General features: G+C 41.0%; 2 protein-coding genes across 4 annotated transcripts; both read left to right on the forward strand.

Annotated features, from left to right (window-relative positions):
- The first annotated feature begins 1725 nt into the window (after positions 1-1725).
- Positions 1726-6440, forward strand: LOC115590951 (piggyBac transposable element-derived protein 4-like). The gene is made up of 2 exons (XM_030432448.1): positions 1726-2327; positions 4443-6440. Exons 1-2 carry the CDS (start codon positions 2128-2130, stop codon positions 6241-6243), a joined length of 2001 nt encoding a protein of 666 aa, XP_030288308.1. The 5' UTR covers positions 1726-2127; the 3' UTR covers positions 6244-6440.
- A 2575-nt stretch (positions 6441-9015) lies between these two features.
- On the forward strand, positions 9016-58706 carry lepr (leptin receptor). 3 transcript variants are annotated; one of them, XM_030433806.1, is made up of 22 exons: positions 9016-9100; positions 27467-27639; positions 32171-32228; positions 34655-34707; positions 35710-35937; positions 39387-39516; positions 40377-40540; positions 43652-43800; positions 45668-45809; positions 48835-48995; positions 49097-49196; positions 50115-50214; positions 50911-51125; positions 51500-51654; positions 52715-52868; positions 53083-53165; positions 53248-53461; positions 54495-54677; positions 55711-55794; positions 55908-56001; positions 56477-56552; positions 56680-58706. In XM_030433806.1, the coding sequence occupies exons 3-22, from the start codon at positions 32215-32217 to the stop codon at positions 57595-57597; spliced, it is 3417 nt and encodes a 1138-aa protein (XP_030289666.1). In that variant the 5' UTR covers positions 9016-9100; positions 27467-27639; positions 32171-32214; the 3' UTR covers positions 57598-58706. The 3 variants fall into 3 exon arrangements, with proteins under 3 accessions (XP_030289666.1, XP_030289665.1, XP_030289667.1); XM_030433805.1 differs by lacking the exon at positions 9016-9100 and having other exon boundaries at positions 27407-27639; XM_030433807.1 differs by lacking the exons at positions 9016-9100; positions 27467-27639; positions 32171-32228; ... (2 more) ...; positions 39387-39516; positions 40377-40540 and adding an exon at positions 40547-40801.
- The last annotated feature ends 4914 nt before the right edge of the window (positions 58707-63620 follow it).

Consider the following 63620-nt stretch of genomic DNA (forward strand, 5'->3'; position numbering starts at 1 on the left):
AAAATGCACATTGAAATGTAAGTGCAGGTGCACTCAGGCCATTCTCAAGGACCTTTGTTGGTTCTTTGTTGACTGAAAGGACATGTATGTTTTGGTAGAGATATTGGGGTTAATGAGGAGATTGACCAACATATTGAATCATGTTTTAGTGATGCAATATGAAAGGTTAAAGCCATATATTATTATATTATATTATATTATTAAAACTCCTAAAGATGAACAATGAACAGTTTTATTACTGCGACTGAATTATTCCACACAATGAAAAATACTACCTCTGCCATAATTCTAGTGCAGTTAAACATCTCTCTGACACAGTAAAGTGCTTTGAAAGTCAGTCATAAACTACAATCTAAAGTCTCCTCACTGCATGTAGTGACTTGACAGGAGAAAAGGAATTGCTAGCTGCTGTATGTGATGCATCAATCGTAAGACGTGTGTGTCCGTGTTTACTGAAAGAAATGCTATGCTGAATAATGCAGCAGATTTCAAACAGGAGGCAAAAACCAAACAGAGCATTTGATGTAGTTTTAATGTTGTTTAATGTTTCCTGCTCTATTGTTTCTTTTACAGAGAATGAGTTGGTTTACTCCGCAGCGAAGTCATCATCAAATCATCCTCGAAAAACAAACATTTTGATGGAGATAATCAAAACGTTTTGATCATGTTGATAAATCCCTACAAGAGACTCAATTTCATACTGCTTGGTTTCTGTTGGCAGGAGCTCACAGGCTGGACACACTTGATGCGTTCATCTCCGCGTCCCTGTTAAAGTGAAACTCTTACCAAAAAGCAACCGAGGCCTTATTTGTGATTGAATGAGTCAAACCTTCGTGTAAATGCATAATTACGAAGTAAACACTAAGAAGGCTCGACATAACATGACACTTGGCTCGTAGTATCACCAGGGTCTCTACACATGAACTCATGGCAGACCTAACAGGCAGGAGAGTAATGTTGGACCTCCTACCTTTTAGGTCACACTCGGGGATCGACACTGTCTGCCATGACGGCGCATGCCGAAGGTGCTACTGCTAATGTGAGTTGTCAAAAAAACCCTCTATTTAGTAAACTCTGTGTACACAAACAATGTTCCCAATGCTCGTGTTCATGTGTAGAGACCCTGGTGATACTACGAGCAAAGTTTCATGTTGTGTCGAGCCTTCTTAGTGTTTTAAAAATAGCGATTTTGATGCTAGCGTCAGAGTGCCCTTGCACCCCATTGAAAATTAGCTTGCCCGAAAAAGAAACTACGGTAAATCTTAAAAGTGCCTCTTTCTTCGGAAATATGCATTTACACAAAGGTTTGACTCATATTCAATCACAAATAAAGCCTCTGTTGCTTTTTGGTGGGAGTTTCACTTTAACAGGTTGGACTGTTCACACTGGATGCTTGAGACACACTTCTCACAGAATCATCTAGAGATTCAGGGTCTCACCTATTTTTACCACAACATGCGTTGTTCTCAGCAGAAACCTGAAAACAGTGACAGTCATATGGACATCATACCAGCATGTCATTACAATTTTAATGTCTCTATTATATGTATTTATACATTCTGATATTAATACTTTTACTTTTCACTGTTATTAAAAAAGTAGAAAAGCCATTAACTTCTGTCACCTCTGTCTCAACCCTATTAGTATGCAAAATGTTGCGATGTTATTGGTTCTAAGACGCTAGTGTCTCATTTCCGTTTCCTGTCATAATCGCGGGTTATTTATAATGGCGGAAAAGCGAAAAACGTTTGTGTCAAAACAACTTTGCTTCTTACGGGAAACTCGTCGAGGTTTCCTGTATGACAACACCTTGTCTGAATCTCACATCCTCCCCGACCTCCTCTGTGTGTGTGTGTACTCTGTCGGTCCATTTAATACGACACCGAAACCCGATCTTTCCCTAAAATTTACAAGACATGCAGCTGTCCGCTTCTGTCCCGTCATGCATTGGGGACTGGGTCTGCCGACCAATCGGAGACTGTGTCTCTAAACTGCGGACCAATCAGAGGCTGTGTTTGTGACCGGGCTGCCCTCGTCGGCAGCGATCTCGCTCTCACAGAAACACGCCGGGAGTACCACTACTACTGAATACAGATGTTTTGAGGAGTTTATTGTTCACACAGATGGATGTTTCTGCTTCATTCCCCTAAAATGGCATCACGGCGGAGGTTCAATGAGATAACAAGGGAAGACGAAACAACAGAAAAAGAAGGGACAGCCACTGAAGTGCCTCTCGAAAGCGACGATGATGACGGGGAGTCCGGGGCAGAAAGTTTTCTGACGGACGACGAGCTGGCTTACCAAGAGGGCCTCGACCCGGCTGAAGAGTAAGTAGTCCAACGTTACTCTTGTTTTCAGCACATGTGAAATGAAAGTTTAAATATGCACATGGGTATTTTCTTTTACTTGCTAGTACATGTGCTGTATTTGTTGTTCGGTGCCGTGGCCGCCCCTTCACTAGGGGTGGGCGGATTGATCCAAATATCGATAGTATCGATACCAAGGTGAGTATTGGTATCGGATCGATACTAGCGTGATGAGATCGATATTTTTGTTGTAGTTTCTCTTCTATAAATTCAGCAAATCACTCGTATTTCTTCACAGAGTTTGTGTGAGCGCAGCGCTCCTCTTCACTTCTCTCACTCCACTCACTCAGGTTCACTGTAACTGGAAATCAAAAATATATACTTACATTGATATAGAGCCTACCTAAAACCTGAAGTTTGAATATGGCAGAATATAATAACCTCTTTGTGTATCTGTTGAAGGAACATCAGTATTTCTATTTAGGCTACATGCAGATAGGTTATAGATTTAATTAAGTTAAATATAATTTTCTTATTTGGCTAAAATATTTGTCCTGTGTTTTATCATTATCATAATCATGGTCAACTAGTTAAAGGAAAAAGTACTAAATCACTCAATGATCAGGAATTTTCAGTATCGGTATTGGTATTGATATCGGCAATACTGGCCCTGTAATTACTTGGTATCAGATCGATACCAAAATTTGCCGTATCGCCCACCCCTACCCTTCACGCTGTTAGGGGGCAGGGCTTTAGCCATGAGGCCAAGTAAAAGTGGTTTGACACTCTGTACTGACTTGTTTAAAATATAATAGAACTTTGAATCCCAATAATTTGTTCTGAGGTGTGAGTTCTTGCATTTATTTGTGTTTCTAATCTGAGATTAACCCAGATTATTAACGTTACACTCAATCATCAGGGAGGTGTGATTGCTGCATGCATGACAGCTGCAGGACACATGTATGTCACACCTATGTTGTTGACATCCTTCAGCCCTATAACAATGCACTTGTGTTTCGAGCCAATAGGAACAATCTTCTTAATCTCTTATCACCTACACACAGGAAACATTGTTTGGTGTTGTGTTGTTGTTGCCGTGAATTCCCTCTAGTTTGTGTAGGCTGTCTGTGAACTTCGATGCTGTTTGTTTTCTGTGATGTATAAGTAGCTTTTGACTTAAAAGAAAAAAACGCACAGTGTAGAACTTGTCTTGTTCAAATCAAGTAACCCCGAGTGACGTAAGAACATGGTATAGTTTCTAATTTCTTAGAATTTCTTGCGGGTCTTCACATGTAGCAGCTGTAGATGACATGCTGTGTATTCCATGAATGGGAGCTGCTACGGTGCCAAAATAAGTCTTGGTCGGGACAGTCTGTCTGCACAGTTTACACATAAGTCATCTCATATTTGTCCGACTTTAATCAAACAAAAAACTCCCATACCGGAGAGATGACTTGCCCCTTTTTATTCATAATGTCCTCTCACTCGACAGCGCTGTGTTTCTCAATCCACACTCCTCAGTTGTGGTCAGTAACATGACGATGGTGCAACCAAACTACACACCTGCTAAACGATTGGCTGTTGGTGTGTCACTTGTGCTACGCTCCATTATCCAGGGAGATGACAGGCTGTTTATGAGTAGGGGCGTATTCGTCATGTGCTTTTGTGCTGTTTGCATTTAATACATACAGTAAACATGAAACTGTTGAACATGTTTTCAAAATCATTTCACTGCCATCGCTGACTGTATTCATCATGTGCTTCTCCATACAAAAATGTTATGTGTTCTGTCTCATCAACTCGTTGGCAACAAAGATTGCAATGTTTTTTTTCTTGCAAATTGAGTCAAGTCAACTCGGAGCTGTTTGACTTCAGGCAGCTTTTTGATACCTGCCTCGACTACTCTTCTCAAACAAGCCTATTATCTCCAGGTAGGCTTTACCTCACAAATTCAGCGTGCCGGTTTGGCTTGGTTGTCTCAACAAAGTGTGAAGGGTAGGCCCACTCAACAGGTATCATTTTGGGGGTGCAGTCTAAAGCAATATCAGCCATTCTTCTCATATATTGTGTGAGGTGTGAAACAAGTCCCTAGTCTAATGTGCTTAATTTTTTTTATCTGTTTTATTTGTTTTACAGTAGTGATTCTGAAAAGGATGAAGAGCCTGGTACATCTACTGCAGAACAAATAGGGGAACCCACTGCTTCTCCCGAAAAGGCCAGTTCTTCAGGAGAGCATAAGCCGTCAAGATCACAATCTCACTCAAGGACAAGATCCAGATCCCCACTGAGGGAACGCGGTGTATCAACAAGCCGGAGTAGAACGAGATCCAGATCTCCAGGTCAGGGCTGTAGTGTATCAAGAGGCTGGGGCAGAAAAAGATGTCCAATTCGGAAATGGCCAAAGCGATGTGGACCTGTCACATCCTGGAAAACAGAGAGTGATCCAGACTCATGTCCAAGCTCAATAAAGTTCATCCCAGCAAGACCCCCTGGACATCAACTGAACTCAAATGGCACATACACACCACTTGACCTGTTCAAACTATTTTTCAGTAATGATACAGCTAAAACCCTTTGTCAAAACACAAATAGACAAGCTTCTAAAAACAATGAAAGCAAAAAATATACATGGACTGACATCAATGTCCAGGAGTTTTTCAAGTATGTGGGACTAACTTTCTTCTTCGCATTGGTGAAACTGAATACCATCCATGATTACTGGAAAAGGAACACCATTTTCAGTGTGCCATTTCCAGCTAACATCATGCCACGGGACCGGTACAGGGTGATTTCTTGGAACATCCACATGAGTGATCCTGAGAAAGATGCTGAGAATGACAAAAAGAAGGGGGCGCCAGATTATGACCGCTTGTTTCGACTCAGGCCACTCATGGACACCATCAAAAATGCCTGCAAAGCTTTTTACCACCCCAGGCAGAACCTATCAGTTGATGAGAAGGTGGCAGCAACAAGGACCCAAGTTGGATTGAAACGGTACATGAAAGGGAAGCAAACCAAGTGCGGTTTCAAACTCTTTGTGCTGGCTGACAGCAGCAATGGCTACACCTTTGACTTTTCTGTGTACACTGGGAAGACACTGTTTTCCACAGGTGCTGGACTTGCTTATGACTCTGTCATGGCCCTAGTAAAGCCAGCACACCTTGGCAGTGGCTTTAATCTGTATGTAGATAACTTCTACACCAGTCCAAAACTATTCAAGGATCTGTTAAGCCTTAATATTGGAGCATGTGGCTCGTACAGAGACAATAGAAATGATTGCCAAGGATCAATTTCAAATGATCCCAGAGGCTCCATCAGGTGGATTCGTGATGGCCCGTTGCTCTTTGTAAAGTGGATGGACACACGAGAGGTCACCATCTGCTCTACTATCCACTCAGCATACTCTGGATGCACAGTGAACAGGAGGGTAAAGACTCCCGAAGGCCAGTGGGCCGTGAAATCCATTCCATGCCCGACACCTGTCGTCGATTATAACAAGTACATGGAAGGTTTTGATTTGTCAGACCAAGTGATCCATTACTACTCTGTTCACCACAAGAGCATGCGCTGGTATGGGACATTGTTCTACCACTTCTTGGACATTGCAGCCACGAACAGCTACCTCCTTCACAAGGAAATATGCAGAGAGAAGCAGGAGGAACCAATGACCCACAGGGCCTTCCTGGAGGAGCTGACAGCCCAGCTGTGTGGAGTCTCGGTTGTGATCCCTCCTGCCAAGGCCCAGAGCAGCCACCTACCTGTGGCAATCTGTACTCAGCAAGATATTAGCAGGAGGGCCTCTTATGGACGAAAGACTTGTATACACTGTAGGCAGACCAGGAAGGTCGGTCAGTCTACACCGTGGAAGTGTAAACAATGTGATGTGGCCCTCTGTCTCATTGCAGACAGGAACTGCTTCGAGGCATGGCACAGTTAGACTTCTGGTTAAAAAAGCACTGTTTGCAAGTTGAACCAATTCTAATTTATATATGTAAATAATTGTTTGGTATTTTTTTGTTGATGTTCTCAACGTTTATTTTTTCACTGCTTGCCAAGACACATGAGAACATTTTTCATGTGTCAAAAATGTTTATTATTCTGTTTGGTTCAAGTAAAGTTAAGCTAAATTCATTATGTTTTGTTATGTCTTTTATCTTTATGGTCACATAAAAGACAAAACCAAGTTGTCATAGGAAAAAAAAGTGTATTTTGCACTACAGCGTTGCTGTTATACAAGCATTATTCCACAAGTAGATGATGTAAAACCGAAAATGGTATAAACACTGAGGCCTCACAATTGCACTACAGTATTCAAGATTCAAACCTTAAATGCAGTCTGATAACCATTACCACCTGCCCTCACGTTCCTTTTTAAAAATTAATGTGTTTTTAACAATTCTCTGGAATTAAATGGCATTGCAGACCTGAAACGCAACAGAAGTCAGAGAGACAGCTCTTGTCCAGAAAGAGGCCAGGTGTCACTTCGTGGGTGCAGCGCACAGGATTATATGTGGTGTTTACAAACCCCTTCAGGTGTCATGCAGGTCAACTTTGCATTGGTCAGCAGAGTTTTAGTATCTGACTGGCAGTTTAAAAATAGAGGCCTCCTCCTATTGGCTCTGCCACTTCACAACCCGCATTAATGTAACTGCAGCTGTGATGAAAACCGACAATGGCATGGCAATAATAACTTGTATAAGCTGTTTAAATAGAATCGCTGTTGTTGGGGTTGTTGCCATTTGCTGTCTCCACTCAATCCTGAGGGAAACACCTCTCTGTGTCTGCTGAAAGCTCTACTATGTCCACCAGCTAGGCGTTAGCTGCTTCTCTTTGTAGCGTACAGTGTTTATTTTTTATGTCTCTAGGGGATGCCTTTCTGTTCTGCTGAATGCATATTTCAGGAAGACCTTAAGGGGATTTCCTAAATCTTGGCACAAAGTGTCCACTTGGACTCAAGGATGAAATTAATAGATTTTAGTGGTCATTGTGGCCTTGCAAACATGTTCTTGGATTTAACTCAAGAATTCAGATGCTGCTTCTGAATAAAATTCACAGGATAACATTTTTATATCCCAACGGTCAAAGGTCAGCTCCGACTCAGGAACAGAAGGAAAGATTGTGACCATATTTCACATTGGGTCAGATACTGAATTAGGGATGCTAGTCTTTGGTGTCCAACTTTAAACTGGGGTGGTTGTATTGAGCTGCAGGGTTGTGTGTGTGTGTGTGTGTGTGTGTGTGTGTGTGTGTGTGTGTGTGTGTGTGTGTGTGCCTGCGCCTGCGCGAAGCATCTGCAATTTAGAATTTACAGTTTCTTGGCAGCAACATCCATATTTAAGGCATTTTTAGTGCCATTAGCTTATTGATTTTGTTGCACCCTTTGACACACTTTCTATCAGTCCTTGTATTCCCCTATCTGTTGTAGTCTATTCATCCCAGAGTATTGTCTATTGTAGACCCCTGTTAAAATTGTCTTCAAGTGAAGACAGCATTTCTCTAACTGAAAATAATTCACTGATTCGTACATGCCTCCAATAACTACACTACCTGGCTTTTATAAATGCCTTCCAAGTCATTACTACACACACATACATACATACATACTGTATTATGTGTATCTGGACAGACATGTTTGTCAACTGCAACTGGAGTGGTTGGAAGAGGCATACAACTGCAAGTGGTCATTTTAGTTAGAGCTTTTGTTGCTCCAAACTGCTGCATGACAGAACTGAAAACAAATTTATGGAGGCAGTGAAAGATACCCCGAACAGTAAAATTGCAACTCAGGAAACTAAAAAAGTGAAGTTAATTGAGTATAGCAGCTTTAAAGGTCAAGGATAAGTTCACCCAAAAAAGGAAAATTCAGCCATTATCTACTCACCTCCATGCCAGTGGAAAGTCGTGTGAAGTTTCCTAGTCCACAAAACTGGAGCTTCACAGCAAAATCGTATCGGCTTTTAAAGGGGTGTAAATAACCTCCTTCTAAATTAATTTGGGATCTGTAGACTTGGATTATAGCATACAAACTAAAAATGGAGCCAGCTGAATTTCAAGTGAAGACATTTCCATTTTTGTCCTTTAAGTTTTATGTTTATTGCACCAAATGGACAATTGTCACCTAAACAAACACCATTTATGTGTGAACTGGCGACGGTGGGATATGTCATTCAGGTTTTTTTTTGTCCTGATAAATAAAGCAGGTTTCACCACAAAGAGTTGGTTCTGCCAGCTCAGGATCATTGTGGGCTGTTGTGAACGGAGTGACATTGCCACCCGAAGGCAGCTCTTGGCTGGAGTGCGTCAGAGGAATTACGGGATCAAGTATCATTCGCCACATACACAAATGCACACTGGCACACAGAAAAACCCCTCTGTACCTCAACAAGGGGGAAAATGTGAGGGTGATGACTGACTGAGGCATGTCACTGAACTCTCTATAAGGTGTGTAATCCTCATGTGCCCACAGATATGAAAACACACATCAGGCCATGTACGTGCGCACAAAAATAGAGATGGCTCTTATCCAGTAAAATCTAATCCTTGGAGCGCACACACACCTGCAGATGCAGATTAGTGTAAACACATTCATCCTGGTTGGTGCGATTGGTGTGTATTCTGACACCCTGTTTCAGAAATAGCCCGTCATGCCCGGAGACATACTGGTCCACATAAAGCTCTCTGTCTGCGGGACTGCAACATGTCAGTTCCCAATCGAGTGTTCAGGATATCAGGAAGAAGGAAAACTTTTATTTTCCAGGTTGTACTTTTGGAGATCTGCTGGTTTCGCTCAGCTGGTGAGTAATTCACGAGAACTAAAACAAAAAAAAACTGAGATGAATGACACCCCACACACGGTGACAGCAGTGACTCACTCTATTTGACAATGAAAACACTCTCAGTTCACCTATTGTTTTAACACTGAGTCACCAGGGGCAGTAACAATACTAACCAGCAGACGCTGTAGCCTCAAGCTCTTTTTCTTCTGCCCTGTTCAAACCGCAGTTTCTCCTCCCTCAGGCTCCCTGTATGTCACCTTTCTCTAACCGATTACCCTGAACTGTCTTCTTTGTGATGACGTGTCTGCCACTTTCTCTCTCGACATTGTTCCTCCATCTCCCTTTTCTTTTGTTTTTTTGCTTTTTGAATTTGAATGAGGCAGTGCAACAGGAACCACAGACAGTTTTGTGTCTTTTGTGGGTTTTTTTTGTGTCAGAAAACAAAAGTGAATGCGGCATGAGCTCAGGATTCATCTGTGCAGGTTTTCTACCAAGTTGTCCTTAAAAAATTCACATGTTGATTCATCTGGTTCCTAAAACAAGAGGATTTTGTCCATCACTGACACTTGCCGCACCACTGTCCGTTCAAAATGAATTAAATTATCCTTATGCAGTGTTTTTTTTCCTTGCGATTGTACCAAATTGAAACCTAACTGAAAACTCCCAAAACAAGCTATGAATTGAACTGTGACTTGTACTGTTACACCACTTTTGTTGAGAGATAAAACATGTTTGTTAGTAAAATGTGCCTTTCGTAAGTTATAAATAAATAAATAAATAAATAAATATAAATAAATAAATAAATAAATAAATGTACCTTTATGGACAGACCCAGGATAAGCTTCTGCCCTATACCTTGTGAGGCAGATGGAATCATGTGATCATCAAATTCTAGGTGCCTGGCTTCAAGTGATGCTCTTGTCGCTGAACACACAGGCGTTGAACCATTCAGTGTCCTGTGAGGATCTACTGGCAGCTACCTCGTGGTTTAAATGTGACAACCAGCGAGATGAGTGATTGTATGTTAGCAGATTGGTTGAAGTCAGCCTGTGATAGACATGATTGATAAATAGTTTGTCCAGTGACCTGCCAAGTCTTTTGGCAAACACGTTTCTAGCTGCTCATTTCCAAATGGTTTTCTGAAACAAACCATCTGGCCCTGTCAGGTTATTGTGCCGTACCTCAGTGTCACAAATATCCTGTCTTAGAATACAAAAGCATTACTTATCCCCAATATACGATGGCATCTTATCTGGGATTTAAAGAAAGTGAAATAGTTACAATTTGGCTTTGATATTTTTCAGTTCTTTGCATTTGTTCAAAGGAGACCATTTTCGTATAACACTGAAAACATGCCTAGTGTCCAGACTGCACTGTCTGAGGTTTCCCTGAAAGACAGTGAGCTGACATTAGGTGTTCTGGCCACAGACACATTTCAGACGAGCCTCGGGCTCTTGGCTTCGATCGACAGTCCAGTGCTCAGAGGTCAGACTCTGGTTTTTCAATCTGTGTCAGAGCTAACAGCCACGGTCGATGTGCAGGGGGCAGTTTGCTGCCCATTTGTCCATTTGGTTTATTCAAGCAGCACAGGCGTCCAGGTGTGATTATGATCTCTGAGATCACCATGGTGATGAGGGGCTTCTGCTCAGTCGGACCTTTTGGGCTTGATTTACACAGGAGCTAAAAGAGTAAATGATTCTTTAACCCTGTGCTAATCCACTTGATCTTCATGTGCACACTTAAGGCAGACCTGTAGCTTCCAGTAAGGACACAAAGGCCTCATCCCCAGTATTTGTTTGTGGGGTTTATCAGCCTGTGGAGCTTACATTATGTGTGTTTTTAGGAAGAATTGCATATTTAGTGATCTATACTTAAAGGAAAGTATGTATTTTTGGAAATTTAATTATTTACTTTCTTGCTGTTAAATGTTAGCGGAAATGCCAGCTAACCCCAGCAGCTGGACAGGTTAGCTTTGGTAAGTAAACAGGTATCTAAATGTACGTAACTACCACCAGCATTAAAAGCCAAGGCAGTCGCCAAGATAAATATTTGCCATTTAACTTTCTGGTAAGTCAAGGATATGTTGAAACCTAACATTTCTTTATGTTTATTTTTCTATGTTGTGGCAATGCTGTACTTATGGTGTGGTCAGGCTCAGGCACAAGATCCACTTGGTTAACGTCATGTTTTCCCATAAAATCCCTGTTTCTGCTGCCAGAAACAAGGCTTGACATGTCAACAAGAGATATTTCCCAAAAACAGTTGTATTTATATCACAGTATACAACAGAAATATGTTTTTAATTCTTTTAAGTCTGCATTTCATGGAGACAATTATGTAATCTCATCATGTTCCCAGGAAACATAGACACAAAGTTGTTATCGGAATTTTGTTACATGATAATGAGTAGTAGAATTTCCTGTAAGTAACTGCCCCATCTAAATGATAAATAAACAATTAGAAAAGGGTCAGCTAATGCAAGTCTGCAGATACAAACCCAGATCCTGACAAAACTAAATGGTAGAAAAACATATATTTATTTATTTATTTTTATCAGTAACTAGGTCAATCCTACATTTTCTCTACCTGCTTATTGCTCTTCAAGGACACAGGAGCTAAAGGAGGAGCAAATGTACAGATGAACACATGACATACATTCAAACATTTAAAGGTTTTCCTTTTGACTAGTTGTCCTTGGATTTACCTTAGTTTTTACATAATTACTTTCTTGAACATATACTCCATGGGCCTGTGCAGACCAAACGTATATCTGGTAATGTTTTGTGTTTATGTGCAGTTGGTTGATCATTTCAACCCACTCTCTGTTCGTCTCTGACCTCCTGTGAATCATCAGCTTGGATCCATCCCATACACAGGCTAAATTAGCGCAACATGACCAAATGTTCTGGTGCTGTGAGTCTGTCAACAAATTATTTGTCTTCACTTGTTGTTTTGCGGTTTATGATAATAATAATCCTTTGAGAGGCAGCAGTAAAAATATATTCTTGTAGATTTGTTCCATTGGAAAGTAGCTACATCGCATACGTCAAGTAAAATGAAGTTCTCCACTTCGGTTCATTTATTGTGTTGTTTCCTCTGCTTTTTCCATTTTCATTCATTACTGCCCTCATTCCTGTTTCTCTCACACTAAATCACCACCAATTATTCGATATGGTCTTGTTATGTGTTTTGGTTTCACACACACACACACACACACACACACACACACGGCAGAGTGCTCCTTAGTCATTGCCGGATCTGTGCAAATTGTTAGAAATGTCAAGCTGCATTAATGTGGTGTGCCAGTAATATGGATGCACGGTACACTTGTTAAGCAGTAAGTTTGGGCTCCCTTTTACTTCTACATTTTTAACTATCAAAGCCCCAAATGGCAAGCTTTTATGAAGAAGGCGCTTGATTGGAAAGAATATTGTTAACCTCTCCAACAGGCTAACATCGATGTTAGCTTCTCCACTAAGCTTATATCGATGTTAGCCTCTCTAACGGGTGTAAGATGTTAGCCATTTGGAGTTTAACATCAATACTAGCCTGTTAGAGAAGCTAACATTGACGTAAGCTTCTCCAACAGGCTAATCACTAATTATAGCCTCTCAGACAGAATCGTGTTAAAAGCTATAGTGTAGGTTTTTCCATGACTTTAGCTAGCCTGTCTTGCAGCATGATAAAGAAGAACCGATCAGTTCTGTAATTAAAAAAAAATCGTATTTCAAAATAAGGGATTATTTTCCTAAAGGCATCCAGAAACTTTTTGTAATACCAAAAACCCTAAATGCCATCCAAAAAAGAGATAAGATATGTTACTTGTGATGTTTGTTTTTGTCCTGGAAATCATTTGAATGGAAAATAAACAAAGCAATAAAGCTGTTTCTAGGGTCTCATTGAGGATCTTATTCTGCGCTCTCATTCAGAAAAACTCTGTGGGAATCCTTTCTCCACTAACATTCAAATTACACTTCCCTGCCAGGTTTTATAGCCTCAGACCCTCATTCACAAAAAAAAGAGGGTTTGAATGGATGTTGTGAGACATCAGGGGAGCAGGGGTAGGATTCAAAGAGAGAGCTGCCTGAATGTTATCGACTGTTGTTTGACTGATTCAGAACGAGAGCTCTGTATGAAACATCGGTTCATATACAGACACAAGTGGGTGGTCAGGGACATGTGTGAACTGCTCCCCTCACTTGCCCCGACTCTGTCGATTATAATTCATAAAATACATTTCAGTAGACAAACCTGACAGTATTTGCTCAAATACTTACAATAGGTCCTTTAATGGTACGTACAGGTTCTGGTCCTTAGTGCACACTGGGATCAGACCATTTTTCCTTGTTTGTTATTGTTGTCCATTTCAGTTTTATATCCCGTTTAGATCTGGTGTTTTTTGTAGGTGCTACTGGGTATAATCTATAATAATTGATACATTTTTGCTCTTAATTTTAATTTGATTTGACATGAATGACGCCCTGCATTGTACAGGCTAGTGTTTTTCGTTGTTGTTTTTTTTAAAGCATTTTTCAGCCAGACATCGTCAAGTTCATAACAACAAGGTCAGTTGGCTGCTCTTCCAAGAGTGTAAAAACGAGGCACAGTAACCTAATGAACTAATAAACTCTGACAATACAGCTATGGTTGGTGCTGTACTAAGTGACTAGCTAAGATCACCAATGGTCATCTAAGACACATGAGATTCTCAAAACGATCACAAACACTAAGGGACCTGTTTGGACGTTCTAAAGCGCAGAGCGTTAGTGTGTTCAGGGTGTGTACAAGTCAATTTTGCTGGTTAGAACGCGGATAATCTGGGCACAGCGTGCGGCACACGGCATTGAAATGGTGGTGTTTAGACTCTGAATAAGTCACCGGTATGTTTTAGGTGGAACATAAATCAAACAATCCGAGTGTTGTCTCCCTTTCCCTTTGAGAGCCAGGTGTGCCAGGGCCTGACACATATTTTTTTTTTTTTTAAATACTTTATTTTGAAGTTTTCAGTTATGCAAAACAATACAAGTCATTCCCACAGACAAAATAGTATAAACAATAGGACAAAATTATTTAGGAAAATAGATAAAAGACATCTAGGCCTGACACATATTAAACAGTGGTCTTCACTGAGGGATCCTCTACTGCTGGACTGTCTGCCCCGCCATTTCACAATCAGCTGTCCCATCAACAACTCTCTTTGACTGCATAAGAAAAACTGATATTAAACTGAGGAGGAGGAGGAGGAGTGCTGCTGTTTCCCTCTGTGTGTGCAGATGTCAGTCTGTGAATCTGGTGGGACCGGTCGTAAAAAGTCATCCTGATCAGTATGTTTGGGATGAAAGGGGGTACGTCCTTAATGAGGAAAATATTAGTGACGTTACCTGCAGTGATCCTCCAGCAGCAGAGAGGATAAGTCTATCTTTCTTTCTCATGGTAATGTTTAAAATAACTGAAAGCGTACTCAAATCAAATCATAAAGTCAGAGTGTATTTACAGTGTATTTACATCTAATGCGTCCTTTAAATAGAAGGAAACAGACTTCACTTTTGACTTCAGACTTTTTGCCGGTCTATGGCGCAGTCACTTTCTGCTGCCGCAATCTGCCATCAGTGCGCCTGATCACGCCTCACTTTAAGACCAACACGCCCCCATAGGAGCACAATTGAGCGCAAGCTCATATGCTATTAAGAAAATGTGTCCGCTATGCTTGAAAACTGCAACTGCCTTGTTTGAAACTAGCTGTGATACTTGCGCTGTGCCGATTTGGGCTAAGCGTAAGCTATATATGTAAATATTGTTAATGTGCACAGAGTTAACTGTGAGCAGTGAAGTACGTAGCCTGATTTTCAGAGCTTAGGTAACGTTAGGTGGCCCTGGCTCCAGCAAGTCTTTGGTATTGTTGACTTATAAGAGTGTGCTCTAAATGGTCATTATTGTTTCTTTGTTATTTTCCACCAAACCCAACTTTTAAGCGGGTATTATAAGTGACAAACACCTTGATTAGGCCTGTATATCTGTCATGAATACTGTGAATTTTAAGTTTGATAGCTCATTATCCCTCATATATTCAGTTTCTTTCCCACTCAGCAAAGCAACATTTTTTTCTTTTTGCTAAGCTTGTCCAGTGATTAACGTGTTAGTCACAGACGTTTTGCAACTTTTCTGTTGCTCCTCAGGAAACTTGATCACCTTAGGCTATATCGAAGACCCCGAATGTGCATATTTTCAGTCAGTGTGCTGCGTTTTGTGGTATTGCTCACTGGGCTGACTGGTGAGCCATGAAACAACAAAGAAGGACATTTTTTGCAGTTTGATTCACTTTGACTTTTGTGGCTAAATGACCAAAAATGGACATTTGATGGAGCCAAGATCCGTCCATCCATCCATTATCTATAGCTGCCACCCTTCAGAGGGTCGCAGGGAGCTGGAGCCAATCCCAGTGATACAGACGACAGGTTCTTGATGTCCTGTTAGCAGTTTGACTATTGTAGTTTTACTCTTTTTATAATGGTGGTCTATGGGGAAAATTGTTTATGCACCGCAGCGCAATTTTATGCTGCAATACTGCGAGTGGCCGCCGAGCCAGATTGGAAGCAAAGTTGAGCAGCACCCTCCGGGACCTGGTTTGAACATGAAACCTTCTTGCTCCGAGGCTACAGGGCTAATCACTGCAGCACGGTGCCGCCCTCATGATAGAACAACTTGTTGAAATTGCCCATCATTTCTTCTCAAACCCTGATGTGTTTTCAGGCAGTCACAAAATGATACCAAGGTGACAGCAGTACTAACGGCCTCCATCTGCCACCAGATGATGACGCCCTCACTGTTGCTTTATTGTGCTGGCTGGGAGAGGATGGCTCACTAGGTTTTAGATAATAAAATCTGATGACGCACATGCTTGGCATTGGGACGCCTCAGCGCTTTCTCTCTTTCAGCTCTTTTGTCTCAAATTTTTTCCAAGTTTGTTTTTTTTCCCCCCAAAGACTATGGAAAGACGAGGGGTACTCCCTTCTAATCCTTCTTGTCTCTCAGAGGTGAAAGTGAGAGGGGAGCTGTGTGAGTGTATGAACCCATAAGCCACTTGGTGTGGAAGAAGTGACAGAGCAGCTGAATGTATGAGTGTATGTGTGCAGAAAACAAGTTGGAGATTATATCCCAGGGAGAGACTGTGACTGTGGTTTTATGAGTGACTCCATCAGGCTCTGATGATGTGATTGTAGCAGTGCAGAGAGCGAGCTGAGAGACAGTGCAGTGCTGTCATTTCATCACACCACCGCTGACACGCCGCTGTGCGCTGACACTTGTTTATGCGCAAGACAGAGAGCAGTAGTCAGGCCGGGGTAGAAAGGAAAAGCAAAGAAGGACCACAAGATGAATAAGCAATGCTCATCTCACCCCTCGGGCTCTTTGCTTTGGTCTCTGATGCCGAACAGTACCCCACAAGCTTTCATCTCTAAGCCTCGCTGGTGTCACTATCAGATGTTAACCACTCACATCTGGTGCTTAATTGTGTTGTTCACATGTTGTGCAGCCACAAACCCAAACAGCTCAGCTTCTTGTGTTTTCCAGGCCGGATTTCGTGCAAGCAGATGAGTCGTGTCACTTAGACGCCATCGAATCTATTAGCTGGGGCTGTCTCATGTACTGCTGTGAATGCTGTTTATGCACACGCACGCACACACATACACACACGTGCATGCGTGCGTGCGTGTGTGCGTGTGTGCGTGCGCGCAGTGGTGGGGTTGGGTTGGTTTATTGTGTCATAAGTGCGAACACGACCTCAGATCAGCTCCAGTTATGTTGCGACACACAGGCAAACCTCCAAAGGGAGAAAAAGGGAAAGAGAATAGTGAAGGAGGATTGTGACTACCAGTTATTTTCAATACTAATCTTTTTTTGATTGTTTTACCACTAAATGTAAAATTCCCTGAGGCTTCCAAACTTAAAGTTTACAATGTTACATAACAGAGAAAAGTTTTTTGGGGGTTGATAAATGACTTATGGATCAATTATAGCAGTTGATTTCGTGTCAGTTCAACTAATTAATCAGCTAATTTTTTGAACAAAGAGAACTGATTTAAGGAAAGATAGGAGGTGAAAGGGCATGGCAGCATGTAAGAAAGGGGTTGTCCTTTCCTGCAAATAGTAAAAAAACAAAAAAAAATGTAAATGTCAGTGGTTGACTCACTCCCTTTCCCCCTTCTGTTTCACTGACACTTTCTCCGCATGTGTAATCACTCACAGGTCTTGATGTTTGGCCGGTGCTGTGTCTCATGTGCAGCTCTGCAACCGGACTCAATTTCTCTTAATTCAATAAACAGCCACCAATCTGTGGGAAAGTACCGTCTGATCTACCATTTTCATTTTCTTTTGATGAAACGATCCCGACAGTTGCAAAATGATCAGAGCAGAAGAAACGTCACTATCAACTCAAACAGAAAACATAAACAGAAAAAAGCACTGTACAAGAACACCTGCTTAGCACAAAACTATAGATGGACACAGTTGGAGACTGGCTAATATTGAACTGGCATCCGTCAGGTGGCACGAAACATGATTGTAAATGAATACCAATGATGCTTTTTACCTGCAGGGTGTGTAAATAAGCAACAATACCGCCGACATATTCGAGAGATTTATTGCAAAGGCGCATGTCAGTTTATTGTTTCCAGCTCGTTTCTATGGTTTAAATATCCATTACTGTGGCAAAAACTGTGAACCTGTGAAGTTTTTAGGGCTTGCTAGCTTTGAGAAAAGGCACCGGTCTCTGAGTTTAATTGCAAATGTTTATCACAACAAAATTAAAACATTTCTCTTTGACATACATAGATAATACTGAAAACAAAGGGACAGTTCACCCCAACCTGAAAAAAATGTATATTTCCCTCTTACTGTCAACCAGGAAAGTCCCATAAATCACTTCATAACTGTAACTGACCTCTGTTGTCACGTATGGCCTCAGTCCAGAGCTGTACGTTGGAAGGTGACAGTACAGTACATCAGAACATTTTTTAGTGGTTATTTTAGCAATAGGTAAAAGATGTACAGAGCTTCAGAGAGAAAACCAGAAGCTATTTTCAAGGTCCAGTTTGGGCCAAATCACTTGATGAGTTTTATACAGTACTTCTCAATGTCCGTTCACAAGCAACACGCTCCTCTGGTGATGTGGCAGCGTCATGAAATAAAGAAAGCCATTATTGGACAAACATTTGCATAATGCTGCTTAGTGTAGGATGAGTCATCACCATTTTTTTTATGATTTTCCAGGAAGTTACAAACTCTAAAATATCATTCAAAAAAGGCCTAAAAACATCTTTTTGGCCAATGAGGCTGGTGTAAATGTGAGATGTGGAGCAACACACACGTGATAAAAACACTAAAACAGCCATTCTGACTTCCTGGGAGTTTTAAGGGTGTGTATGTTTTGTTTGTTTTTCTTTTTTGTAGTGAACTGATGCAACAAATGTAAGTTTAGCATCTAAGCAGAAGAGATAAACTAAGCAAAGTACAGAGTACTGAACACAAGTATGATAATATAAATAATGAATAATAATAAACACTAAGGATATGAATATGCTCAGTAAGAAAGCTCAAATTCTCTTCATAATCCTGTAAACTGTCTCAGTGTAATCTAGTGTCAAAGCCCTCTGTCAGCTGATGACATCACCAGTAGGTGGCGCTGTGTCCAATTTGTACTTTTCTCATGTCGCTTAGTTATCGCTCATTCCAAAAAATCATATGTGTTTTCAGCTCATTGCTTTCTGTCGCAGGATGGCTGACGACAGCAGGTTTTTATTATTCTTCCTGATGGGTTCAAATTATTCGGCAGTTTTATTAGATTTCACCTGCAATGACCAGAACGCTTGAAAAAAAAAAAAAAGCTGGGTCAGCTTGTATATCAGCATGTGTACAGCTTTCAGGGAGATGACAGACAGCTGTGCTCTGGAAAAGACATCATGCTCAAACTTTGTCAGCACACACTACTGCTCACATGTTGATGAAGTCAGTGCATGACCTTAACATGCAGACTCAGTGATTTTGTCTTTCTAATATGAAAGTAGGCGCTCTTGAGAGGAGGCAGAAGTGTTTTTTCCTGATCCTTGTTTTCACACAGTGTGGCCACTGCTGCTGCTGCTGCATTTCTCAGGAACAAGTGTTCATCGTGTGACCCGTGGCTGAATGCCAGGGAAAATAAGGATGGCCAGTAACTTTCCACAAACGTCAGACACAGAGCTTGATAGTGAAAAATATTCTAGCTGTTTTAATTGGAAAAGCAGATATGAAAATGTACTCCAGATGTGGAAATGTATTCCAGTAAGTGGAACAATAGCAGAGCTTGAAGGGTGTTCGAAGTCATTGTCTCACCTCTCACAACAAATCCAGTTGACCTTTAGATGAAAAGATGCAGAAAGGTGGAGTCAAAAGTTACATTTTTTATATCACTATTAGGTTTTGGCCTTGTATCCACTTGACATAGAAACTGACAAACTTTACTTCCCGAACTGCATGTGCTGTGCTGGACTTTAGTCATCAGAAAAAGATCAGACTGAATGTTCAAAAAGTCTAAGTCTCTCCTGAGAACAAAACATTTGCATTTACGTGCAGCATATATCCTGCAGAGGATGAAACTAGCCATTGTGTGACACACTCGCCCTGGCCTTTTCCATGCAGTCCTCCTAGAGGAAAATGAGCATCAAGACGCTGACCTACTTTTTTTTTTTTGAGTTTTCAGACATCAGCAGACCAGCGACCAGCAGTGTATAGTGACACTGACACTGATGAATGAGAACACCTTTTATTTCACTGAATGTACTGAAAGTATCTGTTAGAGGTGAGGAGAGAGAGAGAGGAACTCTTAAGATTTGGTCATGAACAAACAATCACACCTGACTTTATTCAGAAAGCATACTGTAAATATGGAAATCTTCCTAAAGGAAAAGTTCAACATCATGCCATTAAGAATATACAACATTGTTGATATCAAAGTACAGCTGTTGGACAGAAAACTACTGTAAATTTGGACTAAATTAGATTTGGATAAATATTTTGTTAAATCTAAGTAGGGAGAGATTTTATAGGAAAGGTTCAACATTTTATGAAATATGCTTATTCACGTTCTTGCTGAGAGCTAGATAAGAAGCCAGGAAACTGTTTGCTTAGCTTAGCATTAAGACTGAAAACAGGGCTAACGGCTAGGCTGGATTTGTGTTGTCATCACCTTGGCATTGCCAGGCAGCCAGCGGAGACTCGAGGCCACAAACATGTCAGCACAAATCCCCCCTGTTAAACCACATCTCGTTATTTTACACTGTGGTTTTAACTGGTGCAAATTGGTGAGGTTTAGAAGTGCTCTTTCACTTTCTTGACAAATTCGTGTCATCTGTTCCCTCCTGCTTTCAGTGCTAGGCTAAGCTAAGCCGACTAACACCACATCTATCACACAGACAGCACAGTCAATCTTCTCATCTAATGCTCATGTAAAATGTGAATAAGGGAATTTCCCAAAAATGTCAAACCATTCCTTGAAGAGAACTCTAACACACACATAAAACCACGACCTTATTTCAAACCCTCACTCTCATAGAAAGGACATTATGGCAATAGAAATATATCAGATTCAAAATCAAGTTACATTTTATGATTGAGTGACCAAAGTGATTTTGCCTGCATGTGAGACACTCGGGGGAATCACGCTGCAGCAGGATCACACATGCGTCGGATATAAAGAGATCACATCATCCCCTTCAGTGACATCATCCCAACCAGTCTGTAATAATGACATCATCCTCTTGGTATGTAATCCTTCCACCCCACCCCCTCGAAGATTTCTTTCTCCTGTGCAGAATCTGATTAATTATTCATGAGCGGCTTCCCTGTTTGAGTTGCTGGGGCATTTTTACACCACAGCCTCTGTTTGATAGACTCATAATGTTGATGCAGTGTTTAAAGCTTTACTCATCTACTGCAGTGATGAGACTGTTGCTCTGCTTTCAAATCATCTGCCCTAAAGCAACGATGAGGTGGGAATAATGATAATGAGCTGATGTCCTGTTGGCACAACAATAAGATGTTCTAACTCCTACTATTTAAATAAGGATAAAATTGTGTTTTTAAATACATTTTGTGGTGATGACATTCAAAGGACCAAAACGGATGATATTTGTTATATGTTTAATTATTAAGTTCAAAGGTCAAATATGCTGACTCTACAAGGACTTGGATTCTGGTTGTCAGTTTATTGGCTTTAAAGTAAGCACGTGCAAGCGACTAAGATGCTGGGATATCCGTCTTGCATATAATTGTCATTGATTATATCCATTAATTATGTCCATACTGGGTCTGTAACCCTCAATTCATCATATCGTAAATGCAATAAGTAGTGTAAGAACTAAAAACATGAATAAAGACAACAACAAGACACATACATTGAAAATAAAAGATCCTGACACCCTCCTGGTGTCACCGATCAAACATGTCAGTCTTGGATAATTATCATATTTTATATATTCATTTACTTATTTTTTGTTTGTTTGTTTTTGCACCACACAAACACCTACACATGAGGATTACATACCAAGAGGGTGATGACATTCCTCCACAGGGTGGGATGATGTCATCGGAGAGAATGATGTCACCTCCTCATTTTGAATGCGCACTGTAGGCGGGGCTGCTCACGCTCTCCTCCCCATCACTGTCTGCTCAGGGAACCTTAGATTTGTAACCTAGTTTTACGAACTGTAAGTGAATGTCACATTTTTGCTTAAAGGGATAGTTCGGGTTTTTTGAAGTGGGGTCATATAAAGTACATAGCTATAGTCGATCTGTTTCCTACCGTAATCACCGATCAGCGCAGCCTCAGTTTGGAGAAGTAGAGAGCCGCTCCAGCCCAGACGCTCAGCTTTGTACTGCAGTGAACGGGGTTCAGCAAAAAAGCGAAATAAACCACCTAAAACAAGGCTCACGCAAAAATGTTTACATCAGTTGAAGTGTACGTTGTATAGGTAAAATTCACACCGCTTTACATCACTGTCAGACCGTGCTTTCTTTTGGCACTACATTTTCTCAACCACAGAACCTTCGTATCCCTACGCATTAGCGTAACTGGGCAACAGCTGATTTGCGAGCGGCGGCTGGACGAGAGGTTTACTTTCGATAAAAACGAAACTTAACTCTCCGTATCCTTCCACATTAGCGCTCGTGCGTAGGGATACGGGGGTTCTGCGGTTGAGAAAATGTAGTGCCAAAAGAAAGCGCGGTCTGACGGCGATGTAAAGCGGTGTGAATTTTACCTATACAACGTACACTTGACCTGATATAGATTTTTTTAGGTGAGCCTTGTTTTAGGTGGTTAATTTCGCTTTTTTGCTGAACCCCGTTCACTGCAGTACAAAGCTGAGCGTCTGGGCTGGAGCGGCTCTCTACTTCTCCAAACTGAGGCTGCGCTGATCGGTGATTACGGTTATATGACCCCACTTCAAAAAACCCGAACTATCCCTTTAATTTTAATGCTGTGTTAGGAAGGAATGGGAAATATTCTCAACAACAGGAACACAGATGCTTCTGAGATCATGGTTTTTATGTAATAACCTCATAAACAATCGTGTTTGGCAGCATGCTTGTTTTGTCTTCAGTCTTTTTCAAGAATCCAAAGCATGTTGTTTTTATGAGTCCACAGAAAGTGTGAATAAAACTGTCTGTGTTTTTCCAGTATCAAAAATAGCTTCCGCCAAAAGCATTTTTCAAATATTTTAATCAGGTTCCAGCATTGAGAAGCTGCGTTGTTTTTAAAAAAATTAGAAATCAGACTTCGATCTGTCATCAGTGCTAGTCTACTGCTTTTTTGCACAATACAGTAAAAAATAAAAGTTAAAATGCAAAAAATACAAACTGAATTTGCTGAGTATGATAGAAAAACTGAAGTTCTGAGGATGATTTCACTTGACAAGAAATCTTGAAATTTGTCAGTTCAATCTGGAAAAAATAAAGACCAAGAAACACAAAGAAAATCCACTTTTTAAGTGGAAAATGACTCATTGCTCAGGGAGTGGTTTAAGCTTGTTTGTTTTTATTTTTTATAGAGAAAGACTATTGTATGTGGCTTTATTCTGTCTAGTGCAGCTCATTTTACCACTAAATCAGTTTTGAGATTTCTGGATTAATTAAGGAATACAAGACAAATCTGATTTGAAACCAGATGCTTCCAATCCCCAGCAGTCGTACCAGCACTTAGTGACAGAGTCGTTCCTGGTGGCTGACAATAACGAGCAAAATTCATCTCTATAAAGATCAGTGGGCTGTAAAATTAAAGTGATTTGCCTCGATAATGACGCAGATCAAGGAACCCACATGCAAATGAACAGCCTCATAAGGGAATGTGCGCAAGGACACAGTGACGAATCCTTTCTACGTCATAAAGTTTGATCGTGACTCTCTCTCTCTCACGCACACGCACGCACACACACACACACACACACACACACACACACACACACACACACACACACACACACACACACACACACAGAGACCTGTACCTAAAGCTCTCACAAAAGAGTCGCGAGTTGACTCTGTTGTATGTGTTTGCAAATTTTCATGTGAATTGGACACATTAAGATGTGATTGACTTTTTTCACATGTGGATTAGAAAGTTGTGGAAGCATTGCAGGGTGGCTGTAGCTCAGCAGGTTGGTCAGTACTTGGGACGACGCTGGTTCGTATCCCTGGATCTGCTGTCTGCATTGTTAAAGCATCCTTCAGAGGGATACTGAACCCAAAATTGCTCCTGATGAGCAGATCAGCACCTGGCAGCCCTTGTCGGTGTATTAATGGGTGAATGTGAAGAGTGTTTTCACGTGCGATCCAATATTTTAACATGTGAAAAACAAGATGATATCACCCATGTGCTGGACATTTTCCCAAGTGATTGTCTTTATTCGCATATGAATAGAAATTTACACATTAGAAAGTAACATTTCTAAAATTGTTCATTTAGGATTTGCTTTTTCTCCATTAATTTCCATAAACATGATCTGAGCCTGGTTGTAGGTTATCACAGCTGCCTCATAAGAAGGTCTCTCTCACGGTTCTGAATCTGCCCGCCAGGCCAGCTGTTTCCCCTTTGGACTTTGCATATTTTCCCCATGTGTGTCTGGGTTCATCTCAGAGCCCCAAAGCATGCAAGTGGAGACTCCCATACGTCTGTATCTCTATATATCTCATGTTAAGCCTGCCGCGGACTGTCAGCTTTTCCACAGTGTTCCCTGCTCCTCAGTCATTGTGCAGTGTTCACTTGAGATGGATGGAAACGTCTAACCTTCACCCTAAAATCATTTCTAGCCCTAAATAAATAATTTGCCATGTGTGGATGGTAGTTTTGTCACCAGCATGTACAATAATGCACTTGTGTGAAAAATGTACAGTGTGCAGTCAGTGCCAGAAGGCTTTCCTTAGTGTAGTCATAACTTGGAAATGTCTGAGTCAGAACCCCAAAAAAGTTTTCTTTCTGAGGACCAGAGGTGTGTTTGGGTTTGTTGAGCTTTCATTTTTTTTGAGTTATTTACTTTATTCTTGACATTGCACATCTAATTTGCCCATTGTTTGTTTTTTTGTTGTCTTATTTTGACATTTCATTCTTGGTGGTTTTATGGCGTTTATCACCCATTTTTATCCTTTCTATTCCCATTTTATTTCTCACGCCGTCCTGTTTATCCAAACTACTCTACTTACTGTGTTTTTAATTGGTTGAGTTCTGTGTTTGTTGTCAGGCTTTGTAGCGCTGGTTATGATGTGCTATATGACTAAACCAATAACAATAACACTAATAAGTCCTTATATGTGCTCAGATTGTGTTACTAAGCAGCCATACACATTCACACACCGTGCCCTTTGACAACCATCAAGCAAAACTCCTGCAGTGTGGATCGGCCGATGACCGTGTACCAATAAACAAGAAAGTATAATAGGAGGTGTGGGAAAAGAAATGTACACCTCAGCTGAATTAGTTTTCACACCTGAAGACAGATCAGCCACTCTCTTGTCATCAAGACAGCCACTTACTCTAATGATCACAGTCACTTTACATAATGATACTAATGTATAATGCTCTGATCTGTCCGGCCCAAAGTGATTACCTGTTTTAATAATATTACATTTCATCTCATCTATGCAGACAGCTATTGCAACTTAAATAGAACATTTCTTCCTCCTTTTTTATAGTTTCTTTCACAAAACTGTATACAGAAATCAAAACCTGCATAGAGAAAAAAATAATAATAATACAAACAAATAAACACACTGGATTAAGTCCACCCACAAAAGAAAGATATCATAGACAACTAGGCGTTCAAGGCATATTTAAGACATGTGAGACAATAGATGGATAAATATTCTTTTAAATAAATGAAATTACAAACAAAATCAATCTGAATTAAATGCCATATAATTGCAAAAGAGTAAGTAAAACAAAATATGAAAAAATAAATAAATAAGATTGTATTTCAGTGTTCCCTCTCCTCCGTTTCAGTCAATTATATGCAAATTAAAGCCATAATCTGTCAGACAAAATTGAAGTAACGTATGGAGACTAGGTAGCATCACAGTAACACAGTCTGCTCTGTTTTTTCAACGAGTGTGTAATGGAAGTTAGACATTTTGGGGAAACGTGGACTGAGGTATAAATATGATACAGAAATATGAGGCCACTTGACCAGAACAACAAAATCGCTATTCACTCGTCTGTGTGGAACTCCCTGTATCGTCAGTAGCGACCCAGACTTTCCATTCGAATACCAGATTATTAACTGGACCGTCTGTTTGCATTTGGCAAAGTAGGATGACTTGTGACTAGTGGTGTGGTCAAGAATCCACATCTGTACGACTGAGACTTTTTTCCAGGACTGAAACACACGGGGCTTTTTAGGAGCGTTTGAAAAGACAGTAGTTGAGTCTCTACAGAAGCATGCTGGGTAACCAGACTGTCTGCAGCCTCCTCTCCTCTCCTCTCCTGTTTCATACAAATTAAAGATGTATTTGCGTGATAGACAGGGCGGCGTGGTTTTTAACAGATGATGGCTGTTCCCTGGAAGTGTGCTCATTCAAAGATACAGAAAGCAGAGGGGAGCGATACTGAGAGGAAGACAGAACTGTTGGCATGATAAAAAGCATTTAGTACCATGTTGCCAGCAGTCTGCTAATCATCAGATACAGCTGATGATACGTAGAAATGGGAGGATCAGCAGCACACTGTTGTTCTGCAAAAATGTGACTTGCCCTTTGGGAACGTGCATTATTTGACAAAACACTGTTGAATCTCTGGGTATCGTTGGGAATACTGGATATTCAGTTATCATCTACGCTCCCTCCTGCCAATTTAAAGTCAGGTAAAGTTTCGTAGTCCACAAAACATTTCTGGCGCTTCACGGCAAGATAGTGTTGCAGCATCCCCTGAACGACTGAAGATGGGGACTTGTTTAAAATCATGAACAAAACAACTGAGGAAAAAAAAAATGGTCGCCCTGTCAATCTAAGTCTCTGGAAGACCCAAACTGATTTGAAAAGACAATATTTACACACTTTCTGAGGACAAAATCCTCCCTGTTAACTAGTTAAGATAAAAGTGTTAGCACGCATCCTGTCTGAATGGTTTATGGAGACTTGGATTACCCTTTAGATTACTTTACACAACACTGCTTTTACATTAGAGCATCAACACCACAGTATAGAAATAGTACACATAGAGGTTCTACATTCAAAATCTTACTTAAGTCAAAGCACATAAGTATAAGAATTAAAATGTACTTAAAAGACTCAAATTAAAAGTACTAATAATGCCGAATAGCCCATTTAAGACTAATGCCACTACTCAAAATGAGTTAGGGATACTGGGATATGGGTGCATATACAGTTGCGAGTGGATTTGCCTTAAAAATCAAATGAAAAATGTCGCATTACATGTGGGGACCAAAAATATATGTGAAGATGTTAAGACAGAAAAACAATCAAGTGAAATCATTTGTATTTATAATCTGAATCTGTAAACAAAAAAAAGAAGCTGTTGTCACCTAAATGCTGTTGACTATAATGTAGAATTAAATGGAAATACGGAAGTAAAAGTACCTCAAAATTGTACCGAAGCATAGAGCTTGTTACATTCCGTTTTGTTCTCTATTCACGAACAAATGTTTGTATCAAGTAGGCTGCTGGTCGCTTACGTCGTGAGTGTCAGTGAACGCCTCACGGTGGGCTGGGCGCTGGTGTGTCAGTCACAGAGCCTCTCCCTCCTCTGTTCCTCCTCTCTCCCTCCTCTGTTCCTCCTCTCTCTCTCCTCTCTCCCTCCTCTCGCTCCTCTGTCTCTGCCCCAAGCTTCAGTCTCGTTTGTGTGCTCAGGGAGGCTCGGCTGTACGTCAGTGAACCAGCGTGAGAGAGAGAAGACGATCCTGTCGGAGAAATCAGACTGAAGCTCAGAGTCACGATGGACACCGGAGAGCTCAGATATCTTCGCTGAGGATTTAAACTCAACAAAGGGGAAACCTGGACACTGAACCAGCTCCCGGAGCGACGTAAGGAAATTATCTCTCTTTATAACAAATTCTCACTTTCTGATTGGGTGTTTGTCTGTGACCCGTCAGACCCTGTCTGTCACACTTAGGTGAGAAATTACTCACTCTGTTCTGTCTGACTGACAGCTCTGATGTTTGCCACTTCGAGGCTCCATCTGTAGCACTTTACACTTGTGTTTTAACAGTAGATAGATAGATAGATAGATAGATAGATAGATAGATAGATGTCTCATAGAAAAGTGCAGTGTTGTGTCTGTCGATTAGTTTACAAAACCGCACATAAAACTTCACATCGCTTTGTGTTGCAGCTTTACGTTTTTTTGTTTGTTTTTTTTTTCAAAAAGTTCAAGTTTAAATGTTTCTCTTCTCACACGGCTGTGCTTTGGTTTTGGCACAAAGCCCACTTGGTTAGAGTTCGGAAAACATCCTGATTTGGTTTAAATACTTGCTTACATGTTTTGGTTTCACTGCTCCAACATAGCTGGAGATGTTTCCAGGTCTCATTAAAAACACAAGGGGTGCAGATGCTCCAACTTCTTGTTAAAAATTGAATTTTTCTGCTCACCAAAAATGTGGCTACGCCAAAATATCAGTTTTCTGTCGCCACAAATACAGCTGCAGATGCCCTGAATTCCATTCAAAATGAATGAATGCCTGACTTCTTGCCCAAATGATCCGTTTTTGGTCCCACAAACACACCTGCAGATGATGCAAATTTGTGTGAAAAACACCCACCTACACGGCTGCAGATTGCCTGACTTCCCTCTAAAAATATCTGCTTTTTGCCACCACAAACACGACTGGAAATTGTCCTGAAGTCTCCTGAAAAGCATCGAATGGTATCACGTAAAAATGAAACCAAACGAAGACTCGAACTGCCGTCACTGGCTTGCCAACCTCGTCTCCCGTAACTCCCTCACCATCACCTCTCGACATGAAAGTCAGGTTATGGACATGTAAAGTGAAGGTGATACAACACATTTCGTCACTGTAAACATTTATTTCCTTGTAACTGGAGAACAAAACCTCTGTGAATGTCTGTTCAATGGCACTTGTGACAACTGCAATTCATGATTTCTTGCTTCATCATCTAACAAACACGTGGCAGTGTGAGATTGTGAAAACTTGTGCTCACCAGTTTTTTAGGACAGAGATGAACTTGTCAGAAATATGCTGCTTCTTATGATAAGGGGAGGGAACAAGCCCCGGCGCGCCTCCGTGCGGAGCAGCTTGAGACCGGCGGGCAGTGAGTCAGACCAGGATGAATAGTTGGCGAGGTGGAGTCCTTGGAGGAGACGGAGCTCGAGGGGCAGAGCTTCCCTTACACGTGGAAAATAGTTTCAGATGGGTGTCTTAATGTAGCCTAATTGTTTCCAAAGAGGATAAGGAAGCTGGAGCCAGTCATGGCAGCTGCAGCAGCAGTGTTAAAGTAGGCGAGGAGAGGAATGAATACCCACCATTGTGTGGTTCTCATGTGAGCTCTAGTTCTACCTGCATGTCGTGCAGTTTGAAGATAATGAGCATCAGCGGTTTAACACGTCTGCTGTCAGAACTGACATCTGTTTCTTTATGGTACCACATGGGCTGCAAGATTCATTCAAGACTAAATATAAACAATCTATACTGAACATGTGTCATTGATTGTTTGGCTGCTGCAAATATGTGTTGATTATCCTCCCGACTGATCAGCTGGATTCCGTACACGTGATGGTTGTCGACAGGTGTGTTTTTATGTTTTCCCAGGTGAGACCAAAGACAAGTTTATTCTATTAGTGCGACCGCTGCAACCAACCATTCTTTTCCTCGTCGGTTAGTCCGTCGAATATTTCCTCAATGAATCGATTAGTTATTTGGTTTATGAAACATCAGAAAAGGGTGAAAAAGGTTGATCGGTGTCTCCAGAAAGTCTCCAAGAAGACGTCCACAAGTATCTGGTTTTGTCCACAACCCAAAGATACTCAGGTAACTGTCATAGAGGAGGATAGAAGCCAGACGGTATTCACATTTAAGCGGCTGGAATCAGAGTTGTTTTTCGTAAAAAAATAGCTTACCCAAACCAGTCATGGTTGGGTCAAAATCTTGCCAATTATATTTGTCTAATTGTACTTAACATGCTTTTAATGCAAATCACCTGTAGAAAGTAGCATTTCAGTGAGACACCCTTGGACTTGTTTTTACACAGTTTTCACTTGTTCCATCTGCTTTTCTGTTCTTTTGTCCGTCTCTCTCTTTTTGTCTTCGGAGCATCCATTAGCTCACTCATGGTCGTTTTGTTAGCAGTAGAGCTAAGATGACCTTCATTTATCGTTCGAATGTTTGGCTCTGTGTGTCGCACCAGCAACATGACAAAATACCTGGTGAATGAACAGTTCATTCTGTTTAAGCGCCCAGAAAACAGAGGTAAAGCTTGTACTTTGCTTTGTGATCGATAAGTCATAACCAAAGAATTCCAAAGTCCTTTTTGGTTATTGACCTACCTGCATCTGTGAAGCAGCGCTCCTGAGCCACTCTGGCATTTGCTCTTTGAATCGAGTCTGTTTAAGCCTTTAAATCCAAACACCACAGCGTCGTCAGTGCAGATTCAACAGTGCGTGTTGGCGGAGTCTTACTGGCTGTTTGAGATTAACTTAATTAAATGTGGGCGATATGATGATATGTTCACAGGGATTGAAATTGATTTGTCAGAGATTTCCTGATTCTGTTTATGCTGTGACAGTTATCCTATTAATGTCTCTGACTGAATCACATCATAGCGTGCAGTGATGTAAATCAATGAGTGGCATATTTACTTGGCAGTGTTGGATTTCTATGATCCCTGTGAATATGTACTGCATTGAACTTATGAAAAACATTCCCGTCTGGGCCATGAACAATTTCCCAATAGATTTTTTTTAGTTTTTTGGACAACATATAATACTTTGTAGCCTATAGAGCAGTGGTTTGAATAGAAAGAGGCCAAATGTTTTTGTGTGAATGGTGATCTCTCCGTTCAACATGAAAAATGAAAAGACAGCCTGAGGAGAGTACTGGCATTTCTGCCTGCGAGGAATTAAAACAGAATTACACTTTGAAATATGGAGTTTTACTTCCACAATTGCTTTCACGGTTTTAAGATCTGGCAAAAAATTAAACAACAAAAACTGTTTGATCAGATGAAATGAGATCTCTGACATTGAAGAGTTTCATCCACTGTGAAATGTTCTGTTTTTGATAATAACACGACACACTTCCAGCACAATCAAAGATTAACATTGCCTGTGCAGACCTTTGAAGCCTTGAGTGTACACTTAATCAGTAACAGAGGTGTCCTCCATGGAAAACATTTTTACCTGTCGGTTTAATTGGATACGTGATACAAGAAAGCGCGACATGACATGTCATCACTTGTCTCAGGTGCGACTGAAGCTGAAGCTTTGTTTTGAACACCTGGAGGCGATGACAGGTGTGTAGGAAGAGCTGTGTTTAAATACATGAGATCTTACTTTGTTCTACGGTCCAGCCTGATGCCGGTGACGCAGCTTTTGCATTCGCGATTAATTAATCACGTTGGTTTTATGTTTGTTCATTTGAATCGTAGAACATCTGTACCAGTCTGTTACTGTTTCCAGTGGATCATGTGTGCTGCCGATCCAGATTCTCCCAAACACTGACAACACTGAATAAACATTTACAGATTAATTTCCAAATGATCACCTTAGTACACAGCGAATACGGTAAGTTCACGGCAGGGACACACACAAAAACACACACTCACATACACACACACATGCTTCAGCTCGTCCATGGCGCTGCGTGCCGTGTTGGTCTTGTTCTAATGTTTCAGTGTATTAATAGATGTACTCATTTACAACATTGCTGCTCGGGTTTGACGCTGAAACAAGCAGCACAGAGTTTTTTTAATGAGGGCCAGTGTCAATCAAAATAGAGCACGACATAAATGAGCAAGAGAATGAATGTTTGAAAGGGAATGATCACACTGAGTTTGGTGAAACATGTCTAGAAGAGAGCAAGAGGTTTTGGTTTTAAGAAGACAAAAACAAAACTAATACAGCAACATCCTGTTCTCGTCCGAGGAAATGGTTCTTGCTCACGTGTTCACTGAATTCTAGGGAAAATACAGAAGTGATTTAAAGGGACCAAAGTGACTTCCTCGTGCCCGGTGGCAGCCGGAATTAGCTTTTCTCATGAATGAACAGCATTTCTGGAGTATTTTGTATCTGAGAAGGTTGGAGAGGGCGAGTGGGAGGTTCTGCTATCAGAGAGAGATCTGCCTCTATAAATTGGATTTGTCTGGGAAATTCTTTTAACGGCCCCACTAGAGAAATTGCCTTGGCATTCTGCCTTTGCCAAGACTATTAAGTATCTTTTTTTTCAATGTAAGACCTGCTTGCTTTCGTCCTAGCCTCATTTATTTTAATCATGTCCCAGATCGTCTTCCAGCTGTAGTCAATATTGACTTGCAGCACTGTTTCAGACCCTTGTGTTTTATCTCCTCGAGAAGTCTCTGAAAACCTTCTCCTTCTTTCCTCAGTGAGATTCACCTCCACCAGCGCCCAGCAAGGCCATGCTGAAGCTATGACAACTACAATGTAAGTATTGCATTATGTATATAGACTAATCAGCTATGCCAGAGCATGCAGTGTCCCACTCTGACAGATGAGGGATGTCATTCAAATGTGACCAGAGAGCTGAGCCGAAAGCCAAAATGTTTGAGTTTCCAGTCCGTCTATGTTCCAACCCTCACCTTGTGAACACGAGCTGCGGGCAGTGACCGAAAGAACGAGATTGCGGATGCAAGCGGTCAAAATGCGTTGGTTTTCTGGGCATGTCTAACTAGAAGGAGACTCCGGGGACAAACCAGAACCCACTGGAGTGATTACACATCTCATCTGGCATGAATACAACCAAGGTATCCCCCAGGAGGAGCTGGAAAACATTGCTCGGGAGAAGGATGTCCGAAGCACCCTTCTGAGCGGATAAGGATGAAGATGAAGAGGACATTTGCAGATCATGATTTCTTGCCTCATAATCAGTTAAAATACGTCTTGAAATAAACACGTGTCACGCATGAAGTTATGAAAACTAGTGCAGTGCCCATTCTTTGTCTCTGTTATAGCTGCGTGCAAATCCTAACAAGTTCTATGCAAAGTCAGTCGGATGAACATTGAGAAACTGGAAGGACGTACATGACAGACAGAAAGAGGAACTGCCAGTGTAGGTGGATGAAATTCTTTTCTTTGCAGCTGGGGAGCATAACTTTGCAGAGATTAAGGTTTTTGAGGATTTCAGGGGCACAACTTAATGAGAAAATGACTGACAGACACAGAGTTGAAGTTTAACGTTGGAGCAGCTGATAACAGCTCAGCAGAGTAAATGTGATTCTGGTGAGTTGCAGGTACAACTATATTTAAGTGTCTGTTATAACTGGGCTTACATATTAAAGCATTTTCAGACATTTGTATTATATATAATCTAAGCGGGATGCAGGATGTCCTGGAATAATTTACCCAAGCCTACAGTCTGTTACTCTAGGACAGTGATTTCCAGCTAGAGGTTTGTGTACCCGTGGTATGTACTTCTGAAGTTGGGTATATGTAGAAATGTTATGGAGAAGCTCCGCTCATCTAAACGCAAAAGAGATTATGACTAAATATATTATGTGTTCGGAGGAAGATAAACACTCAAACTGGATTACAAATTGCTTGACGCTGATCATAATATAATTACTGTGACAATAAACAATAAGCTAGCAGCTGTGATTGCCCAAGACATTCCTGAGTCAGTTGTAGCGCCAAAATGTCACTTACTGCGATTAAGAGTAGGGCTGCGACTGACGATCATTTTCACTGTCAGTTATTTTCTGGATTAATCAGTCAGTTTTTTGCTCGATAGAATGTCAGAAAAGTAAAAATGTCAAGGACAGTTTTTCCCAAAAACCGAGATGACCAGCAGATCAATTTACTGTCACAGAGGAGGAAAGAAACCAGAAAAGTTTCACATTTACAAAGTTGGCCTTTTTAAAAATTTTTTTTTTTTTTACTTGAATTACTCAAACCAATCAATTCATTATATAGTTGTGGGAGTGGAGGGATGCCAGACACAAAGACTTGGGACAGTATCAGCCTGACCATCAGTATCAACAACACAAACGTGGGAGTTGTGCTGCCGATAATCCAGACTGCCGACCGGCGTCTTGTGTTGCAGTGCTTCACAGCAGAGATTGAACAGACATGAGTCACGACCTGCTCTTCCACTGTTCTGTGTAACTCTGACAAACTCAAGTTTCCAACAGTTCACACTGGCATACATGCCAAACCTCCCACTGATCTCACATGTCATCAGCTCTTGAGAAATCCTTTTCATATTTGGGGAAAGTGGTTTACTCTGTTATTTTATTATCCGTAGACTGTTGTATGTCATGCGTTTCCTGCAGAGCTCACGCCCTCTTCCAGCTATCTCTCAGTACGTTTCTTTTTAAATCCATTTGCTGACGTAGGTCACATCTCTACGTGTAATATTCCAGCGTCAGTTGAAATCTAGATTTAAAGATATTTCTCAAAATGTATGAAAACTGTTTCTCTCTTCTTTTTACGGAATAAAAATAAACATAAATGACGATTAAGTGTCAGAGTCAGAGATGTGAGAGAAGTGTTCACTCGTAGAGGAAGAGCTGAGCTGACGAACCGGTAACGATGGCAGAGATCCTTACGAGTTCAGGAAGAGGGTTTACTCGAGAGAGATTTGAGAAACTGAACTTTGTCACAAACTGAATGTCTGTATTGTGTGGCCTGTTTTTTTTTTGTTGTTGAACTGGAATCTTTATTTTTGGTGAATGTTATTTGTCCAATGACAATGTCATCAGTGCTGAAACTAAAGTTAAAATCAAACCTGTGCTCAATTTCTGTCCTCATCTGTGTGTCGTTTCTCTCTCACAATCTATATTGCCATGATTTTTACTTTGTACAATCTCAACATATTTCCTTCTCTCGGTCCACCCCTCTGCGTCTCTCTCCAGGGCTCGGTCTGTGATGTTGACAGTCCTGCTGCATATCTTCCTGGTGTCCCAGGGTGAGTTCCAACTCCGAAACAACAGTTGTGGCCTCTCAGCTTGTACGATCTCTTCTTGCATTTGAACACGTTGTCTGCCTTAGAAACCATTCATGCCACTTTTGGAGTAAACAGAGACGCTTTTAATCAGGTACTGACATTACAACTGACATTTCTGTCTGAGTAGTACTCCGGATTTGTAGGGGCAACACTGTTCACGACGTGTAAGTCTACAGAATCTCCAGATACACAGCACGCAGCCGCTTCATACCAGTGTTGACACATGACTCCTTGAGATATATTGAGTTACAGTTGACAGATTTCCCATGCGAGGTTCATGTGGTCAGATCTGCCAAAATGAAAACCCACGTACTCTTAAAGGCACTGTTCACCTGGACCTAACCTCACAGTCTTTCCCGCTAACGTCCTTTTAAAGAAATTTGATGATTTTCATTGATTCGGAGAAGCTGGGCATAAAAAATGTAAAACATTTTATAGAACTTACAAGACATTAACCAGTAGATTGAATCAAAATAATTTTTTTATCATTTGTATTTTTTAAAATTTGAATCACTACATGCATGTGATTTCTTTTGAAAATTCATTTTTTTTTTATTTATAATTAGTTATTATTAGTATTAATATTATTACTTTGCATCATTTTTAAATCAGGTGCTCCTTCTTGCATAGTAAAGATACATAAACATACATTTCATAATACAAATATATGCATTACATTTGTATACATGGGATACACTGTTTTTTAGATTGAGTTTACATGACACCCGTTATATTATGTACGGTATATTTCCAAAAAGAAGAAACTTGGACTAAACCTTTATGCCTCTAGTCTGCACATAAATACAAAGCAGCTACCAGTATGAGAGATTTTATAAACAGAATTTTTAGTTTAGTTAAAAAAAAAGACTCCAAGATATTGAACAGGCTCCAGTGTGATGCAGAAAAATAAAACCATGAACGTCAATTATACAGATCCATTTCTTTTTCCCTGTGTTCGAGCAGGTGCTCGGAGCCTGGAGCCTGACGATGGAGCCTCCCTGTACTCAGGTGCCGTGGACCTCCCCTGGCAGGATGAGCTGTGCTGTGACTCACCTTCAGCCCACCTCACTGCAGAGGGAAGCAACGCGCACGCAACGGAGACAAATCGCTCCGATTCAAGCCTCCCACACTATCCCTGCTGCAGCTTCAGGAGCTCGACAGTTGAATCACAACGTCATGAGCTCTCCGCTGGTAAGAGTTCTTTCACCACCTTTGTCAAAAACTAACAAAGAAATGATGCATTTGAGGCTCGTTGAGTTGCTCCTGCTCTGGTCGATAAGGCCCTGTTGAAAGAGTCAGCGCACAACTAGTGTGTGTTGTCACGTATTAGAATCAAACATGAACACATTAATATCGAGCTCAGCTGACCCAGCTGAAATTTCTATTAAACATTATGCTGTGAGGATTCAGTTTAGTGAGAGCAGCTTGAGGCAAACACTCAAAACATTTTGGTCATAATTATGAAGATTCTTGTCTTTTCATAGGGAGAATCTGTAATCATGACTGATCACATTAACTTTTCCCACAACAAATACAATGGCAGTAGTGGCATGAGCTTCAATGTGCTCCACTGGGTTGTCATTTATAGAAAAACAACTGACTTACACTGCTGTCGTGTTATTGATAGCCTGTAATGTTTGCATTATGGGTCTGAACTGATGCTCTGAGTGCGCCCACCATTTCAGATTCACCATCTCTGCTACTAAGTGCTTTTAATCATTAACCGAATGTTTGTATAATTTAGTTAACGCCATGAGGTCTCCAGGCTGCTAGTACACATGACATACCTGTGGTGGATGTGGCAACAAGAATTGCAAATTAAGAGCTATGTAGTCAAAATGTGTTAGTCAGTATTTGTGTACTTTCACTTGATGTTTGCAAGGACTTGCTCGTGTTTTCACCCTTACCTGCGAAAAACTTGTTGCAGCAAGCATTGCCTGCATCAACTCGAGTGAGGTGTAGCCAGACTTTTTAGTGTCTGTTTCTCTCTTACGATTGTGTTTCTGCATGTCACCGCATTTTATGAGGGACAAGTCAGTGACTGGATTACAGTCAATGACTGTTTTTGTTTCGGTTAGAGCAACTAAAACACTTGATAAAAGTTTGAGATAAACGTCCAACTTGCTGGATATCCATCCACCTTCCTGACCCCCATAACCTTTATTTAAAATCCTGCCATGCTACATCAGTGAACGTGATGTGAGGAAATATACAATATTCATGTAATTGCTAGAATACAGGGCTGGCTTTACACACTCTGACAGAAGCTTGAGGTTTATTAGATTGAAAGGTATCCGTTGGAACTTTTGACCACTAGTGGTGCTACAGAGCGATGTCTGATGACATTGAAAGGCTCTATTGGTTTGACAAATCATTATAGTAATTCCACAAGATATCATGTCCTGACAGACGTGACACTTGATAAAAAGCTGGGGAGGAAATAGGGACAAATAACAAATGAAACACAGGTGCACAGGAAAAAAATGTGCAAAAAAAAAACAAAGACAGGAAGTGTAAATCAAAACATGAAACATGAGGAGAGAACCTACAAAATAAAACAGGAAATAAGACTGTGACATAAATGAATGTAATTTCAATAACATTAATATGGTAGAAAATGTGTACTGTAGATAAGTAAATGTGAGCGGTATACCTTGAAGACGATATTCCGATCCAGTCCAATCTGTAGGTGATGCGATACATTCCTGCTGACAGCTATTCCACGTTTGGCTTTAGACAAGATGTACGAGACGGACATTATTCTCTGAATGAGGGAACATGAACGCATTCTGTCTGTTGACACGAGGACATTACGGCGGTCTCGACAGGGTAGCTGTGTGATGCTGCTCCTGCTCATCAGAACACACAGCAGGTTGGTGTGACAGAGCCCGTAACTCTCTCTGCAGCTGCGTCACCTGTCACTGATTGAGATGCCCCCGACCATCAGCCTCACAGGCTCATTACACCTTAATGGGTATTCAGCTGGCATCCCTCCCAGCATCGTGTCAGGGTGAGGGACCATGTGAGTCTGTGATCGGTTCACACGCATTCACTTTAATCAGTGATCACACAGAGTCACAACAGCTGATTGTGATCTTTTATCGCCTCTGCTGATCTAGGAAGTTGTTGCGCTCCACTGCTGTTTCATAAAGAAGAGAAAATATGAAGGTTCTTAAAAAGCAAATGGAGTAAATTGAGTCATAATTATACGATGCTCTCTTGATGTTATCAGCGTGGAGGTGAAGGCGGAGATGAGGCAATAAAGAGACATGAGGGAGGTGAGGAGGATTTGTTTGTTTGCATCGATCTGTGAGGCGCTGTGACGCATTAAAATCAATGGTGATTAGTTAAGACCTTCCAGCTTTATGTCTGAACAAAGATAATTAAACCGAGAGGTTAGAGGCCCACTCTGTGCCTCCTGACAGGTTTGCAAGGCCTTTTCACAGTCGGGACTGTGATTCAACTCTCAGGTCATTTTCTCTTTTGTGTTTCTGCTTGTTAGTCATACTTACTTCATCCGCATCTTTTGTTGCTTTCTGTACCAAAGATGTCCTAAAGACAGGTGTGGGTCAACAACTGCTGAAGGCTGAGACTGAACAAAAGTCAAAGTGTTAGGAGTTCTGACAATCAGTCCTGCTGCAGATAAAATGTCTGACATAGATACTGAACTTTATCCTTCAGATATTCAAAACTAATTTGTACGTATTACTAGAGACCTGCCGAATTGGAGATATTCCCATCATCCTCAGCTTTGCTTTTTGTTGAGAGCTAATTAGAAAATATATGCATGTTAACATTCTAACACGCTAACCTAAAGGCGACTTTTCAAATTCGGAGCAAAATCTCTATATCTATCAACAGTCTTTCCTGTTGTGTCACCAAACCTGGGGATAGCGACTGAGGAAAACAATGCTTCTTCCTGTTTTGGTTGCTTGATGGCAGACGTTTTGGCGGGAGAAATATAGCCTGGTGGAGGGTTTACAGGGAACCAAGATGGAATCATTTTTCTACGGACATTACGCTGTGCAATCAGTATTTACTTCATGAATGATAATTAAAGCAAAAGATGTCTATAGCCAGTTTAAGTGGTCGAACATGGTAAACATTATACCTGCTCAGCATCAGCATGTTAGCATCCCTTTGCCTCATATGAGATGAGACCTGAGTTTATTATAAAAGAGTTTATTGATACCATAATCGATAGCGCTTATCAGTCCCTCATCAATTCCTGTTTAATTTTCTCTGCGGAGAAGAAGTAGAAAGATGTTGGAGCACATTGCTGGCGTTCCAACCTTACTTGATATCTTTATACAGATGTTACAACTATAACTGACTGTCGACTCTGAGTCATGTTGTCGCACGCAGGTTCTTCCAGAATAATCCACCCATACCTCAGCCATGAATGATTTGTGAACTGTAAAATTGAGCTCAAAGCTCAGACAATTTTTTCTCAAAATGACTGAATTGCCACGCCGGAGCCCTTCTACCACCACAGTGCTGCTTGTGTTTCACTCGCTTAAGTTTCAGATCCGAGTTCTCAGAATATTAAGCCTGGCCTTTTTCTCAGAAACCTTCATTAGGAGCTCACAGTCAGCTGCTGTTGGTTTTGCTATTAACATGCAAATGTAATTTCTCGTCAGGAACCTGTATGGACATACTGTGCAGAATTGACGAAAACTGGGAAAATTTCGTTTGTGACCTGCAGCCTCATGGTTCACCATCAACCACACTGGCAGCTGATCTCGTGGCGGTTAGCTTGCAGCGTCTGCTGTGAGTATGACGCTGCTTTTTTGTATTATTGTTTCTTTCCTGTCTCTCTTCCTCTCTCTCTCTCTCTCTGTGTGTATGCGTGTGTCTGTGTTTAAATCTGATCCAACCCTTTCCCAAACGCTCAGTGGGGGGTTAAGGATGTGTGTTTACTTTGATCAGCAGAGGAAGCCGTTTGAAATCACACAGACTCCAGGCTTTTTATTACGGCGGGGATAAGGAGACCAATTCACCACTGATCTCACTCACACCATATACAAAAAATGCCAGACTTTGCAAAGCTCTTGCTCACCAAACACTGTTCTTAGATTCTGGATGAGCAGATAAAGATTCCCAGTTGTCATGACATTCAAATTTAAATTTTTTCCTGGGCACCTTTAGGACTTATAGTAAGCTCTAAGTAAGATTAGTGATGTGATCAAAGGTAAAAAACAAACATTGAGCTCAGGTTGTTGTCAACTGCTGTTTACAACAACAAAATGTTAAATAGTAAACAAAAACAAAACTTAATTGGGTTTATTCTCTGTGCAAAAGCATCAAACATAAAGTAAAGATAAAAGTACAAATATGTACATCTACATGTATTTGGATCCCATGTTAGGCATTTTTTTATATCATATGCCAGAAAAAATTTATTATCTTCACTGTCTGCTAAGTAACTAATAACTAAAGTAATTGAATAAATGTACTGTAGTAAAAATTTAATTATTCCCCTCCAAACTGTCGGGTAAAGGACGTACAAAGTAGTAGAAAATGGCAACAGTACTTGAGTAAATATACTTAGTTACATTCCATCATTGTCTTTCATGCTCTGATCACCCACTGAAAAAACACACTGAAGTATTTTCATCTCCATTTCCCAGGTCGCAGAACAGGGAAACTAATAATCCTGTTGTCTGTGAAGCGGAGGATTCCTTCACCTGTTCGATTGCCCTCGACACTACAACAAGCTTTGTCGGCATGGTAACCGTCAGCATCTCCGACGCCGTAGCTCCTCCGGTCCTACTCAGAATTCCAGCCCGACCCGGTGAGAAAAGGACTTGTTTTTTGTCTCGTTCTTTGTTTTATACGTCAGTGAAACGGTGTGCTTTCCCATGGTTTGAGATAAAATACCAACTTATACCAACTTACGTTAAAACAAGTAATACGCTTCAGTCGTACAGAGTCACACAGGAAAGGGTTTCTTTTGTAATTCTAAATTTTGAAGGGGGAGAATCTGTTGCGGAGGAGGCAGAAATGCCAGTTTTCTCTACAGACTTTGCAGTCGATAACGCAGCCCCGAGGAACTGTGAGTTGTTCTTGTATTTACTTGACTGGAAAATTGGCACTGGCTGTGTTGCTGTCGGGGATGGGGTTTTGGGAAATGTATGACATTACTTGCAGAAGTAGACTTTAATGAGGCAAAAGTAAAAAAGTAAAAACCTGCCATAACATGATAATTTACACATGTAAAACTGTTTGCTAGTAAGTCGTGGCTCACTGGGAAACGTTTATATGTGAGTTGTTTCCAATGGAATGTCCTTTGATGGGAGATAGTATTCGCTAAAATATTTATTCAACATTAATTAAGCAAGATTTATTCCAGAGCCCTTTGGAGTCGACCAAATGTTTGCGCACATTCCCGTATTTTTAAGTATGACTCCACTTATCTGTAACTTACTCGCTACACTGGTTTAAGTGCATTACAGTAAGTCATCAAAGAAGCTAGTTCCCGACATTCACTGTCTTTCAAAGGTCAATACATTCAATAAATCCGTGTATGGAGCTGATGCTTAAAAACACCAACATGTTCCAACGTCCTGCTGCTTAAGTTGATTAATCTGGACAGATAATGAGAAAGAGTTTTTATTATTCAGCTGTCATCGGTGGACGTGATTGGAATAGTGGAGGAAATCTGGGCCACGACCCTGTGAATGCGAATGTGCGTGTGTTCATGTGTGCGCAACTGTATCCAGGGTGTGAGATCTCCACAGTGATGGACAAGGGCTTTCCATGCTCTGTTTGTTCAACCAGACCTTTCTGTTAAACTGACGGAGCGGATCAGAAACAGAGTAGTAACCGTAAGTTGTTGTCCGGACTTGTGTGTTTCATCAACTCTGCAGTTTCATCCCTCACTGAATGTGTAGTTACTGCACTCTGTTGTTGTGGGTAAAAACAACATTAACGTCCAGGTAGAACACTGGCAGCTGGTTTGCTTTGTGGGGATCGGCAAACGTGTTTATTCCTGCTTTCATTATCAACCGTAGCTGTAATGAATAAAGATACAGAGTCAAAGGCAGTGGTCCGACCTATACGATGTTTCTCATTTCATGTTCTGTATTGCTTGGTTTGAATAATTTACACAAAAGCGACATTTTATGCTAACCGCTAGTTTGGGTAAACTCAAGCGGTCATTTCTTTAACCTGCGGCTCAACAGGTAACCAACCAAATGTTAGTGAAGGAGTTGAAAGAGAGATAAGAAAGCGTCCAACATACATTGATTGACATTAGTGGTGAAGGAAAAATAACCAGCTAAAATTGTGATAAACGGTATTTTGCAATAGTAGTTAGCTAAGCAATTTTAGTAGCTTTGTAGGCCACTGTATAAAATATTAGATTAGATTAGATTAGATTAGAATTCAACTTTATTGTCATTGTGCACAGTACAAGTACAGAGACAACGAAATGCAGTTAGCATCTAACCAGAAGTGCAAAAAGAAGCAGTAAAGTGTAAGTGTGTTTAGAATAAATAGTGCAGCAGAATATAGACAGATTTGCAGTTTTTACAGTATATACATGAGATGTGATTTGCAGTGGTTATACCTTTAAATCACACACTCAGTGTATTAGATTGTATTTTCTTGTGTTATATGTTTCAATAGCTACGTTTTATCATTTATTCTAGACAGTCAGAAATGCAGCCGTACAGAAATGTGATCCATATAAGCTATGGACTGTAAATAATAATCCAATGAAAGTCAATTTTCTTAAACAGACTCGCTAAATTGATTAAGTGAAGACAGAGTGCAGCAGACTATCTGCACTTGTCAGTGTTATTGTCAGTTCATGGTGGTGACTAAGATGCGAAATGACGGCAGAACAGCTTGTTGAAACTTGAAACGTCATCTCTACTTTCTGCACTCTGCCTTTGCAGTTTGCTTACTTTGAACCAGCGCTAAGAGTTGTTCTGTTGGACCACACTTTGTCATTGGTCAATTTTATTAAGGAAGTAATCAATGCTTCTCCTTGAGTTACACGTTATAAATGATCCTTTCATAAGAGAATTAAAAGCCTTTCATTTTCTTAACGTAATGTAGTCTGGAAAATAAACTGTTGCACTATTACGCATAAAGTTGAGTAATATCTTTTCTCCCAGTGGGCTTCTTTGTGGTTGAATGACACTCAATTATCTGTTTATGTATTTGTCATAATTGAGTGATGAAGTGCGAGATTGTAATCTGGCCTGCTGCGCCTCATCTCAGTTGAGTGACAGTTAATACGCGCCTCTGAAATCCACCTGAAACGGTCAGTCAGTCGAAATACTAAGCACAGAAGGATCATGGGATATGAAAAATCCCCAGCTACAAGTTCTAAGTCAAAACCCCGCTCGCTGACATTTAAGTGCGTAAGCTTCACATGTATGTAAAGACCAAAAGGCGACACAAGTTTTAAGCCAAGGAGATAATATTGAATTACGTTCGATCTATAATTTTCATTTACTCAAATTCAAGATGCGATTAATTTATTTACCTAGTATTGATGGCATCAGGACTGGAATATTGATCTCCATTGTTTGAAATACAGCAGATATCAGCTTAAGATGCACAGTGCTGTTATGACGTATATTAGACATAACTACAACAGCTATAAATACCCAGACGTAATATATTATGGGGAATATTAAGTGACCTGGAGGTTGCACAGTGGAAATTTAAATCCCTTACAAATGCAATTTTGTGAGCCATTGTGCAAAAATGATCTTTTTAATTTTATTTACACTTATTGTATTGATCTATAGGATTAGGTTATCTTTGATAGAATATGAATTGATATTAAAACAGGATCAACTCTGCATCATGATTGCTAGTTATTTACCTGATGTCTATCGATTCTGCTGTGGCAAACGTGCTGTGAACACATGCTTCCGTTCTTCTACAGTGAAACCGAGTCCTCCAGTCAACCTGTCGCACATCCAGACCATTGAGGCGGAACTGATTCTACTCTGGGACGACCCGCCAGACTATGATACCGGCCCGCTGAGATACGAGGTCCGATACTCTTCCAACACCACTCACCCGTCCTGGCAGGTAACAACAAGCAAAGCATTACAAGCATTGTACAAATATAATACTACCTGAAGTGGTGCCTTTGCATCCTTGAGACTCCTTTATATTATAAGGCACAATTTATGAGGAGTTCGTTAACTTTAATTTGATGATGTATTTTGTAATAAATCCGTTATAAGCTGTTATAACAACAACATTTGGGTATTCAAGTTGTTTAAAATCTCTTTTACCTCTTCCAGACTGGATAAAAGACTGATTTGTAGAATCAGCATTCTGCACATGTATTGGTGTACGACAACAGAAAGCCAAACTTGCCTCCTGGCAATGTGAAATGTAAAAGCGGTATACGACTGGTGTTTATTCTTTCTATTTGGTGATGATGCAGTACGGGTTGAAAATCCATTACTGAATGCTCATGAGGTTTTCATTTTGTAATAACCTAATAATCGAGTCTGCAGGTAAAAAGGTTAATACGTTGTTAATGCGTGGACTTTGAAGTCAAACCACCTACTCTTTACAACTTAACAACTCGAACGTTGTTGTTAAATGTACCACAACCGTTTTTTTTTTTTACTGTTTATGAAACGGTCTCAATCTAATACTGATGCTTCTTTATAATCCACATGAGCAAATGAGAGCAAAAGATGTGCTATGTCTGTATTGTTATTCCTAATGGTCGCCACACACAAACCAAATGTTGCCTGTGTTTACATTTTCCCAGGCAAAAGTTGGCAGTGGGTCGTACGTTATCCAATTGAAAGGCAGCATGAGAACATTTGTCTGTGGTGGATTTTATTGTTGATGTCAAATGTTGCAGATTGAGCTTTAGCAGCTTATCGCAGAAACACTCATCGACGTTGGAAAAAAAGTACATCTGTCCTCTAGATGATCACTGCCCACGACATCCTCCCACCAAACTCTACCACAAGCGGTGCTATTGCCCCCATAAGAGGAGTAAAACAGTAGGATACAGGGAACAGTCGACATCTGGAAAACAAGTTGCGTCTTTTCTGACTTGCTCCCAGAAAATAAGATAAGAGCAAGATCGATTTCGATCGGCCAGCACAATCAACAGAAAATGAAAAATCCTTGTAGGTGCTTTAATAAAGGCATATAATAAATCTGTCAGAAATTACTGATAAACTCTTTTCATTCGGTTCCAAACTGTTATTAATCGGTGCAGAGTGCGCAGAAAGCCACAACATCTGGTGAAAGTTATGCTCAAAAAAGGAGAAATTAAGATATACTTTCTGGTTCAACGTACAGAATTTTGGTTACTTATTATACAGAAAGTGACTCAAGTCATGTCCTGAGTGAATCACGCTTGCACAACGACTGTATTAGTCTTTCACTGCAGCGGTCAGCGCACATTTCCACCGACAAGACATCGTGTTTGTGTAGCGTGACTCGCTCACATGCAGTCGGGGTTTTAATGGCCTCATACGGTGCATTTAGCATTCAACAGTGCGCTCAGCGTCCTGCAGTGGATCAGAAGCTCCCTGATACATCCAGCTGTGAGACTGTAGTCCTGCTTGTCAAAGACTCCTGTAGATGCATCCGTGAAATATGGTTTCAGTACCATATCATAAATAAAGATTTGTTTTCACCGCTACAGTCGTGTTGTGTTTCCATAGAGGCGCCTTTTTAACTTCACATGTGACAAAAAAGGCTTTCAAGGGAAGCTGCCAGATGTTGCAGGTGTACAAACTCAACTCTGATTGTAGCCGGTTTGTTTATTTTGGTAACAGAGCTGACGTCAAACATCAACCACAGACGTGACAGTTGGATTCAGTCATCGTTCTCACATGTGAACACGCCCAACTATCTCATCCAGTTTAATGTGTTTGTGCACTTGTGTGTTTGTTGACTCCCTCTCTACTGTCTCCAGGTGATGTCTGCGCCTGGAGCACCCAGGTCGTCTCTGGATCTGAAGGCCAAACTGAACTACACAGTCCAGGTTCGCTGCTCCAGCCTGGACAGGCCTCCACTGTGGAGCGACTGGAGTGAGCCTCACCACATCTACCTAGACAGTAAGAACCAGTCCTTCCAACAAGAGGCAGATAAAACACGCAACAGCATTATTTTGTTATTTGTGTCTCGCTAATGTCAACCTTTTTGTTCAGTACAACCCTGCAGTATTTGTAAAAGCTTTGGAGGAATTGTTTGAAAGTTCCCAGAGAGCCACAGTAACCAGCAGGAGGTCTGTGACTTCCTGGGGATTCTTGGAACAACTGCGGGGGGTTCATTGAATTGAGCGGAAGATAAGGGACAAAAAATAATGCTTCAGCCAATGCTAATGGCTCCAGAGAGAGACACGTCGGTCCACCTCACCACCGCTCTGGTCGAGAGTGAGATATTTCAGCAACTTTTTTATGGATTGTCGTGATCAGGCATTCATGATGTAGGGCCCTATGATTTCCGCGATCACGGAATTGCGGACGGAATCGCGGAATTGGCCGATTAAAACGGAATCTACTTTTTAACACGGAATATCGCGGAATTTGACATAATTTCACTGAAATGTTGTTCTCGTGTGGAAGAGGAACTTTTGTCTGGGGAAAACTGCACGGGGGGAACCAAATCTGGGTGGCACAACAAGTCGCCGCCGCCCCCGTCCCCACAGACTGAGCTCTCCCGTCAAAACATTGCAAGCATGGCGAAGTGGCTGCCAGCGGCTCCGTCTTCGTCGGCGAAAAAGCTGAGAAACTTGACATTTACCCCTCAGTACAGAGCCGAGCAGTTCCCGAACGACTTGTATGTGTCAGGTGAACTGTTGTTTTGCAAAGAAGCAGAACTGAGAAATCATAATTAAAGGTGTAATGCGTCAGAGTTAGCCACTGTCCGATTCATATTATTTGCATATAATACCAGAGTGACCGTTAACTGCTGCTAACAGTAGCTGCTGTTAGCTAGCTAGCCCCGTTAGCCACAGCCTTCTTAGCTGACTCTGCCTGGGCTGGGAGGCTTTTCTTGATCTGCCTGAGAGCTGACCATGTTTTTATTCAATGAAACCCATAAAAACACAAAATATACTACTGTATGAAGACATGATGAAGTCAAAATATTTTTGATGCACTTTACTGTACTGTACGGTACAGTATTGAGGAAATATGTTTGTCCCCTCAATTAATTTAAGGTAATTTCTATTTAATTTGTGTACATTTGAGTTATTTACATTGAAAACACACTGTTTTTAGTAGTATAATAAGAGTAAATCAGGATTCCCAAAAATTAAAATGGAAAAAACGGAATTCCCAAAAATTAAAACGGAAAAAACGGAATTTGGGAAAAAATAAAACGGAATTTGGGAAAAAATAAAACGGATTTCATAGGGCCCTAATGATGCCCTCAAGATGAATCTTAATTACTTTGATGATCTTCTAACTTTTACTCTGCAGCCATCATCACGTCAAAGATACATTTAAATTACCAAATATCAAATTATGACATTCAGCATCAAATATATCCAGTGTTTAGTGCTGATAACGTGCAAAACATAGTAAACATTCTCCCCCCCCCTGCTAACAATTAGCATGTTAGCGTTTTCATTGGAAACTTTGCTAATCCTAACATTTATCTCAAAGCACTGCTGTGCCTCAGTTCAGCCTCTTAAAGCTTGCTTGATCACGTATAACGATAACCTGCAGTTTTGGAGCAGAATTGAATCTTTGAAACATTTCAGAAAATCTCAACTGTAACAAATACATACATGACTTTTAAAAGGTTAAAGGCATTTTACAGTCGGCTGTGCAATTTATAAAGATTTTCTCAAAAACTGGTCCTTCTTTGCGTTGCTCTCGTCAGTCTTTGTTTGAGTATAGTGAGGTGTAATTTAGTTTTTAGATAGAACTAGCAAAACGTCCAACTGAAATGTTCTTTACAATTTTGTTAAATTAAATCAGAATGAACCACAAATTTAGAAACAAAATCACAAGGAAAAAGGAAGCTGATGTTTTTAAACGAGATTGTAATGGTGTCGGTTTCAGAGCTGAACCAGCTTAACTGAGGGGTTATTTGGGTATTTGATGGCTCTAAATTCAGGGAGTTCAATTATTTAATGTCACTTTTTTGCAGTGAACTCGGTTAACTAACATTTTAGACCTTTCCCCGATGGCTGCATTTCAACTCTCATTCCCTCCGAGAGATCCAGCAGACGAGGATTCCTCACATTTAAACACTGACTGTAATCATCTCTCTGGTAGATTTATGTCAGTGCTGAACTATTGAAACGAGTATAGCTCATTAGCATGAGCTATTAATGAAGAGCTCATTCCAGTGTGGCCAGCGTCAATAGATTCTGAATCAGAGGTCGCCGCCAAGGTCAGTGACCTGCTGCAAATCATGTGACACAATGGCTTTAAAGATTGCAAAATGTGAACATCAGCCTGTGCATATCTGTGTTTCTTTCAGTTTTTAACTATTGGTGCTTTCAGAGGTTAGTTCTTCTACTCTGTGTCACAGGGTTTAAAGCTTGTAAGACTCAACAGCTCTGAGTCATCTTACCGAAAATGAGCTACAAAAATGTTTGTGATGATGAAGTCTGCCAAAAACAGCAAAGCAAATTAGATGAAATGTTTGCGTGAAGGTGAATGAACGACTCTTGGAAAGTTTCTTAATGTTTACCAGCAGTAAAATCCAGCCAAAACAGATGCCATAAGTTTGAAAAATGATGAGTCACAACAGCTTTCTTTTTAGAGTAAATTGAAAGGTTTCTTTTGTTGGGCTTATCAGCTGTTTTGCAGATGAGACATGTTTCTTTTGTTTTAGCTGGAAGAACTCCAGAAACTGCAGACAGATGTTTGTGTTTGCTGCACCTGAGAAGGTGGTGAGATAAAGGCTCTCACAAACTCATTTCAACCCATTTCAGACTTTGCTATAAAAAAAAGTAAAATATCTGAAAAGCTTTTTCTTTTTTAATTTGGAAAAATCTAATTGGAAAACAACTTATATTGGGTCAGTGGTTGCGGTTAGGGCAAGGGTTGGGTTTAGGCTAGTGGTGACTGTGAGTCTATATGATTTCCGGAGAGTGAGTATGTTTTGTTTGTGTGTGTGCAGCGGTGAGCTACATCCCTGAGAAGGTGGTGGTGCGACCGGGGGAGAACGTGACAGTGTATTGCGTGTTCAACGACCACAACATCAACGCCAGCACGGCCATGTGGATGCTCAACTTCCAACAGCCGCTCAATCGCAGCCAATACCACCCGGTCAACCAATGGGTCAGCAACAACTTGTTTTAAGTTTCTAGGATGATTTTCCCAAAAAGTTCAATGACTTTCCTGTGTTTTTTATGTACTAAGACTTTTCTTTCCAAAAACAGGTCAGCCAGATCACAGTGCGTCCTTCAGAGACTCAGATGTACGACCTGCTGCAGTGCACTCAGGAGTGGACCATCCCGTACAGCCAGATCTATGTAGAAGGTGAGATTTGCTGCGCCAAAAACAGCAAAGCTAAATCAGCCCATTCTCACTCCAGACACATCAAATACTGTTCTGTTGTTACCCCTCAAACATCACTTCTTAAAGCATTCCTCTGGTGCAGCACTTTAAGGAGTGAGAATAGTCAAGGTCAGGGGTTGATTGTAGGTTTTTTTAAGTTAATCTATGTAGGGAAGTTAAATTACGTGAATTATGCACTGTACCTTTACGTTACACGACATAAATAATGAACATAGTTATTGTAACCCAATGCAAGATTTGTATTTTTTTGTGCCTAAACCTAACCTAACCGTGACCAATTGACAACATTAATAACAGTCTAAAAGTCATAATATGTATTATATGCAAACTGTTTGTCAGCGTGCTTTACTTTGAAAGTCCAACCAAATGTTGCATATTTCAAATTATTGCTTACTTTACAGCGGAGCCCTTCGCTCGCATATTAGATGCTAGAGGTAAAGGTAGAGCATCGTAGTTTATGGCCACTGACCAAGCTGCCGTATTTTAAGAGTTCACCTATCACAATCCAAACAGTTGTTCTTTTCAAGCATTTCACAACTTTTTTTTTGTTGCTCCCTTCCCAACTTGTCTGAAAGGTGTTGCTGCCATCAAATTCAGAATAAGCGAATATTTACAAAAGTCGATGAAGTTGATGAAGAAAAGAATGAAATATATAGCATTCCCTTGAAAGTCACGGATGAACATTTCCCTTCAAGTTGCTGGACGTCCGTTTCCCTTTTTTCCTACAGTTTTCCACTGTTATAGACAAAAACAGGAAAGAGGGTGGTGGCTTGTGACAACACAACAATGTGGACCAAAATAATCCCCCCTGCACTGAGGTGACCTCAGAAGTTTGTTATCGTTACCTAAGTTCTGAGTGTGTCTCCATGCATGTCTCAGGAGCTTCAATTGATATAAACTGTGAAACCAACGGTGACATCGACGCCATGGACTGCAGCTGGAAGAACACACAGTGGACTAAACTCCAGTTCAGATCCAGGTAAAGCAGCATTTGACATTTAACAGTAGTCGTCGCCTTTCAGTGAAGTGTATTTGGATGTTTTTGGAGGCATTGTTAGTGAAAATCATAAATCAACGCTCAGAGCTCAGTGAAAACCTGGAAGTGAGCGAACACAGTGTGCCAGACAGCTCATTCACTGAACACACCCTGGAGATAGTTGTGTAAAATGATACAGGAAGTTCATTTGAGGTCAGCGTCCTCGGTACAACAGAAAGTCTCCGCATTTTAAAAAGTGAAGGCCAAACCACAACAGTGAGGACTGACCGAGTGATGAAATGTTTCTAACTGATGTTCCTCGGAAACCTCTTGTGCAACAGGACATTGTAACTGACTTTCTTTCCTCCATTTTCTCTACCTCGCCTGCTTTTTACTTTCCCCTCTAATTCTCCTGTCTTTTAAATAAGGATAGAAATTGTAATTCGCTGCTGTCAGGATGATAAACAGGAGTAATCTCTGGGCTCCCCTGTCGATAAACAAATTCGGATCAGAGCAGAATCTGATGTGACAGCCGGCTCTGAGTAGCTGCACAACTCTTAATTTACCAAAATGTACCAAAAGTAAAAGTATTATTCTATTAACAAAAAAGAAGAGAAAGAGCAAAGAAAATTAATCCTACAGCACTTACATGACAACATCTTGACGTTGTTTATTTCATTTCATGCGTTTGGACGGCAGGTGGGCGGACCTACCGTGTGATGTGATGGAGGAGAGGGAGAGAGCGGGTGAGAAAGTGGGGGAGATGGGACCTGCCTGCCCGCAGGTGCTATCCAGGCAGAAGAGCTGCACCATCCAGCCTCTGAGGATGAACTGCTACAAGCTGTGGCTGGAGGTGCCGTCCCGACTTGGACCCATCAGGTCCAAACCCGTCTACCTGTCCCCCATCGATCACGGTGAGCACGGGGGTCGGATTTAAAAATCCCTCTCGCCTTATAACTGTTGTAATCCTCCTGTCTTGAGTTTTTCTGTAGAAATATCTCAAGAATATGAATTTGTTCCTGTTTAACTGAGATATTCGAAATAATCTGGAATATTTAATCTTATTTATGAATCAAACAGCTTCTTTTTTTTTCTAAGGCAAATGAGTATGGAACTTCAAAGGAAGCCATTGCTGGATTAAATATTTATAGGAAAAAAATAGTGTGCTTGAAGATAACATTTGGATAGTGAGTTTAAAGAAATGATTCATATTCATCACAGAACAACTGGAAAAGGTGTGACAGACAAACTCACAGTCTTCTTCATGAATGCCGTTTCCCCTCTGCAGTGAAACCTCACACAGCCACTAATGTGAAGGCAGTGAGCCGGAGCAGCGGGGTCCTGGCTGTCACGTGGGAGCCTCCGTCTCTGCCGGTCGAGGGGCTCCAGTGTCAGTTTCGGTACCACTCGCCGTCCACTGTGAGAGCCCAGCCAGAGTGGAAGGTGAGCTTGTTGACCATCCGCGGGCACTACAGGCACTATGGACGGCATTTAACTAACCTTTACTGAAAACTAATCATCGAAACGGTAAAGTGGGGATGTCCTCCAGAACATTGCAAACCCTCTAAACATCAGTATGCTTGCAGTTATTAGGTCATAGAGAGCCTGAAAATAAGTTTGCATTTTTCCACTTTCTGTCTCAATGGGTTTTTGGTTGGAGGTCTGCGGTCCACACGAGGGCAGCACGGTGACGCGGTGGCTAGCGCTACCGCCTCACAGCAAACAGGCGGTAACAGATAATCGATGGATGGTTCACACGAGCTTAAGAGATTTTCAAGTTTGGCTCTACGACATAAAATATCATTTTGAATCTTTAATGTGTCTTTAAAAGCAGTTGCTAACAAGTGGCTAAATGAGACTGCAGACTTTTCAACCAGTAGATTGATTAATTTACAGTAAAGTGTATTAGGAAGCACCATGGTGATTTTATAAAAAAATCATGAAAGTGGTCTTTCATGAGGATTATCTTGCAGAACAAAAGTGCAAATATTATAAACTTCTGTTTGCTACAGAGTTTGTTTTCTGCAATAATCCAAATTCAAATGAAAAAATCCCACAGTCCTTTTGTCAAGGGAGTCGGGGCAATGCTAACTTCCTTTTTGGCCTCTAAAAATGTCATCCCCACGGGGCACACGCTCTACCAACTCCATGGTTTACATCTAATTGTTTTTCTTCAACCTGGAAGAAAGATGTTTATCCATCAAGACGAAAGTTATTAGAAGTCACTCAGGTCAGGACTCTGCTGGTCAATAAGTCCCAGGTCTCCTTGTATAACACGGGATGCTCTGATATGAACTCAGCTGGTCACTTTGACATGCTCTGATATGAGAACATGTTCCTGCCCTCTGATTAAAACATTCTTCAAAATGACAGAGAAGGAAATGGTAGCTTTGATGAAGTTGGTCGACAGATTAAAAAATGTCCTCTCCGCGGATCAAATATTTCCCGATTCCTTTATTTTCCTTCATCTAAAATGAGCACTAAGAGAAATGTCGCCCTGCAGGTCCAGAGTCCAGTGAGGGTGCCGTTGGGGGAGGTCACAGTGTCCGACATGTGCCGGGTGTATGTGGTACAGGTACGCTGCATGCACACCAACGGCACCGGCTACTGGAGCGAATGGAGCGACTCGGTCTACTCCACACCTCAAAACAGCAGAGGTAATGGTGAACGCCATTCGTTTCACTCTGAAACACATCAAATAACACTAAACCTTTCAAAGATAATGACAGATGCGGCTTGATGCCTGATGTGACCTTTTTAAATTACATTTGACCTTCTGATTTTAGCTCTAATGGAAAATGGCACACACGTCACATCACGCCATCAGAGGTGAAAGCTGTCATGTGATGCATTTGTCCGTCTCCCCCTCAGCTCCTGAACGTGGTCCGGATTTCTGGAGAACTCTTGAGGACGATCCATACAGAAACCAGACTAATGTCTCTCTGCTATTTGAGGTACACAAACACCAACACTAACATTTTCTGGTGTTGTAATTAAGACGTGGGACTGAAAATGTTTCCTGCTTGTTTCCCCCAGCGTCTCCAAATATCGGGGCACTCTTACTGTGTGGACGGATTTATTGTGCAGCGCCAGACCTCCAGTGGCTCTGTGACGAGGGAACAGATCGACCTGGCGTCCTCCTACAGCTTTGAGTGGAACCAGATGCTCCAAACTGTGACTGTGGAGGCCTACAATAGTCTGGGGAGCTCGGCCCACAATATCAACATGACGCTGGAGAGGCAGCCCAAACGTAAGTGTGAAGGGATGGATTGGCTTTGAAACAACTGCATGGAAAGATGTTTAATTTCTCTTTTGTTACAAGAAAGTATTAACCAGATTCTCTCTTACGCATACACTGAATCTATTTCACTGCTGCAGTGCACCTCCACATCTAACTATCCCAAGTATTATGAATTGAACATGAAAATAATTAAATACTTGCATGCATGACCAGGATATACAGACATGTAACACACAGTATTGATTAAACATAAACGTGATTATGAAACCGGTCTGACTCGTGGTACACTTGAATAAAAAGAAATGCTGTTAAAAAATGCAGATTTTGTTCAGTGATATTTTTTCATTCTCTCCAAACTGTGTAAAATATCGCAGTTTTGTGTTTTTCTGATATTTGTTACTCACTTTTCAATAATATGTTTCTCTTCAAGGTTACTGAGCTGAGAAAATACAAAGCTTCAGACCTGTTTTTACCGTTTCGACAGATTTTTCCTTTTTTGAAAAATGTACGTCAAAGCTGAGGACACGAACGGCCATCCACTTAGGCATCACGCTTAAACCACGTGTCCCTGGAGAGCCCATAAAGGCTCTAATTGAGGCCTCGCTGCCATTAGCTTGAGTGTTGTAAATGCTATTTGCAGCAATCCAACACAGCACAGCAAGAACAATTTTTAACACTTGTTTTGCTCTCGCCCAATACCCACGATTCAGGGAAAACTATTTCACAGAACATGTTTGTTAGACGTGTTTCCATAAGTATTCTGAGAAAATGTGTTTTCAAGCTTGTGAGCAGCAGAGTTCATCCACTGATGTTGCTGTTGCTCTCCATCAACCATCACCATCAAAACACCAATGAGAGGAACATTACTTCCTGCAGAATGGTGTTTCGTCCCTCCAGTAGTCACGGGGAGATTATAAAAAGTAGAGAAGCAGAGATGTGTAAACCTTTGTGATTATTTTGTGCGTAATAACTTGAACCACAACAGCTGGAGTCACCTGAAAACATCGTATTCAGTCAGTATATTTCTTGTCTGTGCTCTCAGGTCGCTGTGTGAGTTCGTTCAGCGTGTTGGTTATCAACAGCACCTGCGTGTCTCTGTCCTGGACTCTGTTGGACAACAACTCTGTCCCCCTGTCCATGGTGGTCCAGTGGTCTCATCACAAAGGCCAGAGTGGACACATGTGGGCCAGACTGCCCTACACTGATCGTCCCATCTATCTGAGAGGTGACGTGATCTCTTCACTGTGTTTATCTTTTTTTTTCTTTCTCAATTTAACAGTAAAAATCACTATAATGATTGTTATTAATGACACTGTTGGCTTTAAAGTGAAATGCAGTCAGCGTCGTGTTACTTCTCGGCACTGGCAACAGTTACGTGAGCGCTAATATTGAACTAATAATCAGGTAGGGGCCCAATCAGAATAAAAATTCCTCCTGAAACCACCACACGCGTGATCGGATCTCGCCATTTCTGTTCAATAAGAAAGTATTCGCACCTAATAACCATGTAAACACTTAATCCAATGGTTGGAATAAATATTTTCATCGTGGTGGGTAACATGAGGTGACAGTGCTTCCAGGAGGGACAGAAACGTGGCCCTATCAAAACAGTCGTGTTCCAACTTTGTCACTGGTGATCTTAAAAGAGGACTGTTGAAGGCCCCAATTTCCGAAAGGCTCAAAAAGAGTTGAACATTACCCAGCACAACACACCACAATGTTACAATATACACTTTTCAAAAACATTCAGGTAACACTTCAGTTATTGATTAACAAATTGTTAAAGTTGATAATCTCTACTGATACACTGTATAATTTGTTGAGAACAAAATGACGGAACAACTGTCGATGGAATCCCAAATGATCGAGCCATCAAGGGCTGGATCCCTGAAGTTAAACTGACTGTGACGATTAAGTGTTCCCTTAATTGTTTTGACCAGTGTATTTCACATGCTTTGCTTTAATGTTAGCCATGACTCTGGACTCTGTATTTTGGTGGGTCCTGGATGTTCGTTGTAATTAGCAGGCTCCATTTCTAAGCTAATGTTAGCTAGTGTTGCACACGAGATAGAAAGAGCACTCGGGAGCGTGCATATACGGCACATCCTTTGGACAACTGCCTGAGCTATGACACAATAAGTTCACACATTGGCGATAGAAAGCAATTAAAAAATGCAAACATTCTCCCATTTACCAGTATGTGATACTGTAAAAGAGCAAGTATGCTAAGCCAACATGATTTCATCGCATCGTTTCAGGTGATTTCTTTGGCTCTGAGGAGTCGGGCTTTTACTTGTACCCTGTGTTTGCCGACGGAGAGGGGGAGCCAGTGTACGCCACAGGTATGGACCAGCTCACTGGCTATTTTATTCGGCGTGTTTCAGAATTATACAATGCCAGCACAGTCATTATATCCTTAACTACAGGTCTGATGTGTATTTGCTAACTCCCACAGCCACCAGAGGAGACCCTGCAGCGTACATGATGCTGATGATCATCTCCTTCCTCTCCATCGTCCTGTTTGTCACCCTGGTCCTCTCCCAAAACCAGTAAGAGCTCCTGCTCAGTGAAAAAAGAGACGTTTGTACAAGTAACGATGTTCAGTCAAAAAACGTGCTGCAGCCAGAGAATGAATGTGTAAAATGTCCGATACTAAATGAGTTTGGGGTGTTTTAGTAGCTGCTACAACAGCAATATGTTGTCTTACAACAGACGATTTACTTTCTGCACGTTTTTCATCTTGTTTTTTTTTTTAAACCTTGCACCAGATACAATACTAATGGTACACACTACGTCTATGTACATCCAATTAGTGTTTTACTACGACACCTTTAGGAAATGATTAATGATATAAATCTCCGGGATGAAGTCTAATTTAGAGAGCAGGGACACCGCCATGAAAAGTAAGCAGTGTGACATTTAACAGGTCACAGGGTTGTAATTACACTTGATGGTAGCTGAGGGGAGGGAGGGAGCCTTTAGACACAGAGATGGAACCTAAATGTCTGCTGTATTTCTACCCAGGATGAAAAAGATTGTGTGGAAGGATGTGCCCAACCCAAACAAGTGCTCCTGGGCCAAAGGACTCGACTTCAAAAAGGTAAAAAATAACATAAAACCAGAGCAACATGCATCCAAACATTCATTTATATGCTCATTGCTCCTGGATTCTTTTGCATGGTTATTTACTGAGTCTGTACTTTAAGTGTTTTTTCGTGTCTTTATAGGCCGACAACTTTGACCACCTGTTCCGGCCTCCAGAAGGCCTCTCAGCCTGGCCGCTGCTCCTGCCCTCCGAGAACATTTCCAAAGTCGTCATAGTGGACAAAGTTGAACTCTCAGCTCTGACCACAGCTTTAGTCCAAGCCCCGCGTGTGTTCCTAACTCCAGACCCAGCCTCTGCCCTATCTATCTCCATCCCTCCAGGGTTTGACTCTGAGGTAGACCAAACCCAACCCATGGAGGGATGCGGAGTTCCTTCCTTTGCACTTAATCTGGATGCTTTAACCAGCTCCAGCCCAGTGCTGGATGAGTTACAGCTGGACGCCCCCCCGGCAGAGCGGCCCCCAGGCAGCACAGACAGCTCTGCTCAGTCTTCAGTCACGTACGCCACCGTGCTGCTCTCTCGTCCCAAGCAGGAGCAGCAGCCCATTCATCTCCACTACAAGGATGGTAGTGGCAACAGCTCCAGCGACGAGGGCAATTTCTCTGCCAACAACTCAGACATTTCCGGCTCGTTCCACGGTGGCCTGTGGGAGCTGGACGACCCGCGGCGCTCCTGCTCCTACAACTCCGTGGAGGAGCTTTCAGAAACATCAGAGCAAGAAGACGGAGAGGAGGCGAGAGAGGAGAAGGACTTGTACTATCTAGGAATGGACTATCGAGCCGAGGACGAGGACAGCGAGGAAGGTGAGGAGGAGAGAGAGGAAGAGACAAGAGCTGAGCTACTTAAAAGTGTAGTCTTGAGCAGAGAGGACTGCCCCGTGGAGTCGCACCCTTTGCTCGGCGCTGAGGACTCGAGCGAGCCACGCGGCTTCTCTCTGCTGTACATGCCACAGTTCAGAACTGCTCCGTGCACGAGGCAGGTCGCAGCTCAACCACAGGACGCCCCGGCCGCGAGCCTCGCACAGACCGCTTTCAAATGAACATGTGCACATCTGAATCCATTGTGTCGTGGACTGTGTCCCGATTCAGCATTTACCAAAGCAGATTTGAACATGTTCCTTCAGACATAGTGAGGTGTGGACCTGCAAGTGTAAAAATACCTCGACGTAGTATGTATGAATGCAAATTGATTTTCATCAACGCTGCTATTGTGTTCGGTGGTAAAAGACGTCAGGAGGGCACAAGCCTCATTTGTAGGCGTTTCTTTCTTTCTTTAGAGGGTTTCAAAACCCAGATTCAACTGTGCCAAACTGCTTCTCTGACATCGGTTACTGGTGCAGAGGACGTGCTGAGAACACTGAACATGAGGCAAGCCTACGGGAATAATCTGGGGTTACTGAGAGCAGCAGGCAGACTGTACACGCAGGGATGGAGCTAATAGAGACAGCAAGCATCTTGTGGCTTCAGACATCTGACACATACAGCACGTTTCACAGGTGGTCGTACCTTCGACGCACATAAATAGTGTGCCATAATGCTGTCTGTTCCTTCATCCGCTCATCTGCCTCCAGCATCGTGTAGAAAACATGCCGTGTTTCATTCTCTGCGGAGTTGTTTCAGCTGCATTTGAAGTGAAACATGAAAGGGGTTCAAAGAGAATAAATACCCGCACAGAAAGCGAGAGAGAGAAGGCACATAATCTGCACAGTTTTGGTTTCATCAAAGCACACGAGACTGTGAAGTGAAGGCAAATCTTGGATCTCGATACAAAGTTATGTAACGATGAAAACAGATGTAGTCTGTGACTAACCGCAGGTGATCTCTTTGGGCGCAGAATTTACTGCATTCACTGGCAGCTTGCGCAACAACATCTGCATGGACTATGTCACCCACCAACCCAAAGAATGTCTTTTTATACTTTGTGCCGTACTGTGTTTTGTGGGTAATAAATATGATGCCTGTGTATTCTGTGTTTGGCCGTTTGCATTAACACCTGCTGTCTGGTGTAACTAAAAGACTAAAGAATGTATATTTGAAACCAGAGGCGGAGATTTAGGAGGAAAACGTTAAAATATTGTTGACAAAAATTGTTTATTGTAAATTGAGATATTGTCTATTTTTCATGGTGAAAATAAAGTGTTTATTGTGAGCGTGTCTGGTTCATGTAACTGACCAATAACAGTCTGTGTTGTGATTTAATAACCCTCATATTGACTCTGCAAGTGCACCAACATGGTCAGTGAGGGAAATATGGGATCACACCTGTTATAATTATATAATAATTAATATATGATAGGTCAGATGTAGACAAAAAATCATGAGGTTTTGTGAGTTCATAGTGTGTAAATAAAATTCTGACAGGCATTTTTATAAAAATTGTGGCAAATTCATCCATTCTTTTACAAATCTAATGTAAAATGTGGACTTAAAATTTAAACAGACTGATTTACAAGGTTCCCCCGAATCAAATGATGTACCGTATGGCGCTTGATGTTGACTGCTAAGATAATGTAGGAAAAACAAAATAAAGAGTCAGGCGCCCCCACAACTGTAGGTCTTAGGTTTGATCAGGGTCTCAGGTAAAGAGATAACTCCTGGCCTGGAGAGTCATTTTATGATAACTCCCTCAGGACTTCCCAAACCAAACAACTGAAAACTGCAAGTAACGAATCACATGATGACAAACATATTGAATAGAAAAAGTTGTGTTTTAAATCACAAAAATTGTGTGAATTTCTTCATGTAGGCTTTCAGGAAGGTTGCATCAAGTTTCTCTCTGGAGAACAGAAAGAACAGAAAATTCATAACACTCAGTAAACATAATAATCTACAATTTGCTTATTTATTGCATATTTGTTTTCAGAGAGTTTATCCTTTAGGCAATATACCACAGACGCGGTGTTTGTGTACTGGTTTTCAAATCAAGAAATATTGTTTTAATGACAGTAGTACAATGAGAAGGTTGAAAGCACCCGAGGGCTGCAGCGCCTAGGCCACATATCCACACTGTCTGCTGGAAGATGACCTTGTGCGGGTTTTTAGTGTTACACTTGGGGCCCATCTGTAAAACATGAGGGAGGCTCTGTGGGAAAAAGTGGTCTTAAATTCGGGTCACTTTTCAAAATAACTGCGTAAACTGTGCTGTACTGTGTTACATAAAATAAGCATTAGTAAATCCTAAGTTAGTTTTCTGATTAATATAGAATTGTTTCATCATGGACCTTTTTTTTTAGACTTTATGCAAAAGTTTATCCAAGAGCCAAGATGCAGAAATTGGGTCTGTTATTTCAGTCATTAAACATGTTTATCTTTATTTGAGTCTTTGGTTGTGAGGTTTGTGAAATCTTGGGGAAGCAGGATGACTGATTGAATGATCCATATGCATTTGATCGTAAACGCCACCATAATCTTTTCAGTGTGATAGCGTTACATACTTACAAAGCATCACGAAGATACCAGCGAAGACGAGAAATTAAACACTGAATAAATAGACTGATGCACATAAACAGAAGTGTTGCTCTCCTTATCTGCTGTAGTATTCTGTCACCTTGTGGCTGCAAGAAGCAAACACACCAGAGTGACATCAGCCTCCAGGTGTAGACACATGCACTGTGTGAAACCTTTGGTCATATGGCAGATATAAAGCTTTGAGCTGTATTTGTTGGTAATTCCATAAACAAACACACATATATCCAGTTCCAGGGCTGTTTTCTGTCTTTAATTCAGCTGCATAAGAAGGGTATCAGCACATGTTGTCTGGAACAAGTCACATAGTGTCAGGAAGTTTTTGTTTATATTCAAGGATCATTATATCCTGGGATGTCCTCGGGCCTTCCAACATGATTTCTGTATCCATGTAAGCTGCCTTCAGCTGCCGCCTCATTTGTGTTTTGAAATGAAGGAATCACTTTTGCCACTAGAGGTCACTAGAGCAGAATTTTAAACTCAACTTCATGCACACATCTATGGTGGAACTGGTTCAAATATAATCTGTGTATGTTTTTCTGCTCAGTATCTCAGTATTTCTATTATTGTGTGTATGTAAGAGTCACATCTTAATCCGAGAAGATCTCTGAGTATCTGACAATCGAGGAGGAAACTTCACAACAGAATCATTCAATTATCAGAAGATGTGAATAACAGTTACAGTAAAAAAAATTCAAATAAGTTTCATAAAGTTTTTACTTTATGTTAATTACAATGGCAGTTGATCATATCTATATTAAATAGATAGGCCTTTAACATTGATTGATATTTTTATGTCAATTAGTGACAGTCCCATGACATTATAAATGTTCCGATGTAGCTGAGTAAATTTACTCGTGTACAAATTTTAAACACTTGTTTCAGATTCCAACAACTTTATCAATCCCACCAGGGTCAATTTCTTTGAACAGATTGCCTCGAACACGTGCTAAAACATTACAGCAACATGTAGACACAAAAATAAAACAAAACAACTTGTAAAATAACTTAAAATACTCCACTGCAGGATGTCTCAGAGGCTGTCATTGTACGACTTACTCCACTAACGGCTTTAGTTACTAGTTAATTTTCATCTTACAGTATTTCACACCCTCCCTGTCCAGGGAAAATCATGACCTGAATTTGAATAAAACATCTTTTGAAAAACTGGAGTTTATGTGTTGAGAACATTTTCCTGCACCTCTCTTCTAAAAAGCACCTTAAATTGACTAGAATATGCATACAAGTTGGCAACAAGCTGTTCTGTCTAATGAAAAGTTTACTTTTTAGAGAAGTGAAATAAACACATAATGCAGATGTGATATTAATCCATCACACATAGTAGTGAAACACTGACAGGGACCAGTGTTCTGCTTAATGAGTTCTTTTACTTTTGATACTTTGTTAAAATGTACTTATATACTTTTTTTACTTTTAAGTGCAGTTTTGAATGCAGGACTTACGTATAAATCTACGTACATTTAGGATGATTTTGAAATTAATAATTTTTTCATATAATTTAACAAAAAAGCAATGATCTTTAAGTGCTCAGCTGAGGTCATGGCTGAAACTAGAGGGTGTGTCAGTCTGGAAAAAGGAAAGGCGGATTTGTTCTATGTGTTGGTTGGATGATATAGAACATGAGCTCCATTCTGTCTTCTGGTACCCTATTTATGAAGAGCTTTTGTTTAGTGACATAAAAACAAATATTGACCTTGTACATATGGATGATGCACGAGGATTTTTCTTTTCTTAGTTATTTTTGTCCTGCAAAAAATGGTGTTACAGCATTTTGTAGCCTGATTTATTTTATGTATTTACACATCCTTTTCGTTTGTTTGATTTTGCTGTTATTTGTCATACAGGTTTGTATTTTGCCGCCACAAGGGGCAGAGCGGCTCCACTTAGAGAGGAGTTCAGTAAGCTGGACGTTTGAGTGATGTCAGGGAAGCTGTATCCTCAAAGGCCCTGTGTGCTGGGTCTCTTGTGTTCGCCATAGAAGGACATGATGGTGCAGAGAGCTGCTGGCTGAAGAGCTTGCTTGGGTCATAACGTTAATGGAGAGATGGAAACAGGACGGCGAGGGGGAGAAGTTATGTTTGTGGTTATGGATGCATTAGGATTGTATTTTCTGAAGTGTCCTGAGTCCTGTCTGCTGTGAGGTAATAATGACTTCAAACATCCCAGCTGGAGAGCAATCAGACGCAAGTGTTTCACAGCAGACAAAATTAGATCAAAAAGATCCAAATCTAAATTTCAGCGTGATGTTATGTCTGGTCAAGTGACCCAGATTCCCCCAGAAGCCCCCGGCAGCAGCGGACCCGCTACCTGCTTCCTGGTCTGCAGCTTAACACGAGGTCATGAGATAAGACGGCCTGCGGGAGAAATGCTGCACATGTGAAAGTTCTTTGCTCTGCTGATCTCTCAGCTGTGACAAATTAGCACAAGCAAGCAAAGATTGAGCCTCAATCCAGCAAGTGAGTGACCTTAAACTCTCAGTCAGGAATAAACATGTTGTTCCTGTACTTCATCAGGGAAAATGCTGCGTCTTCTTCGGGACAAAGCGAGAGGAGATTTCTTGAGCTGATGAGGTCACTGACACTTTTACAGTGAGCTGGTGTGAACAAATCAAGTCTCAGCGAAATGTTGTAATCTTGTTCTCAAGATTCTTTTTAGAAACCGTATAAGCTGTTGAATGTTCCTGGAACAAATGTTTTTCTTTTCGAAGCCACAACAGGAGGAGGTTTATACTGTAGAGGCTTTAAAGTGCTAATACGTGAGGAATAAAACTGCGTAATGTTTTCACAAAAACTCCTAATTGTTCACAAAATATTTTATGTAAGTGGTCATGTGTACATTGAAGTTCAACCTAAATATAATTCATTTGCACTCATCTTTAGAGGGCATTATCCGGAAATGTGCACATGGTTACATAGGTCAGACTTTAATTCAATCACATTCCATTTGATTCATTATCCGGACCCATCTCTGCCTGGATGCATCTGCCTGCAGCACAAACATGTGGACAAAAAGCTTCCTCACCTCCCGGGAAATACCTGCCTGCTATAACAACTTTCCTCACAAACAAACCTGAGTGATTTATCTTTGAGCGGCATGCTGTTGTCATCTGGAAGTGATTAAATGTGGAAAAAAGGAGGAGAAGGCAACAAAGACAGTCTGGAAAAGGAGTAGAGAGGAAAATGTTGATCCACAGCTGTACCCTGGTGACTAACAGGCTGCAGGTTTAGTCCTTGGTTTGACCAGTGACCTCCTCATAATTAAGCCTTTTGAAAGTTATGCAACAAAATTTTTACGTATTTTAATTTTTTCCTTCAATCTTTTTCTTTCCAAGAATACATCAATTTCTTAGCTGTATCAAAATGTCAATGTTATTTAAAAAGTCTTGGAAGGTAAATATTTGCTCTCCTTTCGACTCTGGTTTTGATCTCCACTTGACCCTGGGCAGCTGATTGTTTTATGTTTAGCAGCAAGTAGATAACTTTCCCTCTCTGCCATTTGGTGAAGGGGAGTTGTATCTTTTTGATCCAAAAGCAACTGTCTGCTGCATTTGTAAAACAAGTTTGACGCAAACAACTAA

The sequence above is a fragment of the Sparus aurata genome, chromosome 11 (assembly GCF_900880675.1).
Source record: "Sparus aurata chromosome 11, fSpaAur1.1, whole genome shotgun sequence".
In the NCBI taxonomy this organism is placed as follows: Eukaryota; Metazoa; Chordata; class Actinopteri; order Spariformes; family Sparidae; genus Sparus; species Sparus aurata.

Bases quoted from the DNA above. Each gene is read 5' to 3' on its own strand.
- LOC115590951 (XM_030432448.1), top strand. From the start codon at position 2,128: ATGTTTCTGCTTCATTCCCCTAAAATGGCATCACGGCGGAGGTTCAAT. The intron at 2,328-4,442 runs GTAAGTAGTCCA...TTTGTTTTACAG, and splicing joins GGCCTCGACCCGGCTGAAGA to TAGTGATTCTGAAAAGGATG.
- lepr (XM_030433806.1), top strand. The intron at 40,541-43,651 runs GTGAGAAAAGGA...GTTCTTCTACAG, and splicing joins CAGAATTCCAGCCCGACCCG to TGAAACCGAGTCCTCCAGTC. The intron at 53,166-53,247 runs GTACACAAACAC...TGTTTCCCCCAG, and splicing joins ATGTCTCTCTGCTATTTGAG to CGTCTCCAAATATCGGGGCA.